The sequence below is a fragment of the Macaca fascicularis genome, chromosome 10 (genome assembly GCF_037993035.2).
Source record: "Macaca fascicularis isolate 582-1 chromosome 10, T2T-MFA8v1.1".
Classification (NCBI taxonomy): Eukaryota; Metazoa; Chordata; class Mammalia; order Primates; family Cercopithecidae; genus Macaca; species Macaca fascicularis.
Window position 1 is genome coordinate 14,709,069 of NC_088384.1, and position 71,049 is coordinate 14,780,117.

The following is a 71,049-nucleotide window of genomic DNA, read 5'->3' on the forward strand; positions in this document are numbered from 1 at the left end:
CACGACCATTTCACAGGGATCAAGATGAATCACTTTGTCCTCTAGTCCAGCGAGGGGAGGCCTTCCCAACCTCAGCCAGCCCTAGGGGCACACCAGGAGCAGCAGAGAATGGCTTCATAGAGCCCCAGCAGCCCTGGGACCTTGGAGAATGATATTCTGGGCCTAGGAGGCAGATTTGGATCATGCCTGAGAATTCATCAAGCTGAGCCGCCCCCATGTAAGGCCTCTGGGAATAATCCCAACAGTTTCCACTTGTCAGCCTCTAGTTAGAGGGAGTCTGCCTCTCATGGTCAAAGTTGCCAGTCCCGCAGACAACAATGGGGCAAGGCAGGTCCCCAAAGCCATCGTGGAGACAGGATTGGTCCAGGATGAAGCTTTCACTGCCCATTCATGGGAGGAGAAACCCTTGGAAAACGAAGGCAAGGGAAACAGCCAGCTGCCTCTGTTTGAAAAGGGCTATCCTGAGATCTGAGATCAGAATTGTTTGATTACTTCGTTTGTATTAAAATGTCTCTTTTTACCAGCCTGGCCAACATGGTGAAACCCTATTTCTACTAAAAATATAAAAATTAGCTGGGCATGGTGGCACCTACCTGTAATCCCAGCTAGTCGGGAGGGTGAGGCACGAGAATTGCTTGAACCCGGGAGGCGGAGGTTGCAGTGAGCTGAGATCATGCCACTGCACTCCAGCCTGGGTGATAGAGTGAGACTCTCTCTCAGAAAACAAAAAATAAAATAAAATAAAATGTCTTTTTTTAAAGTAGAAAATGATGTTGATAGTAAATGATATTTTCTTTTTTATTTAAAAATAAAATTGTATTTTTCTTTCCATTAAAAAAATTTTTTTACTCATCAACATAATAGAAAACTGTTTAGAAACCACATCTGTAGAGGTATGGAAACAGAGAAGTAAGCTGTAATCAAGAACAACAAGGTCTCCAACCTGAGCTTTGTAGAACAAACTCCGGTGTGGGGAAAAAGGCAGGAACTCAGTTGTCAGAGGCCACACAGGGTGGCCCAGTTCTCAGAAGCAAGGCTGGGCCCAGGGATGAGGACGGAGGCTCAAGGAAATCTAGGCACAACTGTGACCCTGTGAACCCCTCCTGCCCTGGGTCAGGGCTGGTCCTGGGGCTGAGGATGGAACTGAGCCTCCAACTGGGCAGTGGGGGAGGGGCACAGGTGTCTCAGTCACAGAAAGAGGAGGACCCAGGAGCAGGAGGCAGACAGGTCACCACTGAGAACAAGAGAGGCCTGAATAGGCAGATCCTGCAAGTGTGGTTCAAGGCATGCAGCTGCCTCTATTCCCCATTTTTGGCTCAGTTGACCCCTTCCCATAAGCAACCGTGTGTGGGCATTTCTCTGGCCTTAGCAGAACCAGTGGCCTAGGGCAAGTCCTCTTACAAGAGACAAAGAGACACTGGGAGTAGGGGCAAGGGGGGTGGGGGGTGGCCAAAGAGTCACATTCTGGCACATGGAGTTTGAGGCATCTCATCTCTGGAACATATAAGGGAAGAGGTTCTACAGGTCATTGAATTCATAGCTGTTAGGTTTGGGGGAAGAACACTTACTTAGTAAAACCTTTAAGTAAAAGCTTGAGAGAGCCTGCAAACTTGAAAGCAGAGCAGGTAGAGCGGGATGAGAAGAGGAGCACTGAAGACCCATGGGGACACTGGTGCCTAAGAGGCTGGCTGAGGTGCTTAGGAGGCCAGGAAGGGAACAGAGAAGGGACAGTCAGAGTGGGAAGGAGAAAGCAGAGTGTGGTGGGAAGCATAAAAAGGGAGATAGTTTTAAGGCGCTAGGAGTGGCCATGTTGCTGGTGTTGTGTCTGAGAGGTCAAGGCAGGGGTGAATCCATCTGGTTAGGTGATGTGGAGCTCCTCTGTGATGCTGGCGGGAGACCATTCTAAAGCCAGGTCATAATAAATAGAAAGAGGAGTGAATAGGAAATGGGAAAATGAAGACAGCTCTTTGGAAAAGCTTGACTAGAAAGAGGAGAAAGAGACGGTATGGAAATCTAAGGTGAACACTTGAATGGGGTGAGGGGCTTTTTTTTTTTTTAAGATGAAAGACAGTTGGTTATGTTTTCAGGTCCTAGGAAATATACCATAAACTTATGAGATACATGAAAAACAGGGGATTAATTAAAGGGGTGAGGAATGTGAGAGGGATAGATGCTAGCTCATACTTGGTGGCAGTGTAGGAAAGTTGAGAGACAGTGACTGGGAAACAGGGATTCTCTGAAGCTGGGTTTATTAAGTCCAAATGACCAAGTGCCTGTTGTTGGGGACATTTCTGACATTGTGTATGTATGATCATGTGATCCCAGGTTACATCCAATCTAACCAGCAAACAAATGCCTGTCATAAGAACAAATGATTGATTGCTGCCTAACAAACCACCTCCCAAGCTTAATGGTTGAAAACAACAACCATTTATTATTTGTAACCATTCTGTGGGTTGGCTGGGCTCAGCTGGGTGGTTCTTCTGTTCCACAAAGCTGGCAAGGTCATTCATGTGGTTGCATTTAGCTGGGAGCTTGACTAGGATGGAGTGAGAGAGGGCTTCACTGGCTCCTTCCCCTCCACATGACCTCCCATCCTCCAGGGCTTCTCTCTTCACATGGCTTCTGTAGTAGGAGAGCCTGGACCACTTTGCATCATGGCTGACTTCCAAGAGAGCAAAAGAAGCTGCAAGGCCTCTTATGGCCTAGTCTCAGAAATCATATAGCTTCACCCCCACTGCATTCTACTGGCCAAAGGAAGTCACAAGGAGGCCCAGATTGAAGGGGAGGGGAAAGAGATTCCACATTCTAATAGAAGGAGCTGCAAAGTCACAAGGTGGAGGAGCATGCAGGATGAGAGGGACTGTGGTCACCAAGTTTGGAAACACCTGAGCACAGTACATCTCAGGAGTCACTGTTCTAGCTAACTCTTCATTCTCAAACATAGGGAAGCATTTCAGATGCAATTTGCAGTAAACATGTCTTATGCTTTTTAAACTGCTCAGTGAATGTGCATTAGATGAAAAAAAATCATTTTAAATGAACATTATAATTATACTTTTATTACATAAATGTGCATTTGTGGTAAAATTACAAACAATGTTTTACAAAAAGGAAAAACGGAAGTCAACTGAAATTCCACTCCCTGAATAACATGCACAGCAGGCATATAACCCTGCAGGCTCTTGGACTTACAAACAGAAACTCAATCTGTAATTCTTTCAGCCAGAAATCCCTTTTCTAACAAATTAATTCTTAAAAGATATATAGTCTTCTTTGAATAATCATTGAAAATCATTAAGTGAAACTTGAGATGTTATGGGAAAAGAAAAAGATGTTGAGTTTAAACCTCATTTTCTGGATGTCTAGTATATGTCTGGGAGTATGCTAGGCTTTGAGGATTCAAAACTGCACAAAACCTACCTCACTTCTGCTCTCAAGTTGCTTATGGAACAATAGGAGAGAGAGATGCACAAAAAGAGAATTTCAGTTAATTGTAGTGGGAGCTACAGCAGAGGGGTGCACTGAATGCCAGAGGAGAGGAGAGGGAAGAGGAAGGGGAGGGACAAGGAGGCAAGAGGAGAGATAGAGCAAGTTTCTTGCCTACACCTGAGGAGAAGGTCAATACACCAGGACAAGAGGGAAAAGGGGAAAACATGAATGAACACAGGCAGATGGAAAAAGAAACTTATGAAAGAAGAGTCTTTGATGCTACATATTATGTCCCAGGTTTGGTTTTGTTTTTAAAATTTCCAGATTCAAATTTTTTTCCTTTCTAAAAACGTGTTTTATTGTTAAGTACAAATATCCCAAGCCACATGAAACATCTTTAGCTTAATAAATCATTACAAGGCCAGGCAAGGTGGTTCATGCCTATAATCCTAGCACTTCGGAAGGCTGAGGTGGGAGGATTGCTTGAGGCCAGGAGTTCAAGATCAGCCTGGGCAACATAGTAAGACCCCCCCTCTCTACCAAAAGAAAGTATTTAAATTAAAAAATAAATCATTGTAAGGTGAATATCCTTGGATTATTCCCCTCCCTACAGTCCGCACAGGAGATAGAAGCTTGCCACCCACCCAGAGCCCTGCACTGCTCCAGACAAACCTCCCAGTCCCCAACCCAGGAATCCTGTGTCCTAATTTCCATGTCAGGGTCTATCATTTTCTCATGTTGTTTTATCACTCTGTGTGTATCTCTGAACACTATCACTTGGTGTTGCCTGTTTTTAATCTATAATTTCCCCTCCACTTCTCTCTTTTTCTTCCTTGCAAAGTATTTGCCTATGCAGTATTTCCCACGTACTTTTTGTGCTGAAATTGAAGCAGTCAGTTGTAAACACACATTGATTATTTCAAGAGTAAAATGCTGCAATAAGTAATGATTATGAAAGCTATTAATTTTATGAAGAAAGACAATAATTAAGAACTTTAAATAGCTGAGTAGAAAAAAGATTGATTATTAATACAAATATTAAGAGAATGTATTTGCTCAATCATTTTACGAAGATTATAGACTGAGCTTATAAAGTTTAAATAACAATAAAAAGCAGAACAATGGTGATTTAATTATATTATAAATGTAATATTGGCAGAAATTTTAGAGAAGTAGCAGTTCTCACACGAAACTAAATCCCTTTAAGAACTCATTTAAATTTAAGAATTTAAGAATTTAAGAATTTAAGAATTTAAATTTAAGAATTTAAATGAAATTTAAGAATTTCATTTTTAGCGGCTTAATTTCATTTAAGCCAGGGGTCCTTCAAGCAAAAGCACTATTTGAGAATTCTCTACATCTTGTGAGGAATACTTTAGAAGCAAAATGTCAGCTTCGTCATGTCCAAATCTCACAAAGATAAAACTACTCTAAAATCAGTACATATCCAAGATAAATCATCTTTGAGTCAGACATAATAAAGACAATGGAGAGAATGAAGAAAGACATTGCTAAAAATAAACAAAGCACTTCAAACGTGTTTTGCTCTGATTATTCAAATGTCAAAACAACAGACTTTACAAGAATGCTTTAGGAAGGAAACTCCACACAGTTTTGAGTCTCTGGAGGATAATTTAAACAAAATGTTTATAGAAATGACTGCTATAGATGGCCAAGCATTTTTGGAAACTGAAGATGAAGGTTTTGGGAATCCTCCTGAACCATTAATCCTAAGTGCAGAGTTCCTTCTAGGAGCAAATTGCCAGAAACATTTATCTGAATAACGTACCACTATGCCCTGAAAGATTAGGGAAATTATCCAAAGGGTTTGTTGAACAGGAGTGTTTATTAAGCATGGCGGGAGTGTGGGAGAGGAAACCCAGGAGCTACCTGTAGCAAAAAGAGTTGAGAAATTGGTATTCTTCCCCAGAAAAATGTCAACATTTAAAGTTTGGATACCAATATTGATAAAAATGAAACTGTAGTAAGTTTTTGTCTCTGGAATATTGGTATTTCAGGTTTATTCTTGTATCCCGTAAGTGTGTTCTATGATGATGATGGTGCTTGGACCTTCTTAAGAGTCCCAGGCTCGGCCGGGCGCGGTGGCTCAAGCCTGTAATCCTAGCACTTTGGGAGGCCGAGACGGGCGGATCACGAGGTCAGGAGATCGAGACCATCCTGGCTAACAGGGTGAAACCCCGTCTCTACTAAAAATACAAGAAAATTAGCCGGGCGAGGTGGCAGGCGCCTGTAGTCCCAGCTACTCGGGAGGCTGAGGCAGGAGAATGGCGTGAACCCGGGGGGGCGGAGCTTGCAGTGAGCCGAGATCGCGCCACTGCACTCCAGCCTGGGGCACAGAGCAAGACTCCGTCTCAAAAAAAAAAAAAAAAAAAAAAAAAAAAAAGAGTCCCAGGCTCTGCTTATGAAGATGTCAGCAGAACAGAGGGCTGGAGCACCCCCCAGGCTCAGAGGGATGCTGGGTCACAGGGGGACCAGGGACGGAGGTTGAAGGGCTCCCCCAGGCACACGGGGCTTGGGAGCTAGAATATAGGCTGATAAATGCCTTCCAATACCCAAATTTTACAGATGAGGAGAGGTCAGAGCCAGGTTCAGAGACAGCGGGGAGCACACCTAAGTTTACACAGCCAGGCAGAGGCTAAGTTGAGGCTGGAGTTCATCTCTCTTGGGAAGGAGAACATGGGTCCTTCCTGATGCTTCTAAGGTCCTGTTTCCAATCATCTCTTTGGGGCTTAACATTTCTCTTGTGAGCTCATCATCTGTGAATCCATCTAAATCTCATCATTCTATTTTTCAGCCTGAACTCACCCTCCACCCGTGCCTGCCCAAGTATGAGAAGATCTCCAAGGTAACTTTCCTACAGAACATAGCTGTGTCTCTATCTGAAGCCCAAATGTTCAAGCACACAGTCCTTTAATTCCCCTTTACATTCAGTTCCCTTCCTGATGTTGCATATTCCACAAAAGAGGTTTTCTATTCTACCACCATCTCAGCCTCTGGGAGGTTCTCCAGGAATCTGTCTAGAAACCAGGACTTGGAGTTTATCAGAAAGAAACTGGCATCAACTTAGAAAACCAGCAAGGCAAGTGGAATGGGAATGAGGGTGAGTTAGAGGTTCACCTTTTCCAAAGAGAGCGTAGATTCCACTCCATTGCCCCATAGAGTTTTTTAAGGACATACAGGCCAGGAAGCCTCTCCTCTCAGGACAGGCTTGGAACAATTCCGGGAGCAGGCAGCCTTGGCACATGAATGAAATGAGGAAGCATGACTGGGGCCCAGGCCAAAGGGACACTGCTGTCCAGGGATTGACAAACGTGACCCCCAATACCACCTGGGATGCCCACCAGCACCTTCAAAGATAAACTAAGTCATGTAGACAGAATACCTACATGCTGTGATCTGTCCGAGTGCTTCATACATACCTACTAAAAAATCCATCTAATAATCCTGAGAATGAGGGGCTATTATCATCTCCATTGTAGGGATCAGAAAACTGGGGATCAGAGAGGTTAAGTGACTTGCCCAAGGCCAGACAGCTAGCAAGGGGCAGAGCTGAGATTTAAACTCAGATAGGGTGGTTCCAGCTACACAATCAATCATTATAGGACATTGCTTATCTTGACACCACCTTCCATAACTGAGTTACAGGAAATTTACCCTTCTGGTCAATTCTCATAGCTAGACCCAGAACCTGCACAAGGCTCATTTATCATTGTTCAGTTTTAAAGTATTTTATCATTTAATGTTTTTATAAAAAGATACTTTAGAAATTGCAGTTATCACTGTCTATAAGAAGCTTTGGCTTTGATATTTTCCCATGTTCTACTTTCCACATACCACATACATTTCTGCATTGCACACACATTGCAGCCTGGCCAGGGGTACTGAGCTCTTGCTACTCAGGGAGCTGGGAGGCTGAGAAGCATCTTCTTCACCAAGGGAAGGGACCAGCAGTGAGAGTCTCTCTGCACTCTCTTGGTGGGCAGTGAGGCTAGACATTTCCTTGTGGCAATGAGATGCAGCTTCCTGAGCTCCAGGCAGCAGAAATCCCCAGCAGACCCTGTGCTGGGTCAGTTTTCCCAGGCCCTAATGTTTCAAGGCATGGCTGTGGGTGGAGGGCATGAAGGATGAGTCCAGCACCAGCGATCCTCTGAGAAGCATCCTCCTACTTCCACTCCATGCACGTCGCAGACTGAGCTCCTCCTGGCCAGCCCTGGGTCTGGTGCCTCTCTGCATTCCCAGCGCACTGAAGGGGCTCAAGGAAGCCAAGTGGGACCACCCAAGAGAGAAAGAATGCTGGGGACAGGACATTAGCTCAGACCCTTTGTGTCCCTTCAATGCCCTCTCTGTGCCAGCACCATGATTTCACACACATGCAGGGTTGCCAAAGAGAGTTCAGGGTCCCCAGGGCGCCCCAGGCATTCCCTGAACACCCTCCAGTCCTCCACTCCAGGCAGGACTTTCCCCACCAGGGAAGGGCATCCTACACTGTTCCCAGCCAGGTCCCCTTCCTGGCGGCAGTAATTCAAGAATCATCAAAGCAGAACGTCAATGGTTCCCACCATTCCCTCTCCTCCTCCCTGCCCTTCTCCCCAACACAGGAAAAAGACAGGAAGAAAAGGCAGCCACCAATCTCTGAATTCTAAACATCAGGACTCAATGTGCCCATCTCTGTGGCCTACACAGGGCACCCAGTCTTTATGTTACCAAGTGAGGTCCCTCAGTGTGTGTGCACAGCCTCATACCTGGCTGGATAGAACCAGAGATGCAAAGTAGAAAAGCATGAGCTCTGGAGTTTCTGTCCTCAAGGAGTTGCTCATCCATCCATCCATCCATCCATCCATCCATCCATCCATCCACCCACCCACTAATCCATCCATCCATCCATCCATCCATCCATCCATCCATCCATCCATCCATCCATGCGTTCATTCTGATACCTTCCAATACCCAAATTTTCCAACACACAATTTGAAGTGCTACCTCTGTGCCAGGACATGTGCAGATAACCAGGGAGAGAGATATGAATCAGGTGTGTTTGTAGGGGGCTGGGGGTGGGCATGAACACTGAGCACTCCATGACTGTGTAGGAAGAAGGGACAGGGCAAAATAGGAACCAAGGAAAATACAAGGGATTTAGCTGACTCCGATTGTAGGTTACCATGTGACAGGCATTATTTCACTTGGTTCCTTCAAAATCATTTTGGGGTTTGTAGATGACCATCTCCAAGTAACAGATGACAGTTTTGGGGCCTTCAGAAGTAATATGCAGATAAATTGCATGAGGTCTTACTAGAGGTGGGAGTCCAGCCCGGGTCTGTCTGGCTCTGGGCTCACACCAGCTGTGGTTGTTGGAGCCACTCCCATCTGCATCCCCATGAGGAGTCAGGGAAGGCTGCATGGAGGAGGCCCTGCGTCAGCTGAGGCTTGAATGATGCATAGGAGTTTATAGTAATTTTTTTCAGTTTTATTCTCTCTGTGTTTAATTTAGATAGTTTCAATTACTATATTTTCAAATTCACTAATATTAAGCCAATTCGATGACGTTTTCTTATGTTGTAGTCTTATCTGTGGTAGTTTTGTTTTTATTTTGACATCTTCCATTTCTGTTCTTTTCATGTTTTTGAAAAATTATTCAACCTATTCATAATAACTGTTTCAAAGCCCTTGTCCACCAGTTCCATAATGAGCTGCATCATTTTGGGGTTCTATCTTTGACTGGTTTTTCTCTTGTTATGAGTTACATTTTCTTGCTTCTTTCTACGTGTAGTAATTTCTTTATTTTTTTTTTTTTTTTTTGAGATGGGGTCTCACTCTGTCATCCAGGTTGGAGTGCTGGGGCACGATTTCAGCTCACTACAACCTCCACCTAAGAGGCCCAAGTGATCCTCCCACCTCAGCCTCCCGAGTCACTGGGACTACAGGTGCACACCACCATGCCTGCCTAATTTTAAATTTTATTATTATTATTATTATTTTGCAGAGACAAGGTCTCAACATGTTGTGCAGGTTGGTCTCAGACTCCTGGGCTCAAGCCATCCTCCTGCCTCAGTCTTCCAACATGCTGGGATTACAGGTGTGAGCCACTGCACTTGGCCTACATAAAGTAATTTCTGACTGGATGCTGAATGCTGTTTATTTTATGTTGGTGACTGCTGAATTGTGTTGTCTTTCTTCAAAAAGTGTTGGATTTTATTCTGATGAGTCACTAAGTTACTTGCAGATCAGTGACATAGTTTGGGTATTTGTCCCCACCCAAGTCTCATGTTGAAATGTAATCCCCAATGTTGGAGGTGGGGCCTGGTGGGAGGTGTTTGGATCATGGTCAGGAGGATCCCTCCTGAATGGCTTGGGCCGTCCCCTTGGTGATGAGTGAGCTCTCACTCTGAGTTCACAGGAGATCCGGTCATTTAAAAGAGTGTGGCACCAGCCAGGCATGGTGGCTCACGCCTGTAATCTCAGCACTTTGGGAAGCGGAGGCAGGCAGATCACTTGAGGTTAGGAGTTTGAGACCAGCCTGGCCAACATGGTGAAACCCCGTCTCTACTGAAAATATAAATGTTAGCCAGGTGTGGTGGCGTGTGCCTGTAATCCCAGCTACTCAGGAGGCTGAGGCAGGAGAATAGCTTGAACTGGGGAGGTAGAGGTTGCAGAGAGCCAAGATTGTGCCACTGCACTCCAACCTGGAGACAGAGCGAGACTCCGTCTCAATAATAATAATAATAATATTAAAAACATTAAAAAAAACTAAAATAAAAGTGTGTGGCAGTTGCCTCTGCACTCATGCCATCTGTCTCTCTCACTTGTTCCAGCTTCCATCTGTCTCTCTCACTTGTTCCAGCTTTCACTGTGTGACGTATCTTCTCTCTTCACCTTCTGCCATGATTGTAAGCTTCCTGAGGCCTCCCCAAGAAGCCAAGCAGATGCCAGTGCCATGCTTTCTGCACAGCCTGCAGAGCTGTAAGCTAATTAAACCTCTTTTCTTTATAAATTACCCAGTCTAGGTATTTATTGATTTATAGCAATGTGAGAATGACCTAATATGGAAAATATCCCACTCTCAGTGCCAATTTTCTGTATTAGGTCATTTTCACACTGTTATAAAGAAACACCCAGGACTAGGTAATTTATAAAGAAAAGAGGTTTAATTGGTTCACAGTTCTGCAGGCTGTACAGGAAGTATGGTGCTGGCATCTGCTCAGTTTTTGGAGAGGCCTCAGCAAGCTTCCAATTGTGGCAGAAGGTGAAGGGAGAGCAGGCACGTCACAGTGAAAGCAGGAATGAGAGAGAGAGAGAGAGAGAGAGAGATCAGCGTAGGGGTAGATACCATACACTTTTAAATGACCAGATCTCCTGTGAACTCAGAGCGAGAACTCACTCATCCCCAAGGGGATGGCCCAAGCCACTCACGAGGGATCCCCCAACCATGATCCAAACACCTCCACCAGGCCCCACCTTCAACATTGGGGATTACATTTCAACATGAGATTTGGATGGGGACAAAAATCCAAACCATATCAATCAGTTTGATCTTTTAAGGTTTGTTTTTAAGCTTCCTTGAGCACTTTTTATTATTACTATTATTATTATTATTACTTGAGATGGAGTCTTTTTTTTTTTTTTTTTTTTTTGAGGCGGAGTCTTGCTCTGTCCTCCAGGCTGGAGTGCAGTGGTGCAATCTCTGCTTACTGCAACTTCCGCCTCCTGGATTCATGCAATTCTTCTGCTTCAGTCTCCCAAGTAGCTGGGATTAGAGGCACCTGCCACCATGCCTGGCTAACTTTTGTATTTTTAGTAGAGATGGAGTTTCACCATTTTGGCCAGGATGGTCTCAAACTCCTGACCTCAAGTGATCCACCCGCCTTGACCTCCCAAAGTGCTGGGATTACAGGCATGAGCCACCGTGCTGGCCTAGAGCAGTTTTAGAACGGCCCTCTCCTGGGCTGGTTTAGTGCTGGCACTAAAGTGCTTTTCTTCTTGATTCTCTACTGAATGTGTGAGGTGCTCAGCAGAATTCCTATTCTGGCTAGTTGGAACTTGAACATCTCCAGCCCTTGGTGAGTTCTGGAAATTATTCAGATACATCTCTCTATGTATTATTTACGCAGCCTAGTGGAGCTTCACCCCACACATGCATGGTTTAGTGTTCAGCAGTACATGCAAGGGGATCTCTATGTAGATTTGCTGGGTCTCTTTCTCTGTGTAGCTCTTTCTACTCTTGTTTTCTACACCAAATTCCAGCTTCTTTTGCCTCCTCAGACTCAGACCCCTATCACCCAACACAGCAAGACTGCCATGGTCATGTTGGAGTTCTTCTCCCTACATCACAGTCCAAAAAGTAGTAGCAAGGTAGAAAGGTAGGCACGGTGGCTTATGCTTGTAATCCCAGCACTTAGGGAGGCCGAGGTGGGCAGATCACCTGAGGTCAGGAGTTCGTGACCAGCCTGACAAACATGAAGAAACCCTGTCTCTACTAAAAACACAAAATTAGCCAGGCGTGGTGGCGAGTGCCTGTAATCCCAGCCACTCAGGAAGCTGAGGCTGGAGAATCGCTTGAACCCGGGAGGCAGAGGTTGCGGTGAGCCGAGATTGCGCCACTGCAGTCCAGCCTGGGCAACAAGAGCGAAACTCCATCTCAGAAAAAAAAAAAAAAAAAAAAAAAAAGAAAGAAAGAAAAAAAAAAAGAAAAGAAAGGTAGGATGATCATAGGACCCACCATGTTTGTTTTCCTTCTCTGAGAGATCATATGGAAGGATGTCCTCTTTTCTAACAGCTGAAAACAGATTTTTAATATCATCTGTTCAGTTTTATACTTCTAAAGTAGAAGGCTAAATCTGGTCCTAGTTACTCCATTATGACCAGAAGGAGAAGCCCCTCCCTCCCGCCATGCCTGTCTTTTGACCCTCCTCCTCCACTTGCAGCCATTTGACCCATTTGGGTGTTGACTTTGATGCAAGTCAGGGGTGCCTGCATTGGCGTCTGTGCATGCGGTTGTGGGTGTGCGTGTTTGCATGGTGGCTGGGTATGCATGAGTCCTTAAGGTGGAGGTGGGGCGTGGGAATGGGGTGCAGGGGAAGTGGGGCGTGGGAATGGGGTGCAGGGGAAGTAGAGGTGTGACGGAAGTGGAGAGGTGTGAAATAGCTTCTTGGGAAGGGCAGAGTTCCTCCTTGCTACTGGGAAGTGTCATCTGGGGTTCTGGCGCATTAAGAGCCTCCCCTGCACTCCCGCCTCCGATGGTAATCCTGAATTTAAGTTAGACCAGCTGATGTGGTTTTGTTCAGCTGAGCATGGGCAGGGCAGGAAGACTGACAGTTCACCATTTCCTGTACCGAGAAGCCCCTCTGCCTCCTCAGGAACTCCACCCCTATCCTGTCCTCCTTCCTAGCTCCTTCCCAGCGTCCTCAAGGTTTTGTCAGCACCCTCATAGGGTGGTCAGGTCCCATCGGGGTTGTCCAAGCATGTGTGCGCAGGTATGTGTAGGTGTGTATGTGGGTGTGTGAGTGGGTGAAGGCTTGCATGTTTCATGTTTTCAGAAGTGTTGAGGAAGAAGAAAAGAAGACATCTGACTTTTCTCGTGACATCACAAAGGGCAAGAAACTAAGAAATGCCTCAGGCTCCTCAGAAAAGGAGGGATGGGCAGTAATAGCTTGGGGCGGGTGAGGAAGGATGGTGGAGTGTTTGGTGTTGAGTGAGGTGGCCCAAAGGGTGTCTGTGCATCCTCAAGACCCGGGAGGAGAAAGGCTCCATCTGTGGTGGGTGGATCCACAAAGCTTATCCACCAAAATCACTTGAAGAGCTTAACGCAGCTCACTTGGGCATCAACCCAGTAGCACCCAATACGAACACACAGAATCTACACCAGCACTGCAGGGATGGGTGAGAGCAGCAGAGGAGGAGATCCATACCAGGTGGAGAAGGCACAGGTCCAGGCTCCCCATACCCTCAACATGGCCCTCTCCCTCTTCATCAGCCATATCCCTGGGGAGACGAGAGGCGTGGATGGGCCTTATCCTGGCCCGCATCTCCTTTCTCAGGACCTAGGGTAGGATGGCAATTCATGGATGGAGGAATAGCAAGACCTGGTGAGATCAGCTTGGCCTGTCTCCCAGCTGGGCAGGAACACGGGACTCCAGGGCATGGAGGACCCCCACCCCCGCCCATGGCCAGCACCCACCTGTGCCGGCACCTGCCTGTCCAGAGCTGACCAGGAGAATGGTGCTGGCCTGGGAGCTGTTCCTCATGGCACTGCTGGCCCTGTGCTGGGGGCTTAGCCTGGTAGGGGCAGAAGGTGAGTTCCATGGCTCCCAACCCTTCCCTGTCCCCCTCCTCACTGCTGCACCCTGGAGGAAGCCAGCACCATGTCCCCGGGACCTTACCCACCCAACTTCCTCCTGCTCCCCTCACTTCATCTCTCCCCCCGCCTTCCCTGGGCCTCCTTCACTTCCCTTTTCCTGCACACTCCTGCTCATCCTGTCCTGGAAATTCCATCTGAGCATGTCTGGCTTCCCAGCCCATATTTCTCAGCACAGCACTCCAGGCCCCCAGGCTCCAGGGTGGCTGCTCTGGCCATTTCCCTTCCCCTCCTTCCCCAGCAGACACTCGCTGCGCCTCAGTGCTTCCCACCTCCAGACCTTTGCTCCTGCAGCGCCCTGGCCTGGGGTTCATCTCAGGGCTGGGTTTGTGCCTCATCCCAGGATGCTTGAGGGTTGGGGGGGCAGGGCCTGCCGCTGCTGCGTGTCTCCATCCTGCAGGGATTGCACGGTGCTTCTGTCAGGAGAGGAGGGTTCACAGGCAGAAACTTACCCCGGCAGACCCCTTCCCAAACCAGGGCACCTCTGCCCCAGATCAGCTGGGGGGGGGTGGAGATAAGGGACCCTGCAGGGGAAAGAGGTGACCCCCTCCTGCCTCGCTTGTCAGAAACCGTCCTGCTGTGGACCCTGTGCTGCTACCGCGACTACACCAGTCACATCACTTGCAGGTGGATGGACACCCAGGTTGCCCAGCGGCTCATCAATGTGACCCTCATTTGCCGGGTGAATGAGTGAATGACGCTGGGTGTAGGGAACACGGGCAGGGGCTATGGTGTCCCCTGTGCCTGGCGTGGGCCGGTGGTGTAGAGAGGGACATGTCAGGTCACCAGGGAGAAGCTGGTGGCACATGCCTGTAATCCCAGCTTCTTGGGAGGCTGAGGCAGGAGAATGGTTTGAACCCGGGAGGCGGAGGTTGCAGTGAGCCGAGATCATGCCCTTGCACTCCAGCCTGAGTGTCAGGAGTGACAGTCTCAAATAAACACATAAATAAATAAACAAACAAACAAAGTCCCACTCTCACTGAAGTGGCTCTGCTGCCTCCGTCTTCCCCATCTCCCTTCGCTAAATGGGAGCTCCTAGTGGCTTAAGCAAAACAAGGAGGATTTTGTTTTGTTTTTAAGTCTCTTTTGCCACCATTCCTTTCCAACTGCAGCATCCGATCCACCAGCAAATGCCGCCAACCTTATCTCAAGCAGAACGTGACTCTCATCCACGCCAGCCCCACCACCCTGGTGCACACCACTTCCTGCCACCTGGATATTCCAGAAGCCTCCTAACAGGGCTCCCTGCTTCCAACGTTGCCACATTCCCACCTCAGTCTATTCACAACTGAGGACCCTCAGGAATCCTTTCAAAGCATTCATCAAAGTCTGCAATGCCTTTGCTCATAACTGTTTCCCAGTCACTCACAGTGAGATCCAATCCCGATCCAAGACCCGAAGGCTTCTTCATTGAGTGGTGAGCACTCAACGAACCTTTGAAGAGTGAGTGATCCTCATGCACGGTGGGCCAAGCTGTGTCCTCTCCCAGCAGGGACCCTCGGGAGCCCATGTCCTGCTAGCTCAGTGATGACATGCTCTGGTCAGCCTGCCCCTGTCCTTGCTGTGTGCCCAGGAGATGTGTCATTACCTACCACAGTTTTGTCATCATCAGTGACACTGACTACTTCTCATTCCAGCCAGACAGGGCTCTGGGCGCCCGGCTCACCGTCACTCTGACCTAGCATGGTGAGGAACTGGGGGCCCTGGCTGGGGCAGGTCTCCTGTGTGAACTGCCCTCCATGTGGTTTCTATTTCTAGAAGGAAACAATGTTACAACAAATATTTATGTACCTACAGTTTTGGGTATGGGTCTGAATATTTCTAGAAGCATAACAATAAAGTCAAAAGGTGTACGTTTTTCATTTTGCTAGATATTGTCCAAGAAACAACTTCCCACTAAAGTGATATAAGAGTGCCTGGTCAAGAGAATGAGAAGTCAAGACAAAGAGTGGGAGAAAATATTGCAAAAGACATATCTTTTGGATAAAGGACTATTATCCAAATTATTCAAAGAACTCTTAAAACTCAACGATAAGGGCCGGGTGTGGTGGCTCAGCCTGTAATCCCAGCACTTTGGGAGGCTGAGGTGGGAGGATCACCTGACTCGAGACCCCGTCTCTACAAAATTCAAAAAACAAAACAAAACGAGAAAATGAACAATCCAATTAAAGACCAGAGTAGACACTTCATCAAAGAAGACATACAGATGTGAAAAGAGCGTATGAAAAGGTGCTCAGCATCATGCGTCATTAGGGAAATGCAAATTAAAACAACAACAAGATACTGCTACACACCGGTTAGAATGGCCAAAATCCAGAACAGGGACAGTACCAAATGCTGGCCAGGATGTGGAGGAGCAGGAACTCTCATTTATTGCTGGTGGGAATGCCAAATGGTGCAGCCACCTTGGAAGACACTTTTGCAGTTTCTTATAAAAGTAAACACACTTTAACCATATGATCAGCAGTTGTACTCCTTGGTATTTACTCGTATGAGTGGAAAACATGTCCACACAAAAGCCTGCACATAGATGCTTATAGCAACATTAACTGACAAAACTTGGAAGCAAAAAAAAGATGTCCTTCAGTAGGAGAATGGATAAATAAATTATGATACACCCAGACAATGGAATACTATGTAGCACTGAAAAGAAATGAGCTATCAAGCCGTGAAAGGACACGGAGGAAACTTAGCTGCATATTACTAAGCAAAAACAGTGACTCTGAATAGGCTACATACTGTGTGATTTCAACTATATGACATTCTGGAAAAGGCAAAAATATGGAGAGAGAAAAAGCATCAGTGGTTGCCAGAGGTTAGGGTGAGGGAGGGATGAAAAGTGGAGCACAGAGGGTTTTTAGGACAGTGAAACTATTCTGTGCCATGTTATAATGCTGGATACCTGTCAAGATGTATTTATGTAAACTATAGAGCTTGAGTGATAATGATGTATCAATGTAGGTTTATCAATTGTAACAAATATACCACTGTTGCCATGGATTGAATGTTTATATCCCTCCGAATCAGTGCGTTGAAATCCTTTTTGCTTTTTTTTTTAACTTCTTTTTCTCTAAGTTCATGTCAGATGGGTAATATGCCCACACGGTAACTGACAGAGCAGAAGCATCGCCATCTTGGACAAGCACTGCCGTTCTCAAGTTCCCCTTGATCAAAAATTGCCTGAATTCAAAGGGCATCAACCTAGTGACTAAGGTCAGCATGACCATAAACCACAAATGACATCTCCAACCAGAAACATTCCAACCTTAAGATAAATCCCTCCCCGACCAGAGACATGCCAGCCCAGAGATAACTTCCCCACGGGCGGAGAGACGTCAGCCTCAAGATAACCTCCCCTCCGGCCAGAGACATTCCAACCCCACCATAAACTTCTCCCCGACACAGAACCATTCCAAGCCTGTGATAAAGCTCTCTCACTCTAAAACCAATAAATACTCTTGTTGTTTATAAGCCACCCGTCTGTTATTTTGGTTATAGCAGCCCAGTGGGCTAAGACAATTGCAGTGCAGGCTGTTGATATTGTAAGAGAGAATATTCCGACCAAAATTGGCCAGAAGCCCCTTTCAGGTTTATTCTCCAAAATAAACCTGTTTTTTGACTGTCGAGCCCCTTTTCTGGTTTCTTTCCTCTTTCTTTAACTCTTACAGTAACAAGGTTTGACGGTGGCACATCTCACACATACTTGGGAACACCCAATCAACACGTCTATGAATTACAAAATGATCTGTGTTGAAATCCTACCCCACAAGGTGATGGATTAGGAGATGGGCCTTTTGGAGGTGCTTAGTTCATGAGGGCAGAGACCTTAGGAACGAGATCAGTGTTTTTATAAAAGAGACCAGAGAGACTCCCTTGCTCCTTCGGCCATACGAGGTTACAGTGAGAAGGCTTCATCTATGAGGAAGCAGGCCCTAACCAGACACCAAATCTGCCAGCATGTTGATCTTGAACTTCCCAGCCTCCAGAACTGTGAGAAATAAATGCTCTTGTTTATAAGCCACTGGTCTATGTTAAGTTGGGGAGGCTGTGCATGTGTGGGGCAGGGAATATATGGGAATTCTGAGCTGCCCACTCAATTTTGCTGTGAACCTAAAACTGTTCTAAAAAGTAAAATCTATTTAAAAAAAAAATAGACTAGTATTTTATAGTACAAGAGTACCTGTACCCCCACACACTTCCCATTCTGGGTATTGTCAGTCATTTTACCAGTAATGTTTACCAATGTGGTGAGTAAAAGAACTACATCTCATTTTAATTTGAATATACAGCCACACCTTGTCTTATCGCACTTTGCTTTATTGTGCTTTGCAGATACTGTGTTTTTCCAAATTGAAGGCTTGTGGCAGCCATGTTTTGGCAAGTCTTCCATCACCATTTTTCCAATAGCATGTCTCTGTTATAGGACCGATGGGTTCATATGCCCATCGTGCGGTAACAGATCCATTACATAGTGACAGCAGGGTTTGCAGCAGAGGAAGTTTAATGATTGCAGAGTGCTGAGTTGAGAAGATGGGAGGAGACCCTTCCGCTTATCTCACCAAAGAGCTTTGGGCTGGGGCTTTTAAGGGGAATACAGAGGGTGAGAGACTCCCTCCGTAATTGGAAAATTGGGGTTGCTGATTGGTCGGAGGAAGGGAGGATGAAATCATCATGATATGGAAACTGCATTCTTTGGTGAGTCAGCCCATTGTGGGGTCCTTCAGACCGGCTGGGTCAGTAGTTTCATCAGTATATCGGACCTGAAGGACTATCTCACAGGGAAAACTAAACGTTTTATAATGTTCACTTTGTTATCTACGGAGCAGTTACGGGGAACTGTGATCTTGTAACAGGGTCTATGTGATTTTAGCACAGTAGGTACCAAACAGCTATGAGCATGCAGGTTGGAGAGCAGGCCAACCTCATGATGGAGGCCAGCGTGGGTGATTTTTGTTTCTCTCCCTTCCTTCTTCCTTGATTAATTTCATAAAGTTTATAGGGGCAGTTTAATCTCTGTGTCGCCTTTTGGTAATTCTTGCAATATTTCAAACTTTTTCATTATTATTGCTTCTGTTATGGTGGTCTGAGATCAGCGATGTTGTTACTGCAATTGTTTTGGGATGCCATGATCTGTCACAGAAGACAGTAAACTGAATAAGCGTTCTGTGTGTTCTGACTGCTCCACCAACTGTCCGTTCTCTTATCTCTCGCCCTACGGTGAGAAGGCTTCATCTATGAGGAAGTAGGCCCTAACCAGATACCAAATCTAGCCTCCCTATTCCCAGAGACCCAACAACAGGTAAATTAGGCCAACTAATAACCCTACAATGGCCTCTAAGCTTTCAAGTCCAAAGAAAAGTTGCACACATCTCTTACTTTAAATCAAAAGCTAGAAATGATTAAGCTTCATTGAAAGCCTAGATAGACTGAAAACTAGGCCTCTTGGGAAAATAGTTAGCCAAGTTATGAATGCAAAAGAAAAGTTCTTGCAGGAAATTAAAAGTACTACTTCAGTGAACTCATGAATAAGAAAGGAAAACAGCGTTATTGCTGATATGGAGAAAGTTTTAGTGGTTTGGATAGAAGACCAAGCCAGCCACAACATTCCCTTAAGCCAAAGCTTCATCCAGAGCAAGGCCTTAATGCTCCTTAATTCTCCGAAGGCTGAGAGAGGTGAGGAAGCTGCAGAAGAAAAGTTGGAAGCTAGCAGAGATTAGTTCATGAGGTTTAAGGAAAGAAACCATCTCTTTAACATAAAAGAACAAGGTGAAGCAGCAAGTGCTGATGGAGAAGCTACACAAAGTTATCCAGGAGATCCAGCCAAGATGATTAATGAAGGTGGCTGCACTAAACACAGATATTCAATGTAGACAAAAAAGCCTTTTATTGGAAGAAGATGCCTTTTATTTGAAGCTTCAATGCTTCAAAGGACAGGCAGAATCTCTTGTTAAGGGCTAATGCCACTAGTAACTTTCAGTTGAAACCAGTGCTTATTCACAGTTCCAAAGAACCCTAAGGCCCTTAAGAATTGATACAGTTGGCTGGGTGCGGTGGCTCACGCCTGTCATCCTAGCACTTTGGGAGGCTGAGGCAGGTAGATTACGAGGTCAGGAGATCGAGCCCATCCTGGCTAACACGGTGAAACCCCCTCTCTATTAAAAACACAAAAAATTAGCCAGGCGCGGTGGCGGGCATCTGTAGTCCCAGCTACTTGGGAGGCTGAGGCAGGAGAATGGCGTGAATCCGGGAGGCGGAGCTTGCAGTGAGCCGAGATCGCACCATTGGGTGACAGAGTGAGACTCCGTCTCAAAAAAAAAAAAAAAAAAAGAAAGAATTGATACAGTTTGCCTCTGTGTCCCCACCCAGATCTCATCTTGAATTGTACTCCTATAATTCCCATGTGTTGTGGGAGGGACCCAGTGGGAGACAATTGAATCATGGGACGGTTTCTCCCGTACTGTTCTCATGGTAGTGAAAAAATCTCACGAGATCTGATGGCTTTATCAGGGGTTTCCGCTTTTGCATCTTCCTTATTCTCTCTTTGCTTGCTGCCATCCATGTAAGATGAGACTTGCTCCTCATTGCCCTCCGCCATGATTGTGAGGCATCCCCAGCCACATGGAATTGCAAGTCCAATTAAACCTCTTTCTTTTGTAAATCGCCCAGTCTTGGGTATGTCTTTATCAGCAGCATGAAAACAGACTAATACAAGAATTATGCTAAATCTATTCTGCCTGTGCTTTGGAAATGGAACAGTAAAGCCTGGATGTCAGCACATCTGTTTACAGCATGGTTTAGGAATATTTTAAGTTCATTGTTGAGATATAATTCTCAGAAAAAGTATTTCTTTGAATATATTACTGCTTTTTGCCAATGTACCTGGTCACCCAAGAGCTCTGATGAAGATGCACAAGGAGATTAATGTTGTTTTCATGTCTGCGAACATAATATTTATTATACAGCCCTTGGATTAAGGAGAAATTCCTACTTTCAAGACGTGTTATTTAAAAAACACATTTCTTAAGGCTATAGCTGTCATAGACAGTGATTCTTCTGATGGATCTGGGCCAAGTAAATTGAAAACCTTCTAGAAAGGATTCACCACTCTAGATGTCATTCAGAACATTTGCAATTCATGGAAGGAGGTCAAAACATCAACACTAACAGGGTTTGGAAGATGTCAATTCCAACTCTTGTGGATGACTTTGAGGGATTCAAGACTTCAGGGGAGGAAGGAACTGCAGATACAGTGGAAATACAAAGAAAACTAGAATTAGAAGTACGGCCTGAAGATGTGACTGAATTGCTACAATCTCATGATAAAACTTGAATGGGTGAGGAGCTGCTTCTTATGGATGAGCAAAGAAAGTGGTTTCTTGAGATGGAACCTACTCCTGGTGAAGATGCTGTGAACATGTTGAAATAGCAACAAAGGATGAAGAATATCAAATAAACTTAGTTGATAAAGCAGCAGCAGGGTTTGAGAAGATTAACTTCAATTTGGAAAGAAATGCTATCAAATAACATTGCATGCTACCAATAAATATTTCATGAAAAGATGAGTCCATCGATGCAGCAAACTCCATTGGTGGCCACTACAAAATTGCCACAGCCTTCAACACAATCCCAACCTTCAACAACCACCACTCTACTCAGTCGGCAGCTATCAACATCATGGCAAGAGCCCCCAGCAGCAAAAAGATGACAACTTGCTGAAGGCTCACATGACTGTTAGCATTTATTTTTAGCAGCAAAACATTTTAAATTGCAGTACGTACATTGTTTTTTAGATATAATGCTCTCACACACTCAATATACTGCAGTATCCAGCAATTAGTCACATTTCTTCCCTGTCTACAGCCCTTAGCCGAATAGTTGAGTCATCTCAATGGGGATGTCAAATCAAACTAAATATGGCCTGAGAAGGACTTGGTACTTCCATATTTGAGTCCTTGTGGATGAACTGCAACCTAACTTGGTAGGTAGACAGGACTGAAAACCCAGCTTAGGAGTATGTGCCTGTAACAATCACTGAGTCTCGGCCAATCCCAGCAGTTATACTTCAACCGCTCATACACTGCTGAGTGTGCAAACTATGTTCAAATAAGGCAACTGCCAATCTGTAACCAATCCAGCTGTTTCTGTACCTCAGTTCTGATTTCTGTATGTCGTTTTACTTTTTTTGTCTATAAATTTGTTCTGCCCACAAGGCACCCCCTGGAGTCTTTCTGAATCTGCTGTGATTCTGGGGACTGCCCAATTCACAAATTGTTTATTTCTCAATTAAACTCCTTCACATTTAATTCAGCTGAAGTTTTTAACAGGGAGATAGAGGACAGGGAATGACAAATTTCCAGAACCAGCCAGCAAGAAACACTTTTAACACACACACACACACACACACCCCTCACACTAGCAGATGCACTGGGTCCGAGCTGGGCATTGAAGCCTGAAGTGAGCCTGGCAGTAGCTGGGCTCAGGGAGCTCTCAGTCTAGTTGGAACACAAAGCTGTGAGTCAGGAATTACAAGATGGGTAATAAAGGCAGGGGGACAAAGTTGAGTAGTGGGACAGACAGGCTGAGACATGCTCTGTTTGTGATAGAAGTAGGAGGTGGACAAATGCCTAGGCAGATAGGGGCAGGTCCTCAGTGAAACCCCACCTCCAAGCCAAAGACAGCTTAAAACCTGAAAGCCAAGCTACAAGTTAAATCCTCCGACTGGACTGGTTTGATAACTTGTCTTCCTGTTTGGCATGCTTACCTCTGATTGGTCCTCACCATTCACCTATTTTACATATACCTTCCTACCTTTTCCTGATTGGTTTTCCTACGCTGTTGTGCCCACCTTTGAGTGGTGTTGTCCCTTTAACCTTTTTTGCATACTCACAAACCAATCAGCACACACTCCTCATTTTGAATCCATAAAGGGCCCCAGACCCAGACACATGGCAAAACCTCCCCCAACACCCCACCTCCCACCCCCGAGTTCCCTTTCCACGGAAACCGTTTTCATCGCTCAATAAAATTCTTCTCAGCCCTCCTCACCCTCCAATGTCCAGTATATCTTCATTCTTCTTGGGCGAGGTACAAGAGCTTAGGAACCACCGAACATGGGTACAAGTTATAATACAGGCAAGCTGGGGTACAACAGCGAGGCCAAGTGAGACCTGGGCGAGGCATCCCTGGCTGGGGACCCTGGCTTGCAAAGTGACCAAGAGGAAAAGTCCTACGTCGTTTGGGCAGACATGGGGATTTCCAAGGAAGCTGGAGGGGCTGTGTTCTAAGAGGAACCCACACTTGAGTTAGTACTTGTTGGGTGACTCAGGGTCCCTGGTGTGGAGTCCTGATAAATGAGCAACGATGAGGAAGAAACCCCAGGTTGGGGAGGGGCCCAAGTCGGGAGAAAAATGAACAACTGTTCTGAGAGACAGCTAATCACAAACAACTGGGTACAACGACCTCGTTCTGCTTGTTCTGCATGTAGCCCTCTTCAACGTGACCCTATGAAACTTTCCTCTAGCCCCTGCCTCTTTGCAGACAGCCCCTTCTCTGCTCATTGTAAATGCAACCTTGCAACGTATTTTCATATCTTCTCTAATAAATCTGCCTTTCTTTACCTACAACTGGCTTGGTAAATTCCCTCACCTCCTGTGCCACCAAACCCAGAGAGTTGCTACCTGTGTCACCGGGCAGATGAAGTTACCCCTGCTCAGGACACCCAGCGTGACCCATGGCCCAAATCACTGCATTTCAATGCTTTGGGCACACTGTCCCCGGAGCCGGGCTGCCCAACTTTTATTGATTGAGCACCCTGGGTGTAGGTCGCCTTGTTGGAGTTGGGAAAGGATTGTTTTCAAAAGAAGGAAAGGCTCCCTCTAGGAGCAAACGACTGTCTTGGTGCAAGGGTTCTGTGTGATCAATTAAACGTGAAATGCTTGTGAGGCCCAAGCCACTGATGGTCTCCAGCCCTACTCCTTCCTTATGTAGTAGGTTCTCAGGGTTCCCCACCATGAAGGGCTCTGGGCCTAGCCATTTTCACCCAACACGGGCTCTTCCAACAGGCAATTCATGCCCCCAAGTTCTCCATGGGGGCACAAATGTCAACTCTGGATGGCCAATAGCTTCCCCGGCCCACTTCTGCTTCCTGTCCTCCCCCTAATAAGTTTTTTGTCCTCTTCCATCTCAGGGACAGCCTCCTGCAGGCCTTGCTCACCTCAGTGATCACCTACTACATGCGTGGCTCTGGGCTGGGTTCTCAGGGGAAGACAGATGAGGGAGCTGCAGTCCTCCAGGAAAGGTCTCTCAGGACTCCAATGGGTGAGAACCGCACCTTCATTGTTCAGCTCCCAGGTAAACAGACATTTTTCAGGGTCACCTCTGATTCAATCTCCCCCTGCCACCAAATCAATTTATTTGGTTTATGGATTTTTCTGTTTTGCCAACCAACATGGATCATCTTACAAACACATATGGATCTTTGGGTGACAGACTTACCTTTTGAGGGCAGGCTCTGAGCCACAGGACTACAGTTCAAATCCTGGCTCTGCCCCTTACCTGCTGGCAGACCTGGGGCAAGTGTGTGACATCTCTGTGCCTTAGTTTCCTCAATGATGAAAATAATAAAGGTAGTATCTTCCACTTCCATAGTATCTAAATGAATTGATCTTATAGGTCACTCAAACGGGGCCTGCCAGGAATAAGCTCTCGATCACTCTGTTATTTTTATGGGGAATTTGGTCTCTATTTAGTTTTTCACTCTCATGGCTAGAGATCAAATACAGGACGTTCAGTTATGTTGGAATTTCAGATAATAATAAACGATTTTTTAAAAGTGTGTTCTTTATCCTCCTTTTCCTCACTGTCTTTCCTCTTCCCTCTGCCCTCCTGGATTTTCCCAGAAGCGCCCTGCATCTCCCTCCATTGCGTGGTGTCCCACACGCCATCATGTATCCACTGCAGTGCTCCAAAGACCAAAGGCCCTTCTGTTTAGCAGAATTCATTTCCTTATGTTATAGGAATTATTTAAAAATTATTTGAGGCAGATAGAGAGGAAAAGGGGTCCTTGGGAAGTTTTCATTTCTGTCTTAAAAGCAGCTCCAAAAAACGTTTCTTGTCTAGCAGGAAAGCCCCAGCTCTTAGAGTCAGGCTGGCAACCTTTGATATGCAAATGTGAACCATTAGAAACCGGGTCCACCCAAACACGGGAATTCCCACCATCTTTTCCTTGCCCCTAGGTTTGCCTGGCAATATGGCCGCCCCCACATAGCCCCACCTGTGTAGAGCGTCATGTCCTGTATTTGCATATTAAAATGCTAGGGTGAAAGGGCCAGGTTTTTCAGGGGTTACATGAATGAGACGCCTGGTCAAACCAATCCCCTGAGCCCTATGCAAATCAGATACCGCCTCCTCTAGCATCCTCATATAACTGGCTAATTTTTGTGGCACTCGGTTTCCTCTCTCAGCTTCGGAGCCCCCCTCCATCTGTCCCTTCTTCCTTCTTTCTTGCCTATTAAACTCTCCACTCCTTAAAACCACTCCATGTGTTTCTGTGTCATTTTATTTAAATCAGCGCAAGACTAAGGATCCTGGTGTTCCTTCAGTCACTGGAGCTGTATCACTTACAATAGCAATTGAGGTTTCAAAGAGCAAACCCTTCCTCCAGCTACACCAACATGCACACACAAATTCAGGGTTTCACTTTGTTTTATGTTACAGATACTTTATTGCAACTTTTCCCCTTTAACGGTGTCTGGATATTTTGGAATTAATATCTCGGACTTCTTTCTAATCCACATTGGTTCATCTTGTTCATTATGAACAGAGGATTCTACTTGTACTAAAATGTTGTCATGAATTTCAGGACCATTGAACATTCAAGTTGTTTGTCATTTTCTTTGACCACCAACATTGCTGTAATGAACAGGGATTTAAGAGCAAAAGTAACGAGAACACTTGCTTAACCACTTATGAAAACATATACAAGTAGAACAATCAAAATGGTGGATGCCATAGAGAGAACAAGGTAACAAAATAGGAAGCCTAGGGACCGATGAAGTACATATACAAGGACTTCCTATATCACAAAAGTAACACTTCAGATACATGGAAAAAGAATTTCAATACCAAAAGGCACCTCCATCTCACATCTGTACATTCAAAAATAATTAAAATTTTACATGAAAAGTTGGAAACACAAAATGAACCAGAAAAAATTATATAAATTAGGACAAACGCTGCTTTGCAGTGGGAAGACCTTTGTAAATTTGACAGTAAAAGTGAAGAAGGAGTTTACTAGGGATCTGTTTGACATTACAGAAGCATTCACATTTGTACACCATAAAACCTCAAATACAACATTATAAGACAAACTACAGATTTGGGGGGAAAACACTCCATCATCCATGAAAGACCATATGTTAATAGTTGAAAAAACTTAATCAGAAAATGATAGCACCCAACAGAAGAAAAACCTTAATGGGCTTGGCCCAGTTAAAAACTACCCATCAATGCCTAAGATGCCTATAAAAAATGTGCAAACTGGATAACAAAAATAATGCAAATTAAAGCAATTTAATGCCATTATTTTTCATGTATCTGAAAGGCCAAGATTTAAAAGAAATGTAACCCTTGGTGTAGGCCCAGGCATTGACCAGCAGCCCCTCATCTGTGGCCGGTGGAGTGAGAGTTGCCTGGTCTATCTGGAAGAGTGGCCACCTGGGCCATTTGGACCAAAGGCCCTAAAACATATATGCCTTTGGGGTATTTTCTTTGTTAGGCAGTTTCCCCCGACTTTTCTGCAGTAGACGTGGGTTCTGGACTCCTCTCCTGATGTTCCCCAGGTCCCACCAGCCTGCTCATCACTTGGGCCGTTAACTTCTCTACATGACATGGGGTCTCAGGGGACTGGAGGTCCCACAGACATCACCAGCAGGGCTCCCCAGAAGCTCTCAGTCTCTCATGTATGTCCCTTGCACCCCGCCCCCCGCTTTACCAAGCCCATTTCTCAGAATGACAATCGAGGCTAGTCTGAATTCCCTGAGTCTCACTGAGCGTGCCCAATCCTGTGCCACTCTTCCAAGCCCTAACCCCAACTGTGCCCACCTCCCGCCTCTGCACCCAGATGAGAATCATGTCATGTGCATCAGCACCTGCCGGGGACAGGCAGCCCACACAAATCCTAAACACAACCAGACGCGTCTCAGTCTGACAAGGCTCTGCTCAGACCTCAGCCTCACTCTCATAATAAATCAGTGGAAAAAGAAGGAAGAAAAATGGCAAAAGCAAGGAAACCTGACTTAAAAAAATGAGGGGGAGATGGAATGAGTATGTCTAGAAAGTTCTAATAATTCAGAACCTACAAATAAGTTAACTTGAGGGGAAAAATGTGTGCACGTACGTGTGTGTGTGTGTGTGTGTGTGTGAGCGCAGGGAGAGAAGTGATTTGCCGAAGGTCAAGGGGTCTGGAGCAAGGCTAACTCCTTTCCCAGGCCTCCAGCTACCTTGACAGGAGGCTGCCCCTTGGCTTTGCAGAAATGACTGAGGAAGGTCAGGCGGGAGGGAAGGTAAGCCCTCTCCGTCCCCTTGCCTGTCTAGGTCTGAGGGTCTCAACACACCTCCCCAGGCTTGTTGACCTCCCAAGGGGGCAGAGACAGGTAGTCCTGCTGCTTCAGGACTTTGAACAGCTGAATGACGGGCACCTGGGGCACAGCCTGGCCTGGGGGCTTCTTGACTTGACAAGCCTGGTCTAGATCCCTGATCTCAGGACAGGGTCCCGGGGAAGAGGGTTTACTCCGTGGTGAGAGAGGGCCGGGGCCCAGGCCGGGGAGGAAGCAATAGTCGCCCACCTGCTGCAGGACAAGGAGGCCCTCGGGCTGTGGGGATGTTGGGGACACATCTGCCCGGCGTTCCCCTGGATTCAGGACAGGGCTTCTGACCTCAGGGGGGACAAGATTGTTCACTGGGGACTTGGGGGACTGGCCCTCAGTTGGAGGGAGCTCCACATAGCCCTCAAACTCTGACTTCACAGGGCCTGGGGCTCCAGGGGGTCCACTGGCCAGCCCAGGACAGAAGCTGGGGGTCTGGTCTGAGGGGATGCCCGGAGAGGGAACCAGGGAGAGAGCCGAGGCCCCTGAGTGTGGGGGGAGTACCAGGTCTGCAGAGGAGACGTAACCAGAGGCCACTCCAGGGTCCTCAGGAACCCCAGAGCTCGCGGGTATAGCCACAGGGCTGTCCTTTGGGTCCTGTCCTCCCACCCTTGGCCCAAGAGCAGGAGGGGCAGGGTCTCCCTCGGACTCCAGGGAGGAACTCCCTGCAGCCCCCTGGCTCGGCCTCCTCTCCACGTCCATGGCCTGGCCATGTCCCATCGCCTGGGCCAGAGGGACCAGCTGCACCTGCCCCCCAGCAGGCAGACACAGGTACTCCAGGGACCCCGGAGGTGGGGACTTCTGGCTCCCACACGCCTGTGGGGGCTCTGGCTGGCCCAGGATGTCAGGCAGGGAGCGGCTGTGGGGCGGCCCCAGGTAGGGCCCATTGAAGTCAAAGCTGGAAACCTGCTTCTCAGGCGTGTGGGAGGAGGCAGGCGGGCCTGGCTGGGGGCTGGGGGGCTGCTCTGTGGGCAGATCGGAGGCAGCTGGAGTCGTGTCAGGCCCAGATGGTGGATCACAGACATGCCTGAGGTCCTCTATGGTGAGAGGTGACACCTCGCTGTCCCCGAATCCTACAGGGAACACCCTGTGGGAAGAACATGGGCCAAAGAGTTGGGACCACCCTGGGCAGATGATTCGGCTCAGGCACAAGGTGGGGTGGAGATGGTTCTCTGGAAGCCCTGATGTCCCCCAGAGCTCACAGTGAGAACCTGAGCGGGACAGGGCTGAGGGAGTAGGGGCCCCAGAGAAGAACATGGGACATGAATTCAGTCTGTCTGTGGCTCGGGAGCTCCATCCTCCGTGCTGAGCTCAAGGTCTTCCTCCGCAAGGCTGGAGCCCTCTCCCTTTTGACCTTAAAGTCCATCCTCCTTCAGCACCAGACTCATGCCCAGCCTGTGCACTGGGCCACCCTTCCACCATTCTATCAACCATGCCACCCCCTTCTCCCTGCCGAGTCGGTGGTGAGCTGCCGGCTCAGGCGCTGAGTTCCCGGGAGTTTACAGACCCAGCTACCCCGTGAGGCCTCTGCAGTGACACCTCTGAGCCAACAGGGGAGGGGAAGGCCATCTGTTTCCCTCCTTCACTTCTGGTCACTTCCTTTGTCTGGCCCTCCCTAACCTGGAAAGGGGAAGTTCTTCCTCACATCCACCCCAGGTGCCTCCTGCTTTAGTGCAAACCTGTCCCCTTGGATCCCTTCACAGTAAGCCACAAACAACCTCACCTGAGTCCCACTTTGCACAATGGGGTCAGCTCCCTGTATGCTCCCCAGAGGTCAGGAGTGATCCATGAGCCCAGACACTCACCCCTCCAGCTCAGGGAAGCGGCTGTCCCACGGCCCCTGGTGTAGGGGGCTCCCGCTGGTGAAGGCCATCATGCTGCCTGGGGTCCAAAGCTCTGCACTCCCGTTCTGCAAGGGAGGGATATTTGTGCCTGTGGGCATCAGGAGGCCCCCGAGGTGGGGACAAGGCAGAGGGGGATGGGGGTGCAGGGGGATTCAAGGAGCCCCCAGACAAGAGAAGCATCTCCACTTCTTCAGGACTGGCCATGGCCTTTTAACACCAGCAAAGTGAGGCCCAGATAGGGGCTGGGACTTCCCGCATGTCCCTGATACCTGAGGACAGGGTCCTTTTCCTGTGATTTTCCTAACCTGGAGTGCCTGTCTCCATGCTCGCCCACATTTCTCCTCCACACCAGCCAAGAGAGATCCCTCCACAGGCAAAGCTGGCCCTGCCTGCCTGACTAAAGGGCTCCCATCACCCACATGCTGGTGTCTTCCCCATGGTCACCTCAGCCTCCCGCCATGGCCCCCAGCCTCCTGTCCCATGCCCTCAGCTCCCTTCCTGAAAGGTTTCCGTCTCCACCCTCAAGATGCCCTAAGCCTGAGATGCCCTGAGCCTGAGCAACTTTTGCTACCTGGCACCACTCGGACCCTCACAGCTCAGCCCAGGTGTCTTGTCCTTGGGGAGCCCTTCTGCCTCCTGACACCCCATCCATCCTGGTAGCAGGACCCCCCCGCCGTGAGCCCACCCTGTCCCGGGCAGCCCCACACTCAGTTCTGTCCACTGGGCTCCATGCAGAGCTCTGGCAGGCAGGGCCAGGCATGGGCACTGCAGGGAATCCCAGGAATGAATTTCCAAGTGCTGGCCCCGCTCCCAAAGCTCCCAAAGCCCCCCTCCAGCCCACCTACATCCCTACCACCCAAAACCCACTGGAAGGGAAGGAGGAGGTGGGGACAGAGACAAGAAAGGCAGGAACAGAGAAGCCCCCACCCCACCCCTCGCAGCCAGTTCCTACCTGGAACAGGTGGCTCTTGCTGGGGTTGGGGATCCTCTCCTCCCACTTTCTACGCAGCCTGGAAGACACCAGGGAGGTGACAGCCATCAGAGAACTCAGGGCCAGTTGCTCCCATGCTCGTGTCCAGAGGGGAAACTGAGGCCCAGGAAGTGAGTGGCAGAGCAGGACCTGGAGGGAGCTGGGTGGGATTCCCTGGTGCCCTCTGGGGTCTCGGCTACCACCTCCAGCCCCACAGAGTCCCCTCACCTGTACCCGTAGATGCCACAGAAGCGGAGGGCCAAGAGCACAGCGATGGTGAGGAAGATCACAACGAGAGCCAGCACCCACATGGGCAGCACTTCCAGCAGCCGGGGAGGAAGAGGAGTGTCAGCATCGGGAGGGAAATCGACCTCAGGGCAGGGAGTGGGGTTGGCGCAGTATTCCCTGAGAGCCTGCTCTGTGCAGGCCTAGGGCTCTGGAACTTACTGCTTTGGAGGATTAGCAGAGAGAGGCCAGATCCATGCTGAGAAGGGCATTGGTCTGAACCCCCACCGTGTTCAAAGTGCTGGGAGGACACCGGAGGGTCAGATCCTTTCCAGGATCTACAGCACAGAAGGTGCTACAGGGAGGGCAAGTACCACACAGTTCATGGCAATCACAGGGGACTTCCTGAAGGAGGTGGCATATTAGCTGGGCCTCTAGTAATAGGAAGGATTAGAGAGGTGGAGATGGGGAAAGGCATGCTGGCAGAGACACCAGCAGGTGCAAAGGCCCCTCTGGAGGCCCCTGATCCCTCCTGCTGCCCAGCCCTGAGCTCCCAGACCAGGTTCCTCAGGACTCCCCTCTTGGTCCTCCCTTGGGCCCATTGGTCCGGCCTCGTTTCTGCCTGGTTGTGGCCCTCTTCCTGGGCCCCTGCCACTACCAAGCCTGACTGTGCACTTGGGTTGCTCCCAATATCTCCTGTATCCTTACTCCCTCTGAAACGACCCCTTGGACTTGTCTTGTTCTACAGGAGTCCCCTGGTGGTCACTATGGTGAAAGGTGAGGGGTCAGTGCACGAGGCAAGTGCAGGGAGGTGGGAAGATGAAGGAATCACAGCAAAACCTTGCAATCCAAGGACCCAGTCTGCGGCTCTAGATTTTCTTGCTTCCATGGTAACAGGAAACTCTGGCGGAGCAACCACAAAAACTTGGTAGTCCCAAAAGCTAAGAAATCAAGGGCCATATTAACAGAGGCCTAAGTCCCTGTTTAAAGGAGGAGTGATCATGAGACCTGCTCTCCTCTGCTCCCTCAAGTCCTCACTTGCAGTCTGTATTGCACACCAGGTGTCACTTTCCAATGACTAGTGGCCCAAGGGAGGGAAGGAGGCCTGAATGGGGTGGGGTCTGGAGCCCCACATCTGTGCCCACACAGCCTGCACTCTCTGCCCAGCTGCGCTGTCTCATGAAGAGTGGATGGAGAACTTCTGACTCCACGTCCAGTTTCTCCTTGCTTTACCCTTTGCCTCTTTCAACTTGCGGGTCTGCCGACCAGGTGGGAGGTGCTGTCTGCAAAGGCCTTCCCTTTCTATTTGGCCACCATCTAATTGGGGAGAGGGCTCACCAACAAGTTGTTGCAGGTCTACTACAGCTATTGCATTGAGGATTATATGGCAGTGAGAAACTATGAGCTGGTCCTGGCCAGAAGCTCTGGACTCCAGCCTTCACCTACCCGACTCGGTGTCCCAGGAGCACACTTCACTCCAGTCGCTCCAGGTTCCATTGTAGCCGGTGCGGGAGGTCCTGACCCTCACCCTGGCCCAGTATCTGGTGGAGGGCTCCAGGGCTGGCAGGGCCATGCTGTGGGCGTTCTGGAGGGTCTCAGTCTTGCTGTCCTGTGGGTTGGCGCTGAGGGTGAGGCCTGGCCCGGTGCCTGTGGGAGCGGCTGCAAATCCCTCCCACCTAGACCCTCAGCTTCGCTGGCTCCCAGCTTCTGCCATGCCCCAGGCCCGCTGCGGCTTCTCTCTCACCACCGTGGATCCTCCCTAAGGTCCCACCCAGGGAAAGCACTTCGGATGGCACCGGGGACTCCGCCTCTCAATGCAGGCCCTGACACTGACAACACTGAGGCCCGGAACCCTGAAACCACCTGTCCCACCATCTTTTGAGCCTTCTCAGCACACCCACATTATGGCCTTTCCAGGAATGCAGTGCAGGCTGACTGGACTCTGGACCCTGACAATGGGAGTTCAGGACCCCAGGCCCGCTCCTGGCTCCACCACTGGCCCACCTCCCTCCTAGCCTCAGCTGCCCCATTTCTAGTCTGAAGGTCTGGGGTTGGTTCCGTGGTTTCTGTTCCGGGCTCTGGAAGCAGGGGACTGAGCCCTGGCCTGGGCACACCCCCGACTCATCAGAAGCAGCTCTGTCTGAGCCTCCATGTGTGTCCAGACGAGATTCCTCTGAGGAAATAACCCCAAACTTTCATGACTTTTGAAAACCTTCTTCCCAGTGCCCTTTCAACCCCTCCCTGCCCAGAGGGTCCTCTGTTCCCTGGGAACTCAGGGTCAGCTATTCGTGTTGGCCAAGCCACGCCACTTTTCCGAACCTCAGTTGCTTCACCAAGAGATGGAACAGTGACCTGCTAACCACATAGCCTAGTGATCACCACGTCCCCGTGGCTACCTCTCACTGGTCACCTGCCAAGGGCCCGACACCTTGCAGTTGGAACGCCCTCCCCAGTGTTTCTCCCCTCCCTGGACAAAGGGCCTCACCTTCCACGTGGCCGTGTCTTTCGTGTACTGGATCTCAAATGTGTGGTCTATGTGTTCGTATTGCATTTTCATTGTTTCCCAGCGCAGACTGTAGCTGTCTCCATCCCTGGTCACGCTGAGGGATGGAGGGGCCATCTGGACTGGAGGAAGGGTCACTGTTAGGAGAGTCATCACACCCACCCTCCAACAGAACATTCCCCGTGTCTCATGCCAGACACTGGGGCTGTCTCCACTGGCACAAGACCCCAGGTTCTGTCCATGGTTCATCCTTTTCATCCCCACTTCACTATATCATGTTTTTTTTTTTTTTTTTTGAGACGGAGTCTTGCTCTGTCGCCCAGGCTGGAGTGCAGTGGCCGGATCTCAGCTCACTGCAAGCTCTGCCTCCCGGGTTTACGCCATTCTCCTGCCTGAGCCTCCCGAGTAGCTGGGACTACAGGCGCCCGCCACCTCGCCCGGCTAGTTTTTTTGTATTTTTTAGTAGAGACGGGGTTTCACCGTGTTCGCCAGGATGGTCTCGATCTCCTGACCTTGTGATCCGCCCGTCTCGGCCTCCCAAAGTGCTGGGATTACAGGCTTGAGCCACTGCGCCCGGCCTACTATATCATGTTTTGACCTGAGTGGTATCCTCTTGGGAGATGCTGAGATACACTTGTTTTGTAGCGATGTGGCCCAGTGCTTGCATCACTCCTATTTTTTTTTTTTTTTTGGCAATAAAAATAAAACCACTATTAGTTGGTTCTATTCTAGGCAACCGGCTTTTTTTTTTTTTTTTTTTTGAGACAGAGTCTCACTCTGTCACCCAGGCTGGAGTGCAGTGGTGCAACCTTGGCTCACTGCAACCTCTGCCTCCTGGATTCAAGCGATTCTCCTGCTTCAGTCTCCCAAGTAGCTGGGATTACAGGCACCTGCCACCACGCCCAGCTAATTTTTGTATTTTCAGTGGAGATGGGGTTTCGCCATGTTGGTCAGGCTGGTCTTGAACTCCTGACCTCTTGTGATCCACCTGCCTTGGCCTCCCAAAGTGCTGGGAATACAAGTGTGAGCCACTGTGCCCAGCCTGACTATGTTTTAGGCAATGTTATACATATTATTTCACATGAATTATTCCACTCAATTCTAACAGCCCTATGTGGTGGGTACTATTAATCTTCACTTTTCACAGACACGGAAAGTGAGTCACAGAACCATTAAGTAACTTGCCCTGAGGAAAGGCAGGTAAGCAGTGGTAGAACAAAGATTGCGACCCCACCAGTGTGATGGGCTCTCTTGTCTGACACTCCCAGAGGTGTTGTAGGGAGATGGCTGAAGGCCAGGACCATTCACACGTTCTCATCACCAGAAAATCCCCAATACAGCAGCTGTAGCAGGCCTTCAACAACATCTAGGTGAGGCCTCTCCCCAACGAGATAGTGGCCAAAGAGAAAGGGGAAGCCCTTTGCAGACAGCACCTCCCACCTGGCTGGCAGACTCACAAGTTGAAAGAGGCAAAGGGTAAAGAAAGCAGAAACTGGGTAGGGAGTCAGAAGTTCTGAACTCTAATCTTGATCTGCCTACTAACAGCTGTGCAACTTTAAGTAAGTCACTCAACCTCTCTGAGCTTCAGTCTACCCAAAAGAAAAAAGAGAATGCTTATAACCTCGATGCCTTCACAGTATAAACATGATATGAATGCCTGTAATTTGTTGAGGCCTCTTATGTGCCAGGCATTATATGAGGCCCTTAATATATCCTGTGCGTTTGAACAATCAGAATTCCTTTTTCCAGTGAGGATCCCAAGAGAGTTAATGATAGATTCAAACCCAGGTAACTAAGACAAATTGGCCTCTGCCCTTCACACGTGCTAAAGACTGGATGGAAGAACTTGGTCATCCTGAAACAATGTGAGAGGTTCCACTGCACTGGGGTCTTCGTTACATCACAGAAATGAAGCATATTAAACTCCAAGGATCAACACTATCTGTACGCACCACAGGCCCCAGCTGAAAAGTACATCATAGATCAATTACATTAAAGGAAGGATATCAGTCGGCGGGGAACTTCGGAAATCAGAAAGAGGAAAATCCAACGAGGAATGAAAGGGAGGGTTTTGGTGACAGGACCAGGAGGGTGTGGCTAGCGGTGGAGATTTGGAGAGCTGCAGGATAGGAGAGGGAAGCAGAAGAAAAGGACAAGAGATCAGAGGTTTAAAAGATCTGCTCCTGTTTTCGGCCACTGCCATCGTGGTTTCATTGCTTCTCTGTTCACTTTCGGTCACTGGACTGCATCTCTTTGAAAGTGACAAACATGAAGACTTGGCCAGGAGGAACCCTGAGCTGATCTGGGTTACACAATGAGGGTGTGCTAGTCCCCAGACCATCCCCACAGCGGGCTGGGAGCAAACTCACTGTTTTCTGAGCTCTTTATGCGTTTCTCTGCCCTCCTTGGCTGAACGGAGACGATGTATTGGCCGTGGGTCCCGGGGTCAGGCACGGGAATCTGGCAGTGGTGCCTGGTGTAGAGGCTGCCGAGCCCCTCCCTCAGCACTGGGGAGCACTCTTCCTCCCTGAGGAGCACAGCAGAGCTGAGGGCAGGGGGAGGGAGGGCACACGGGAGGGAGGAGAGCTTGGGGTGGGCTGTGGCTTCTGCTGGGGCCCCAGGGACAGGAGGAAGCATGGAGAGAGCAAGGCCAAGAGGAGGGGAGGGGACGGAGGAAAAGGATGCTTACCCTGCATCTGGGCTGGGCTTGTAGAAGAGGCCAAAGGAGATTGAGCTGGCCACCTCCTGCCTCACCTCCCAGGAGCAGCTGAGCACGGCGGCCCCGTCAAAGAAGCACTGCAGGTTCTGGGGCTGGGCCTCGTCCCCTGGGAGGGAGACAGGTCCTCATGCACTCCCTCCTTCATCCCTCCCATCGTTCTCGGTAGGTGCCCTCCGTGTGATTCATCACAGAGGTCACGAGCTCTGGGGTCAAAAGACCAGGACTGAAACTTCAGCCTGAACCTGCCAGCTGGGTGTCCAACAGCTACGAGAGAGAGAGTTCTGTGCACCTGCACACCCTCCCAGAGAGTGGAAATAGTATCTAAGTTTCAGTGTTTGGGGATTGAACAGAAAAACGTGGGTAAGCCCTGCACATCCTGTAGCCTCCAGTAACACACGGCTGCTAATAGCACTATTGTTGTTATTATTGTAATTGCCAGTGGCAGAGAGCATGCAGGAACCGGGAAGCCCAAAGTGAACAGAGGCAGAGTCCTACTGGGCAGCAATCACAGTAGAGGTGGGACGGCCCAGGAAGGCTCCTGGAAAGATGGCAGCAGGAGCTCTGGGAAGCCCCCAGGTGGAGCCCAGGAACCCTGCTGTGCCAGGAGCTCCTGATGAGCCCACCCTCCCACCACGGGGCATTTCCTGAGCTCTGGCTCCATTACCTGGCTGGGAGTCCCAGCGAACCTCTGGGCTCCACTCGCTGGGACGTCCCGAGAGCCGAGAGCCTGAGGCCAGGCGGGTCCGCACTCGGGCCACATAGGTGCTGCTGGGCATGAGGTGCTCTGGCCCCAGGGTGGCCTGGGAGGCGTTGGAGAGGAGGGTGGCTGCATCCTGTCAGAAGACAGTGGGTGCTGAAGGAGGGGTACCGCCCATCCCTTTGGGCTGGGCAGAGCGGCCGTGGTTCCTACCTCCCAAGAATCCTGGAGCCGCTTGTAGACCACCTCAGACTCCAGATCCCCCAGGGACAACCAGTGGCTCTGGGGACTCCCAGGGGCCACACTCCAGGTCAGCAGGAAGTGGTCCTGGTTGGTGTTGATCTGCAGGTCCTTGGGCGCAGGAGGCTGGACTGGCGGGGGGAAGTGAAGGGCACCTAAGGGCTGGACTGCTGGGGGGCAGTCAGGGCCTGCGTGGCCTTTTGTGTGGACACAGGGGCTTCCAGGCCACCCCTGCCCCCAGCAGCTAAGGGACCTTGAGCAAGACCCATTTCCTCTGTGGGCCTCAGCCCTTCATCTGCAAAACTGTAGCGTTTCAACATGAAAGCAATGGAAAGCCGTGCCGATTGCAACGCCCATGTGACCCGAGCTCCATAAAAGGCGCTGGCAAGGAAACTCTCATTGGAGCCTCCTCTGTCCTGAGGCTCCCCACTGCCCATGCTGCGGCCTGGGTGGCTCCTGCCAGCAGAGGGGCCTGCGGTTCAGAGGCCTCCCCCTCCTGCCATCCAAGCTCCCTTCCTCCTGCCCAGGGTCCCTCCTGCTGTCAATGCCCGGGGCAAATGCCTCTGGCTCTAGGAACGTCCTCGGAGCCGCATCTCCAGGCAGAATCCCTATTCTTTCTCTCATTGCCACCGTAGCTCAGTGGAATTCCCTCCACCGGGGTCTTACCACAGCCGAGGGATTCCTGTGTTTCTGTGTCTGCCTCCCCTAAGGGGTGAGGAGATGGGGGTGGGTGGGGTTGGTCCTGACCCCCTTCCCTACCTCCAGGCTGAGATGTGGCTGCTTAGTGAATTACAGGGCAAGGTGAACGAGTGAATGAATGAACGGATATGCGTAGGCAACCTTGGGGCTTCTCATGAAATCCTTGCAGCCACAAGGCAAGCACCCATCTCCTGGGAACTCTGGGTTGTTCAAGAACATGCAGAATGAAGACATGGCACCTGGTTTCTGGCATTTCTGTGTCTGCTTGCTGAGGGATGACTTTCAAACAAAAATACCCTGACACATAGGATGTAAGTGCTCTCTGCTGGACATGGGCTGTGGTGTGTTACGGCGTGTCAGGAATCATCCGCCCAGAACGGCAGACACACAGCAGGGGAGCCGCCCCTCCCCACCCACAGCCAGGACCAGCGTCCCTCATGGGTCATTGCACTCCCAGCCCCCGAGGCTGTCATGGAGGGGGAGTCCTTCCCGGCAGAGCCCTCTTGGAAGCTGCCACAAACTTCACAGACTGGCAGCCCCATCAGAAACCTGCTCAACCAGCTCAAGAGGTTTAGTCCACCAGCTCATGTCACAGATGGAGAAACTCATAGAGGAAGTGAAATGTCCAAGGTCTCCAAACATGGAGCCTCAGAGCAGATCAGAGGCAGGCCTGTCACCTGCCCAGTACCCCCCAGCTTCCTTGATTCATTGCCAGTCTGCATTAGGCTGGACCCTACCTCACTGCTCAACACAGCCTCCAGGAGGCCAACGGCCACACTTCTCTCCCTATATCTAAGTTGTCTCCCTCGCCCTAGAAACCTTCCTGGTTTCCGGGCTGTAAGCTCCAAGGGCAGGGTTGCTGGCTGGTTTGTTGACGGCTTTGTTGGTATATGTAGGTGCTCAAGGAAAGAGGGTTGAATGAATGAATTGTGTGTATATCCAAACTATGATTTGCATGCCCTCATGCCCCCATCTCCTAGCCAGCTGTGTCCTCGTCATTTCTAGGAATGAGTGCTTGAGGTCACATCCTGAGCTTCAACTTCTTTCCCACTCCTGCTCCTCCAATCTACCCTGTAAGTCCCCTGTCCCCAGCATTCTCACATCCACATCTGATCGTGGCATTTCCCCTCAGTGCTCTCCATGCCTAGAGGGTCCCCTCTACCCTGAGACTGCAGGAGACAGAAGCCACTCCAGGGCCAGGTCCCTGCCTGTGTCTCCTGCTTCTTCCCACCACTGCCCAACCTTTGAAGTTGATGCTCCCTGGACACAGTGGTCAGCAGGTCCCCCAGCCACCCGTGCCCTTCCGATCCCCCAGCCTCTGCACAGCTGTTACCCTGCCAGAGAGGCTCCTCCTGCCCTCCTCTCCTGTCCACCCTTCAGATCTGAGTTGCAAAGCTCTTCCTTCTGGGAAGCCTGTGCTGATCTCCCAGGGACACTGTGCTTTATCCCCTGCATGAGGCACCCACCCGCCGCTGTCAGTAAGTTCTTACGGTGGACGACATACAGCGTTTCTCCTCCCTCCAGCCTGGGCACCCTGAGCTGCTCTCAGGAAGGAAGGGACTCTCGTGTCCATCAAACCCATGTGTGGAAACATTGCTTCTGATGGATTCCTGGTGGCCTAACCCATCCCCTCCTCTGGCCGTGGCTTTATGATGCTGTGACCAAAAGGGGCAGGAAGCCATGGTCAGAGCCCCTTCCGTGTGACCCTTGCAAAGAGCACCAGGTGGGCTGGTGGTTAGGACCAAGGACCCAGACCATCCTGCGCTGGATCTGGATCTCAGCTCTGCCAGCAGCAGCAGAGAGGCCCTGGACTAGTCACCTCCGTCTGTCTCTGTTTCAGCAGCAGCCAAAGACACCAGTAACAGCACCAAGCGTGCCGTGGTTCTGAGACTGCAATGACAGCCTGCAGTTCCTCCTACCAGCCTGCCACCAGCATGGGTTTTTGCCACGTCAACGAAAACTTTCATGAAACATGTCCCTTTTTAGGTTTAGCTTCACTCTAAGCAACCATTTCCTTGAATCCAGGACTTCGAATTGCGGGTTATATTTCTTTCTAATGTAGAGGCAAATAAAACTTAACTATATAAAATGATCATCTACCCCACCCTAGACCACAGATGGCTTCATGGACCACTGTGGGATTGCAGCCCACACCGGGGTCCCTCCTCCAGGGCAGGGAGGAGAGAAGCTCCCTGTCTACCATGCAGGAAGCCCCTGGGAAGGCTGACCCATCTCTGTCATTACTACTCAGCGGGGGGACTTCAGAGGAGGCATCTGACCTCCTGGGCCTCAAGGGCCACATCCAGGAAACGGGTTGCTTCAGAGATGAGATGAAACAATTAAGCGGACAGAGTTTTCTAACTGGGTAGGCTTCTAAGTGAGTGGTGAGAACGGTTTTCTTCAAGGGAAGCCTGCAGTGCTGGAAGCCCATGGCTTAGTGGGAGGTGGTAGCAGCCAGGGGCATAGGAGAAGCCTTTGTCAGGGGCCCCTCATACAGTCCCTGCTCTGAAGCCTCCACGTAACCAGACCACACCCTCATCTCTCAAGATACCCTCACCCAACCCCAAGCCACAGTCTCCTGCCTTGAAGACTCCCTGGGCCACCCCCGGGGCCCCCCTGTCCACACAGGAAACCAAGCCCCGGGCAGGGTCCCCAGCCCCTCACCATGCTGGGTCAGAGTGACGGTGAGCTGGGTGCCCAGAGGCCTGTCTGGTTGGAATGAGTAGTAGTCAACGTCCGTGACGACAAAACTCTGGTAAGGAATGACACATCTCCTGGGCACGCAGCGGGGATAGGGGCAGGCTGACCAGGGCATGTCTTCACTGAGGTCACAGGACACTGGCTCTGGAGGGTCCCTGCTGGGAGAGGACATGGCTTAGCCCAGGGTGTATGGGGATCACTCACTCATCAAAGGTTCACTGAGTGCTCACCACGTGCCTGGCTCTGTCCAGAATCAGGGGCCAGGCAGTGACAAAACACACACAAATCCTGCCCCCAGAGCTGCCATCCTGGGAGAAGGGGACCCGCATGGAAAAGAGCGTGTAGCGTGAGCAGTGGAGAGAACTTCATGTGGATAAATAAAGCAAGCAGCAGGTGAGGAGGGAGTAAGGGCTGGGCTGGGGAGGCAATTTGAAATATGGGACAAGCAGGCCTCTCTAAGGAGGTGACCTGGGGGCAGAATGTGAAAGGCATTGAGGGAGGGACTGTGCAAATTGTGAGGAATTCAGGAAACGGGAACAGCATGTGCAGAGACCCTGGGGCTTTGTTTGATGTGTTGCGTGGTTTGGCCTCAAACCAGTGTGTGGGGAGTGGAGCATGTGACAGGGAGGTCTAGGAGACCCACCCATCAACGTGATGGGATTGGATCTCACTGCGAGTGAGTGGGAAACAGTTCTGAGCAAAGGTGTTGTAGATTTTGATGAATGCTTTGAAAGGATTCCTGAGCGTCCTCAGTTGTGAATAGACTGAGGTGGGAATGTGGCAACGTTGGAAGCAGGGGGCCCTGTTAGGAGGCTTCTGGAATATCCAGGTGACAGGAGGTGGCGTGCACCAGGGTGGTCAGGCTGGTGTGGGTGAGATTCACGCTCTGCTTGAGCTAAGGTTGGCAGCATTTGCTGGTGGAGGGATATAGCAGTCAGGAAGGAATGGTGGCAAAAGAGACTTAAAACAAAATCCTCCCTGTTGTTTAGCTTGAGCCACTAGGAGCTCCCATTTAGAAAGGGAGATGGGGAAAGACAGAGGCAGCAATGCAGCTCAGGTGAGAGCAGGACTTTGGCTGAGGACATCTGGAGTCGGAGATGCCTGTTGTTTAAGTGACAGGTGGAGAAGCTAGTGAGCCTGGAGGCCTGGAGCTTAGGGGAAGTGTGGGCTTGAGGTCACCTTTGGGAGATGCCCCTGGGACCTAAGGGGGTCTCCGCAGAATGGATACAGCAGAGAGGAGACCCATACACTGGGCCTGGGTGTCTCACCCTTGGCAGCCGAGAGAACCAAGAGGCTGCAGACAAGGAGAAAGAGGAGGGTGGGCAGGGCCCCGGGGGTGCTGGGTGAGCTGTGGGCAGAGCCAGGTGCAGGAGGAACTGCTGGGAGGCCGCGGCGGTCCTCCTTGTCAGGGGTTGCCCCTGGTCAAGTAGGAAGAAGGCAGAGGCTCCACCATGAGATCCTGCTCCCCGGGGCATTTGCTGACTTGGACCAGAGCAGTTTGGGTGGCCTGGTGGGGGCAGCATCCTAGGGGAGTGGGCCCAGGAGGAAACGGCTGGAAAGAAACTGGATGTGGTGAGTGTGGACAACTCTGTCGGGAATGCTGCTGTCAAAGGAAGCAGAGAAAGAGGGGCCGCAGGGTTGCCAGGTCAGGAGATGCCCAGGCGCTGCACTCCTGAGGTTTGCAAGGCGATTGGGAAAGATCCTGAGAGAGGGTACAGTGGGTGGCACAGGGCAGAGTGGGGACTTGGGGACCGTGATGTTCCCGAGCAACAGGACCAGACAGCATCAGGTCTTAGGCCTTAGATAGGAGCCCCGGTCCAGGCCCACACCCCGGCGGTGGGCAGTGGGGAATGTGAGTGTGGGGTGGGCAGGGAGCTTCTCCCTGGTCCCTTGTTGTGCAGCAGAAAGCAGGTCACGGGAAGGGGCAGGATGGTCGTTGGGGAGAATGGAGAAGGTCCAACAGAGGTGCCCAGGAGAACTGAAGGCGGTGGAGGGGTGGGGAGTGGCAGAGCCGGTCCCACCCCCCAATGCTGGGGTGACCTCCAATGGGTTGTCACCTGCCTCTCTGGTTCCAGCTGTTTAATTATTTCATTTAAGGCTGATTTAGATCCTGGCCAACACCCCAGAGCGATGCTGGTCTCCTTCCCGTGTGGTGCATGCCCAGGAGAGCTCGGGTGGGAGAGGTGGCAGCCCATATGCAGAGGGGGGACCCTGGGAGAGCGCGGAGCCCCCTCCCAGACACGTTCACACGGCCTGTTCTGCCACTCCCTACCTTGTGGCCAGGGCTGGCACTTCACCTCCAGGGCCTCAGTTTCCCCATCTGTGAACTCCCAGGCCAGCTCCCAGGCCAGCATCATTGCCCTGCTCTGCTCTGAACAGGCAGGCGGTGGCAGAGTTGGGGCATCGTGGCCTGGCCCTGCCCACCTCACGGTGAGGAGGAACTAAGACAGGACATGTGGGGCAATTGTGTTAAATTGTGACAAAATAAGAGAAGATTGTCACCATTGTCACCAGCACCATCATCAACAACGTGAGTGTAGAAGGCACTCCACAGAAACCCCAGGTCAGATGGCAGCGCCCGGCCTGGCAGGTGTCTGGCAGGGCAGGAGCTCCCAGGAGGGCCTCCCTTCTCCTCTGTCCTCTGTCCACTTCCACCCTGAGGCTGACCTGACAGGTCCCTCTCTACACCACCGTCCCACGCCAGGCACAGGGGACATCGTAGCCCCTGCCCGTGGACCCTGCACCCAGCGTCACTCACTCATTCACCCGGCGACTGAGGGTCACGTTGACAAGCCGCTGGGCATCCTGGGTGTCCGCCCACCTGCAGGTGATGTGGCTGGTGTAGTCATTGTAGCAGCGTAGGGTCCGCAGCGGGATGGTTTCTGACAAGAGGAGTAGGAGGGGGTCACCTCTCTTTCCTGTGGGGACCCTTGTCACCATCACCTCCAGCTGCTCTGGGATGCCCAGCTTGGGGGAGGGGTCTCCCAGGTCCCTGCAGAGGCACCAGGTGGCCAGGCAGAGGTGCCCTGAGTTGGGAAGGGGGTCTGCCCGATGGGGGGGCTCCTGGTTGCAGACCCTCCTCTCCCGACAGAAGCGCAATATTCTGTTGGTTCTCAGCACACTTTCTGGGGCTCTGCTGTGTGCTGTTCCTGGGCACGGTCCCCTCCCCCACCTTCAGGACAGGGACATGCATCAGGCACAGGCCTGGCCCCTGAACCCATTGTGCAGCCTGGGAGGGGGCACACACTCAGCCCTGGGATGCAGTGTGGCAGAGTCCCACCTGTGCCCTCCCCCCTGCTTTCTAGTCCCCAGCCTCGGGAGCCTGATAGTTGTTAAGGGGACTGTGGTTCCAGCATTGTCACAGAAGCCCTTGGGAGTCTGGGAGCCCTTGGGAGGGGCCATTTCACCTCAAGAACCCAGGAGCATCCCAGCATGGCCTTCAGGCACAAGGAGGGTGCTAGCGGCTGAAGCAGGGAGAGAACCCCGGCCGAGGCCCTGCAGGAGCAAAGTCCCGGAGGTGGGAACCCCTGAGGCGCAGAGAGTGTCTGCTGGGGAAGGAGGGACGGGGAAACGGCCAGAGCAGCCATCCTGGAGGCTGGGGGCCAGGAGTGCCGTGCTGAGAAATGTGGGCCAGGAAGCCGGACACGCTCAGCTGGACTTTCCAGGACAGGATGAGCAGGAATGTGCAGGAGGAGGGAAGCGAGGGAGGCCCAGGGGAGGCCAGGGGGAGAGATGGAGGGAGAGGAGCAGGAGGAGGGCTGGTGGGCAGGGTCCTGGGGGTAGGCTGCGGCCCTCCCCCAGGATGCAGCAGTGAGGAGGGGGACAGGGAAGGGGGTGGGAGCCACGGAACTCACCTTCTGCCCCTGGCAGGCTGTGCCCCCAGCACAGGGCCAGCAGGGCCATGGAGAGCAGCCTCTGGGCCAGCGCCATCTCCCTGGTCAGCTCTGGACAGGCAGGTGCCAGCACTGGTGGGTGCTGGCCATGGGCGTGGCAGGGTCCTCAGTGTCCTGAAGTCCTGTGTTCCTGCCCAGCTGGGAGCCAGGCCAGATCCATTTCACAGGTTCTTGGGACCTCTCCCTCCCGGCCTCTGCCTCCTCCAGGCCTGCAGAGGGAGATATCAGCAGTGAGCTGCCCCTCCCCTTCCACGTGTCCCAGGGACACCACCCATGTTGTGGGGACAACGCAGAGAAGTGGCCCTCACGCGTGACCCCTCAGTGTCCTGCAACATGAAGGCAATGGACACGTGCTGCATGGCCTGAGGCGCTGGGCCCCCACTTGGGTCACGGACACTACCACTGCACAATGTGCTAGACAGCAGAGCAGCCGAGAGGGGGGCCTGGGATTTGACTCCTACTAAGCTCCCCGTGGGCTGCTGGTCCACGGCTGTTGGATGCCACGGTGTCATCCCCTGGACATGAACACACGTACACACACATGTCCTCGCTTCCACAGGGCCTGTGCTCTCCCCACCCCTGCTCCATTTACCGTCATCCCCCCACCCTCTGCTTGCCAGTTCCCTTTTCTCCTCGGAGGCCGGGGGTTTCCTCCCTTTCAGTTCACTGGTCTGGGAAGTACCCAAGAGAGCAGAACAGACAACTGTGGCTCCTTTTCTTCTGGAAGATTGCTGGAAGCTTCACTCAAGATGCCCACGTGAACACACACACACACGCACGCACACACACAGGCACACACATGCACAACACACACACAGGCACACACAGATACATACATATATACACATACACACAAAACGTGCACACATACCCACACATATACACACAAACGCAGACACAGACACACACACATACACAGACACACACACAGATACATACAATATACATGCATATACTCACGCAAACATGCACACACACATACACACAAACACACACAGAGAGACACAGACACACATACACACACATGAACAACACAGATACATACATGTATACACACATATATACACATATGCACACAAACATGCACACACATTTACACATATACACACAAATTCACACACAGAAGCACACACATACACACACATGCACAACACACACACATACACATATACACACTCGCATATACCATCTACACACAGACATACACACATACATACAGATACATGCACAGATGCACATACACACACACAGAATCTATCAGTGGACATGCTGGCTGGAAACAAACTCTATTTGACCCCAGAATGTACTAATACATGATGAAGGAGGAATCAGGAATCAATGTGAAGTGATGAAATATTCAATTTAAAAAAATGCTAAAATCATTGAATAACAACATAAAAATGCCTATCTAAAACCCCATTTCACACCATTCCCCCAAATAACAAGTTAATTACAAATTTCAATGTAAAATGTTACATCCTATGAAACCTGCAAACCAGAGAAGTGAATGCCTTTGAACTCTTTAAGCTTAAAAGCATAGGAGAGACATCACAGAGACAAAGGCTGGCAGAAATACATAAAAGTGAAATCTTCTGTAATTTATGAAACTGACAGAACCATAAAAGCAAAGGACAGAGTGCAAACAGAAAATCTTTGCACCGACGTACTCATCCCTTAGGGCTACTCTAACAACATACCATAGACGGAGTGGCTTACAAGTAACAAAGTTTATTTCTCATAGTTCTGGAGGCTGGGAAGTTCAAGATTCGATATCTGGTGAGGGCCTGTTCCTCACAGTCTTCTCCCTGTAATCTCACATGGCGGAAGGAGCAAGGGAACCTGCTGGGGTATTCTATAGGGTGCCACAGGCACTACCACCAGATATTCTCACATTGGGGATTAGGTTGCAACATCAAGTTAGGAGCACTTAAACATATAGACCATAGCAACTAGAATTGTGGAGCACAGGTTAGTGTAAAAGGTGAAAACAAATCAATATCATTAAAGAGTACAAACAACATTCACATATACAGAGAGAATGCATGATAGTGGCTGACAATATTGCAGTGTTTTCCTTGAGCCAGGCATTATTCAAAAGGCTTCACGGATATGAATACGTCCATGTATAGGTTACCACTAGAATCTCCACTTTGTAGATGAGAAAACAGGTGGGATGTTATATAATTGGTCGACAGTCACATGGTTGGTAAGGAACAGGTTGGGATTCAAGCCCACGGTGAGTTACCTCTAGACTCTGTCCCTGACCTCTATGCCAATAGTGATTCCATTTCCCAAATCTCCAAACAGCGCACATCTATTCTGACATACACTAACCCAGCAGACGCTTCTACAGACAGGCACAGAAACAGCAAAAATAAAAGAGTACATTAAGACATCTAAATCAGCATCCTCGGGGAGATTTGAGAAATCATAGCCATTTCAAAGAAGGCACTTCTATGCAAAGAACAGAGTTCTTGGAATTTGAAGATGTGAGATCCATAATTAAAAAAAAAATCAGTCAAAGGCTGGGCGCGGTGGCTCATGCCTGTAATCCCAGCACTTTGGGAGGCCGAGGCGGGCAGATCACTTGAGGTCAGGAGTTTGAGACCAGCCTGGCCAACATGGTGAAACCCTGTCTCTACTAAAAATATAATATTTATATTATATATATATGGCTGGCCATGGTGGCACACGCCTGTAATCCCAACTATTCTGGAGACTGGGGCAGGAGAATTGCTTGAACCTGGGAGGCGGAGGTTGCAGTGAGCTGAGACAGCTGCCATGGCACTCCAGCCTGAGACTCTCTCTCAAAAAAACAAACAAAAAAACCCCAACAAACTATCAATAACGGGCCAAACCACAGAAGGGATACCACAAATGAAAAAGATAGTTGTATAAAATAGAGCAAATAATCAAGAAGATGAAAAGTCTTAGAGAAAAGTTTAGACCTGGGAAAGAAATTCAAAAATTCCAGCATCCGGAAGCAGGGGGTGGAGAGAATTAAGAACAGGTATGGCAAACAGTGTCAGCCACCTAGTCTGAAAGACAGTGGAAGACCGTGTCCCTTTCCTCCTGGCAGCAGAAACCAAGGTTTCAGCTGAGTTGACTGCTACACAGAATAAAAGTTTTTATTTCCTCTACTCCCTTGCTGCTAGGTGCCGTCAAGTGACTAAATGTGATCCAAGAAGGCGAGAGTGGAAACATTGTGTATGTCTTCCAAAAAAGGCTGCTCGATGGCAGTTGACTCAGGTGGGAGAGGTTCATTTTTGTCCCTCTGTCTTTCTTCCTTCTTCCAGCCTGCAACTTGGAGGTGATAGCTGGAGCTTCAGCAGCTATTTTGGACCATGAGGTTACCTTGAGGATGGAAGTCATATGTGAAGATGATGCAACAGAAAGAGAGGAAGTTGGATTCCCACTCTCACTCTGGAGCAACCATACTAGCCTGAAACTGCTACCCCTGGGTCTCTTTTATATGCTGGGAAAAAGAAACTTCTATGTTGTCAAGCCACCATTGCTTAGGGATTTTCCATGTGCAACCAAACAGATACAACAGCAAATGGGGAAAGCTTCCCAGGGCTTTCAAGAAGACAACAGGCCACTCAATAAAGAACAAGATTCCTTTGTGAAATATTTTTTAAAGACAGTAAGGAATCTGTATTCAAGGGGCAGGGACTACTACAACGGGATTTTATAGTAGGGGACAGAGATCAGAGTTAACTCTCAAGATTCCTTTTAATAGAGCCAAACCCAGTTCTCACTGGTAAACTTTCCATCTTGCAAGAATATGAGGATAATCCTAGAAATGCTTCCAGAAGAAAACAAATAGGATACTTTGAATGCGACAAGGGTCAGATTGGCTAGAGATTTCACATGAGAGACTCTGAACTTTAAATAGATGTCTTGAAAATACCAAGGGAAAATCATGCTTAAACCTAGAATCACAAAATGCCAAGTTTTCTTTGACATTTAAAGGACACAAAAAATTTTGGATATATAAGGACAAAGAAAGTTTTTCAAATCTTTTCTGAAAAAAATTACTCCAGGTTATATTTCAGGAAAAAAAATCCAAGAAAGGCTGAAATACTGAGGCAAAGAAACCAGTAACACTTATAGATAAGTAAAGAAGAATACTGAACCAAAACTCAGATGATTTTAACATGGGAGTTGGCTGTGAGGCTGGGGTGGAGAGTGGAGGAGAGCTGAAAACTTGCTAAAGATCTCCTCTTGTTTTGGAAGAGCATATATGTGCTAAATAAACCCAAATGCTGGTAGCAAATACGGTTTCTTTAAAAAAATATGTATATATTTTTTGAGACAGAATCTCACTCCATCACCCAGGCTGGAGTGCAATGGCATGATCTTGGCTCACTGCAATCTCTGCCTCCTGGGTTCAAGCGATTCTTGTGACTTAGCCTCCTGAGTAGCTGGGACTACAGGCATGCACCACCATGCCTGGCTACTTTTTGTATCTTTAGTAGAGACCGGTTTTCACCATGTTGGCCAGGCTGTTCTCAAACTCCTGGCCTCAAGTGATCTGCCCACCTTGGCCTCCCAAAGTGCTGGGATTACAAGCGTGAACCACTGCGCCCAACCCAGAAAATATAAGTTCAATACATTTGAAATCCTTAAAAATGTAAAGATTAAAAATCACTAAGAATGCAGAGTAAGCATGGGGACAGGAGGATGACAGAGAAGGGGTGGGAGGGACAGAGAAAGGAAGAGAGAGAAAAGAGAAGAGAAAAACCAAACACCTTCTTACTTAAAATAAACACACACATAAAACATTCCCAGGCTTATGAAGAAACTGAATGGTAGGAATAAAAACTAGGGGGAAAAAAGCAAAATACAAATTCACTCCAGAAACAAACAATTTCATAGGTCAACCTGACAAAGACTTTTAAAAGGAGAAGACATCATGGCCAAGTAGAGGGTGCTCCATACATTGAAGGAGAACGCTTGAGAAATCTACTTATGATTCAAACAAACAGATGAACAGATTAAAAGGGAAAAAGGATAAGCTGATCTTGAAAGGTGCTCCTAAATATTCAATAATAAACAAGACTTTTCTGGTTAAATGAACAAACAAACCCTGGCAAACGAGGCAGTGGAGGAAACGTTGGCATCACTGAATGTCTGCCAGAAACCAAAGGCGATGTCAGAGCCAAGGGGGCACGTTAGTGTCCTCCCGTAAAAGCCTCACATAAGAGGCTCTCACTATTGTCTTTACTTCCAGTGGCCAACGTCCCTCAGATAATCTCTAAATTCAATGCAATCAACATGAAAATTCCAAAAAGATACTTAATGGACTTGGCAAACTGATTTTCTTTTTTTTTTTTTTTTTTGAGATGGAGTCTTGCTCTGTCGCCCAGGCTGGAGTGCAGTGGCTCCATCTAGGTTCACTGCAAGCTCCGCCTCCCAGGTTCATGCCATTCTCCTGCCTCAGGCTCCCGAGTAGCTGGGACTACAGGCACCTGCCACTACACCTGGCTAATTTTTTGTATTTTTAGTAGAGACGGGGTTTCACCATGTTAGCCAGGATGGTCTCGATCTCCTGACCTCGTCCCGTCCGCATTGGCCTCCCAAAGTGCTGGGATTACAGGCGTGAGCCACCGCGCCTACCACCCCACCCCTCACTTTTTTCTTTCTTTTTTTTTTTGAGACAGAGTCTCGCTTTGTTGCCCCAGCTGGAGTGCAGTGGTGTGCTCTCGGCTCAGTGCAACCTTTGCCTCCTGGGTTCAAGCACTTCTCCCACTTCAGCCTCCCAAGTAGCTGGGATTACAGGTGTGCACCACCAAGCCCGGCTAATTTTTTGTATTTTTAGCAGACATGGGATTTCACCATGTTGGCCAGGCTGGTCTTGAACTCCTGACCTCAAGGGATCTGCCTGCCTCAGCCTCCCAAAGTGCTGGGATTACAGGCATGAGCCACTGCGCTGGGCCTCGGCAAACTGATTCTAAATTATAACAAACCAGAGATGAGAGACTTGCTCCATTCCCTGGAAAAATAATAAGGAATGTAGTGGTAGCCAAATGGAACAGAAAACAATAAGGAAAATAACAAAGTACGTATAGAATCCTAGGATGTAATAGGAGCACTTCGAATCATTGAAGAGAGGAGAAACTGCACACTCATAATTAGCAATGTTAAGACAATTAGATGGTAATTATTTTTAAAAGTTACTTTACACATTATTCACCTCTCTAAATTCGAGGTAGGCTAAAAATCTGAAAGTCAAAACCAAAATGTAAAATTATTAAAACTCTTTCTGTAATCTTGGAGGTTTACAAGACACCAAACCAGAAATCATAAAGTAAAAAGAGGCTTACAAGACACCGATAATCTCAGAGGTTTTCAAGACACCAAAACCGGAAACCATATAAAAAGTAATGACAGGTTTGCCTTAACAATGAAAACATTTTTATATGACATAAGACATCTTAAACATGATAAAGAAAAAGCTAAGTGATAACTTGGGAGAATATATTTTCAACATATATAAATGGATTATTAATATACATAATAAACGAGTCACTCCAAAAGTTAAGATGTAAAAGAGAATTCAACAGGAGATGAACAAAAATTTCTCCACGTTCATCATAAATGAAATCCAGATGGCCAATCCACATGTAGAAAATGTACAACTTCACCCATAATCAGGGAAAGAAAAAAATCAAGCAACATTGAGAATTTCCGTACATAATATTGGACAAAAATTAGAAGATTGATAATTTCTCTAAAGGTAAATTGGCCCTTTTAGGCACTACCTGGGAATGTCAGCTTAGCTCAGCTGCTTTGAGACTGATTTGACAATACCTATTAAAATTTCTAACGCACAACCTCTTGCATGGTAATTCTGCATTTAGCAATTTAGTCTATAGAAACAGTTCCGTAGACGTGGAAAAATTAGAAACAATCTAGGTGTCAGTCAACATGAGATTAGATGCATTGTGGTGTACTCATCCTAATAAATGCCACATATTTCTTAGGATTACTTAACAAGTTAGATCTATATGTATTATTGTAGAAATTTTGAAATATTCCAAAATATAATATTAAGTAAAAAAAGAAATATATATATATATATAAATAATATATATATATATAATAATATATAAATAATCCCATTTCTGTAAAAAGAAAAACTACCAGCCGGGCACGGTGGCTCAAGCCTGTAATCCCAGTATTTTGAGTGACTGAGACAGGTGGAACACCTGAGGTCAGGAGTTCGAGACCAGCCTGACCAACATGGTAAAACCCCATCTCTACTAAAAATACAAAAATTAGCCAGGCCTGGTGGCGGCTGGGGACTGTAATCCCAGCTACTCAGGAGGCTGAGGCTGGAGAATCACCTGAACCTGGGAGGAGGAGGTTGCAGTGAGCCGAGATTGTGCCACTGCACTCCAGCCTGGGCGACAAGAGTAAAATTCCATCACAAAAACAAAATGAAACAAAAAACAAACAAAAAAAAAAAAAAAAAGAAAAGGAAAGAAACACTACATGCTTGTATCATGCTTAGAAAATGTTCTAGGCCGGGCGCGGCGGCTCAAGCCTGTAATCCCAGCACTTTGGGAGGCCGAGATGGGCGGATCACAAGGTCAGGAGATCGAGACCATCCTGGCTAACATGGTGAAACCCCGTCTCTACTAAAAATACAAAAAACTAGCCGGGCGAGGTGGCAGGCGCCTGTAGTCCCAGCTCCTCGGGAGGCTGAGGCAGGAGAATGGCGTAAACCCGGGAAGCGGAGCTTGCAGTGAGCTGAGATCCAGCCACTGCACTCCAGCCTGGGCGACAGAGCCAGACTCCGTCTCAAAAAAAAAAAAAAAAAAAAAAAAAAAAGAAAATGTTCTGGAAGAATACATGTGGTGAGAAGAGTAAGCTATGGAACTTGGGAAAAGAAATTGCTGGGGACTTTGTCTCTTGTGCTTCATACTTCTAGATTATTCTGATTTTCATGAAGTCAGGTTTCTGCGTAGTTGCTTGTTTAGTATTAAATACATTCCTTCTACAGTTTATGAACTATCCTATGGTGTTGGTATATGTGTACACTGGAACAATATAAATAAAACTGCAGGATGAAAAAAAGAGTGACCAAAAGCTAATTGGAAATGTTCGCTCATTATAAAATGATTAAAAAGCAGGAAAGATAATAGAAAAAATTTAGAATTTGGCTATACAAAAATACAACAGCAGGGTTTTTGAAGACTAAAAATTGCACATATGCAGCTGTTCACTAGCACCCGTCTGACAAGGTCCCAGTAAAACACCTGCCCTTTCATTCTCAGGGCCAGTACGCACGCCTGCACACACCCTAAAGCAGACACCCCAGATACCTACCTACCCAGCCAACATACTTGGTTACAGAACACACACACCTGGGCACCAACGCACATCAGCAACCCAAATAAGCAGGGCAGAGTGTCAGAACTAAGTTCACTCTGTTAAGTTCAAAGTGAGCTTCTCTCAAGTTCAAAGTGAGCTTCTCAAGCCACACCGCACCCAGCTCTGGGCCTCAGCGCAGCAAGCTTCCAGGTTTCACCCTCTGCCTCTTAGTCTCTCTGCACTCCAGCATCCCCAGGGATCCGCACATGCACATACACACAGAGACACACACACAAATGCCCACACAGGCAAACACACGAGCATGCATTCTCTCTGTTTCTACATCAAGATGTCAGGGACTCTCTATGCTCACCATTCCACAAATGAGGAGACAGAAGCCCGGGGTGGACAGGGGTTGCTCTCACTACCACCAGCATCTTAGTGACAAAATGAAGACAGACCATAGGTGCCTGACTCCCAGGCCTGAGCTCTTTCCACCCCACTAGGTGTCCTTCCCACCAGGACCAACCAAATCCCACTGGCGAGGCTGAGTCCTCCCCAGAGCTATCGTACAACACCAAAGCAGCTTGGCACCCCTGGCTGCCTCCCCACCCGCTGGCTGCCCCAGGAGTCTGGGCTCAGGTCATCCCAAGAGGCCAAGCCCTAACTCTTCCAAGTCCCCAGGGCGCAGCTGCCCACAGGACGCCCCCCAGGCACCCCCTGCCCTTTTCCATCCTGGATTCCCCACATTCCCCTCTGCTATGACCCCACCCTGCCTCAGCACCGCTCCTGGACGCCGGAACATACCTCTGTGTGGTCGGAGAGTCCAACTTTCTTCTGGAGCCTCTAGGCAGAGTGAGCCTCCCACGCTTCCTATTTACGTTGACGTCATCAGGAAACAGAGAAGCAGAAAGAGGAAGCAGTGCCAGCCCAGGACTACTTTGCTAATAGTGCACGTGACTTTTCTTACTTCCAGAAGGCCTTCTACTCCACCTTATCTTCTTACAAACTTCTAGGCCTCCTTCAAGCCTCAGCTGACACAGGGCCTCCTCCATGCAGCCTTCCCTGACTCCTCGATGGCGATGCAGGTAGAAATGGCTGCAATAACCACAGCTGGTTTGAGCCCAGAGCCAGGCAGATCTGGGTTGGACTTCCAAGTCCACTGCTTCTTAAAGTGTGTCCTTACGCAAATCATCTGCGTGTTACTTCCCCAAGCCTTGGGACATCCATCTGTCTGTTACTTTTGCAGAAGCATCTACAAACCTGGAAGGAGTGTTGAGGGGATCCAGCGAGACTATGTGCAGGAAGACCTTAGCTCCGAGCTGGCCAGAGGAGAACCCCTTACAAGTGGTAGCTGGTGGTATGTTGATTTCCCCCATGTCCTCTTTGCCCTGCCGTCCCACCCCACCATGTGTCATATGGTCATGCATGTTCATGGCTGTCTTTCCTCCGACACTATCTTCAGTGCTGGCTTGAGTCTGGCTTGCATTTCCCTCCCAAATACCTAGCACATGGCCTGGTACAGAGGAGACCTTTAGTGACTGTGTGTGAATGAATGAATGAATGAATGAATGGCTCCCTGAGCACAGCAGGGCTAGCAGAATTAAGGTCAGATGAGTGAGGCACTCTCTCGGGCTCAAAATTTAAATAGGCATCTCAAAATTCAGTAATCGATATAAGTAATATTTTAATGCAATATGGTTTAAAAAAATCTCAATTAATGCAGAAACTATTCATGGTGAACCAAATAGGAAAAGTTTGAATAAAGACAGAATGAGTCACAGTGCCAAGACACAACACAATGCAGTCAGATTTCTCCTACATGGGGCTATCTCCCAGGGGAAAGGGCAACAGACAGGAATGAGGGGAATGGAGGGCAAGAATGAGGGGAATCGAGGAAATGGAGGGGCGGGAACCTGCCTCAAAGCCACTGGAATTCTGGCTTGATTGTTCTTTGCTTTCCTCCTACCAGGAAGGGCAGGGTTGGCCAGGAAGAGCTGGCAGGGCCTCACCCTGGCAGAGAAAGCCCAGGGTAGAGGAAGGCATGGGTGGTTCTCTCGGGCACTCCAGCCAGTGTGATGTCTCTGCCTGGCACGGAAAAACCCTGCAGGGGATTCTCCAGGGCTGGAGAGGATGGAATTAAAGCGACATCCCAGCCTCTCTTTTCTCCCAGGTGTCCCCACTCTGCCTGTCTTTCCTGAGCTCCTCTGTGGGACTGGCAGGCTGCAGGCCTGGATGCCCTCAGGAGCACAGAGGATGCTGACTGGTGGAGAAACGAAGACCCCGAGACTCTGACCCAGAATGACTCCGGACACCAGACCCAAAATGTGAAGGAGCCTCAGGAACACCTCAGCCAATTCACTTGACTGATCCTCTCCTTTTAAAAGTTGTCATAGAGCAGCAGAGGATAAAAATCTACATTTGAATAAGTCTAACAGAGTTCTCTCAATAAGTATTAAAAGCTCTAAGCGAGAAGAATCACATTGTCAGGAATTCATTGAATGTTTTTGTTTGTTTGTTTGTTTTCTCCCTCAGTGGTATGTAAAATACCGTTTCTTGCAACTGACAATCTTTTAGAGACTAAGAAACCCAAGAAAATGTTGGCAAGAACGTAGTAGTCATAATGACCAGGGCTTGAGCATTTATGCTGTGAGCAGACCCTGGGCTCGGTGCTTCTCCATCTCTTCCCAGTAACCTTTATGTAGCTGTTACTGTCTTCACCGTACAGGTGAAGAAATTGAGGCATGAAAAGGAAGCTAACTTGTTGAAAGTAGTAACTCGTATATGTTAACATTGCATTTTTTTCCATTTCCATTTTTATTCTGAAACTATTTCAAAATACAGAGTGTTAAAGGAACGGTACAAAGAACTCTCACATACCCTTTGTGTGGAAACCCCCTTTGAGTTTCACTAAGTGTCTCAATAAATGTATTTTCTAGCAAAGGATCCATCTGGGACCGTGCATGGCTCTTAGTTACCGTGTCTTTCGGGTCTCCAGTTTGAAACAGATGCCTTGTTTTTTCCTTGACATCTCGAAGACTGCAGGCTAGTTGTTTTGAATAATGTCCCTCAATTTGGCTCTGTCTGATGATTAGACCGAGGTTATGCTTTTTTGGCCAAAATAACATAGAAGTGATGCTGGATTATTCTTGATGAGTCCTATCAGCTTTCATTGTCAATCTGTCCCATCACTCATGTTGTTCACTCTGATCATTTGATTAACTTGACCTCAGTCAAGTTTCTCTATTGTAAAGTTACTTCCCCTTCCACATCGTAATTTATAAGCATTTGGTAGGGAGATACTTTTAAGCTTTCTCATCCCACTCCCACACCTGTATAATTTCAATATGCAATGATGTTCCTTAATTTAATTAAACATTACCATGGTGATCATTGCCAAATGGTGATTTTTAAAAATTCTGTCATTTAGAAGTCTTAGCCAGAGCAATCTGACAAGAGAAAGGAATAAAAGACATCCAAACAGGAAAAGAAGAAGTCAAACTTTGTCTCTTCTTTGGTGATATGATTTTGTACCTAGAAAACCCTAAAGACTCCACCAAAAGTCCCCTGGAACTGATTAACAACTTCTGTAAAGTTGGAAACAAAATCAATGTGCACAAATCCGTAGTATTTCTATACACCTGTAAAGTTCAAGCTGAGAGCCAAATCAAGAATGCAATCTCATTTGCAATAGTCACACACACACACAAATAAAATACTTACGAATGCCTAGCTAAGCAAGGTCATAAAAGATCTCTACAAGAAGAATCACAAAGCACTGCTGAAAGACATCACAGATGGCACAAACAATTGGAAAAACATTCCATGCTCATGGATTGGAAGAATCAGTATCATTACAATGGCCATACTACCCAAAGCAATCCACAGACTCAATGCTATTCCTGTCAAACTACTACTGTCATTGTTCACAGAATTAGAAAAACTATTCTAAAATTCATATGGAACCAAAAAAAAAGCTCAAATAGCCAAAATAATCCTGAGCCAAAAGAACAAAGCCTGAGGCATCACATGACCCAAATTCAAACTATACTAAGGCTACAGTAATCAAAACAGCATGACACTGGTACAAAAACAGACACATAGACCAATGGAACACAGAAATAAAGCTGAGTACCCACGGCCATCTGATCTTCAACAAAGCTGACGGAAATAAGCAATGGGGGAAACACTCCCTATTCAATAAATGGTGCCATGATAACTGGCCAGCCATACACAAAAGAATGAAACTGGACCCTTACCTTTCACTATATGCAAAAATTAACTCATGGATTAAAAGTTTAAATGTAAGATCTCAAATTATAAGAATCTTGGAAGAAAACCTAGGAAACACCATTCTAGACATCAGTCTTGGGGAAAAATTTATGACTAAGTTCCTGAAAGCATTTGCAATAAAAACAAAAATTGACAAGCAGGTCCTAATTAAACTAAAAAGCTTCTGTGCAACAAAGGAAACTATCAACAGAGTAAACAGACAACCTACGGAATGGGAGAAAATACTCACAAACTATGCATGCAACAAAGGTCTAATATCCAGAATCTGTACAGAGCTTAAAGAATTCAGCAAGCAAACAACAACAACAACAACAACAATAATAATAATAATAATAAAATAACCCCAATAAAAAGTGGGCAAAAGAAATGAACAGACACTTCTCCAAAGAAGACATAAAAGCAGCCAACAGATATGAAAAATGCTCAATATCACTAATCATCAGAGAGATGCAAATCAAAACCACAATAAGATACTATCTCACGCCAGTCAGAATGACTGTTATTAAAAAGTCAAAAAGCAATAGAGGCTGGTGAGGCTGCTAAGAAAAGAAGATGCTTATATACTATTGATAAGAATTAGTTCAGACATTGTGGAAAGCAGTTTGGAGATTTCTCAAAAAACTTAAAACAGAACGACCATTTGACCCAACAGTCCAATTACTGGGTTTATATCCAAAAAAACACCTGTGCTCATATGTTCATTGCAGCACTATTCACAATAGCAAAGACATGGAATCAACCTGGTTGCCCATTAACAGTGGACTGGACAAAGGAAATGTGGTACATATACACCCATGAAATACCACACAGCCATAAAATGAATGAAATACGTCCTTTGAAGCAGCATAGATGCAGCTGGAAGCCATTATCCTAAGCAAATTAATGCAGGAACAAATACTGTATATTTTCACTTATAAGTGGGAGCTAAACAGTGGGTGCTAATGGACATAAAGACGGCAACAAAAGACACAGGAAACTACTTAGAGGGGTGAGGGAGAGAGGCAAGGATTGAAAAATTAACTACCAGGTACTACACTTACCATGCGGTTTGGGACATGAATTATCATGAGATATACTCACATAACAAACCTGCACGTCTAACCCTTGAATCTAAAATAAAAGTTGCCTTTATTAAATAAATAAAATGTCACCATTCCTTTTGCATTTAATAGTTGGCATTCTACCTAAGGAAGAGCTTGTTTTCCTTCTTGTTTTCTTTTTTCACTTATTTAACCAGTGTGGACTCATGGATTTCTATTTTATTAAATGGCTTATAGTCAGTTCCTATCATGATTTATTTTAATGCTCAAATCATGCCAACTTTGGCCAGTGACAGCTCCTTCAAATGGGCTCCTGTGTCCTTTCCAATGATCCCCATCATTCTTTAAGACCTCCCTGCCTTTCAGGCAGCATGAAATGCTCATCCCCTCTCCTGCTTGCTTTGCCCTGGGCTTGGACTTGGGAATTTTCTCCAACGGGTTCGGGTTCCTCATAGTAGAGAATGGTATTTAGAGCCAAGATATACACACAAGGTGACCTTGTTCCCTGCTGCTCAGGTGTCACTGCCCCCCGGTCTCTCATTGGACAGAGCCAGAGAATGAATGAACAAATGCATGTGCTGTATTTACAGCTATATTTTCTTTTTTCTTTTTCTTTTTTCCATTTTCTTGAGACAGAGTGTTGCTCTTGTTGCTCAGGCTGGAGTGCACTGGTGTGATCTCGGCTAACTGCAACTTCCACCTCCCGGTCAAGTGATTCTCCTGCCTCAGCCTTCCAAGTAGCTGGGATTACAGGTGTGCACCACCACGTCCTCCTATTTTTTTTTTTCTTTTTTTTAGTAGAGATGGGGTTTCACAATGTTGGTCAGGCTGGTCTTGAACTCCTGACTTCAAGTGATCCACCTGGCTCGGCCTCCCAAAGCGCTGGGATTACAGACGTGAGCCACCACGTGCGACCAGCTATATTTATTTCTATATCTATCATTTTGAAAACCATGAGTTCACACTTATACTGCCAATTCCAATCCAACACCACAGGGTTCTTTCTAGCTTTCTCTCTGTCTGTATCTGTACCTCCCTCCTTAGCTGTGCCAGACTACACTATTGTGGTCAGTGTATTTACATCGTTGCTCCCCTCCCCCTGCCCCACTGAATATAGCCCACTTCCAAGCTGGGCTGGGTCCTGCCCTGTACTGACACCGTCTGTTATGAGATTGGCTTGTATCTCCCAAAAAGATATGCAGAAGTTCTAATCCCCAGTACCTCAGAATATGACCTTATTTGGAAATAGGGTCTTTACAGGGGTAATCAAACTAAAATAAGGTCTTATGGGTGGACTATAATCCAATATGACCGATGTCCTTATAAAATGGGGAGAGTGTGGACATGGAGACAGCCCTAGAGATAAAACAACTGAAGACACACAGGAAGAAGAAAGTCATGTGACTGGAGGGATCCCACAAGTTAAGGATGACCAAGGGGGCCGGGCATGGTGGTTCCCAGCACTTTGGGAGGCCGAGGTGGGCAGATCACGAGGTCAAGAGTTTAAGACCAGTCTAGCCAACATGGTGAAATCCCGTCTCTACTAAGAATACAAAACTTAGCCAGGCGTAGTGGCGCATGCCTGTAATCCCAGTCACTCAGGAGGCTGAGGCAGGAGAATTGCTTGAGCCTGGGAGGCAGAGGTTGTAGTGAGCAGAGATCACGCCACTGCACTCCAGTCTGGGCGATAGAGCAAGACTCTGTCTCAAAAAAAAAAAAAAAAAAAGGATCACCAGGGATTGCCAGCAACCACCAGAAGCTGGAAGAAGGCAGGAAGAATTCTCCCTAGAGGCATCAGAGGGCATGGCCATGCCGGTGCCTTGACTTTGGACTTCTAGCCTCCAGAAAAGTGAGACAAGACATTGTTATTGTTCTAAGCCACCCAGTTTCTGTTATGACAGCCCTAGGAAATTGGCACACTGTCCTTGTTTGAGTCCTGGCTACCCTTGGACTGCCTTCTGGCCCTTAGCAGGCCTGCCCAGTGACTTTGACCGAAAAGGAAGAAAAAGAGAGAGGGAGTCTGGAATCAGAATATTAATGCAGACCCATCCGCGTCCAAAGGCTGTGTTCCTAACTCTTCTTTTTATAGGCTAATAGGCAAGACCAAAATAAGCCTATTAGCAAGCCGATCTTAGTAAGCGCTCAAGCAGGTGTTGGTGCACTCTGGTCTACGCAACAAACATAGACTGCAGCCTGTTTTAGCTCAGCCCAGGAGCTAAAATTGTTTGTTTTTTTTTAATTTTAATGGTTTTTAAAATAGCAAAATAAGAATAATATTTTGTGACGCGGAAATTAGGAAATTACATGAAATTCAAATTTCAGTGTCCATAAATAGTTTTTTTTTTTTTTGAGACAGTCTCGCTCTGTCACCCAGGCTGGAGTGCAATGCTGTGATCTTGGCTCACTGCAACTTCTGCCTCCTGGGTTCAAGCAATTCTTGTGCCTCAGCCTCCCGAGCAGCTGGGATTGCAGACACCCGCCACCATGCCCAACTAATTTTTGTATTTTTAGTAGAGATGGGGTTTCACCATGTTGACCAGGCTGGTATTGAACTCCTGACTTCAAGTGATCCGCCTGCCTTGGCCTCCCAAAGTGCTCGGATTACAGGCATGAGCTACCACACCCGGCCTGTAAATAGTTTTATTGGAATACAGCTACACTCATGCATATCTGTTCTCCGTGGCTGCGCGATGTTTTTGTGCCGCAATGACAAAGTGAAGTCATTAAAGCAGACACTTTGTGGCTGGCAAAGCCATGTTTACTATCTGGTCCCTAATTGAAAAAGTTTGCCAGCTCTGTTCTAGTGTAGGCATTCAAACAGTATCCTATTGGAGTATGGGGAAAAGAGAAATGACTGTTAGTATGGGAGGCACGGGAAGACTTCCAGGGGCAGTGACACAGGCACTGGGTTGTGGACGATATAAGATTTTGACATTTGTTAATGTATTCATCCATTCAAAGAGCACTGAACACCTACTATGTGCCAGGCAATGAAATATGGAGATGACATCATTGAGTTTACAACTTAGAGAGGGCATGCTTCTCCTCTGAGTTGGGGGTCCTCTCTGTCCTATGCACCAGAAGGAGGAGAACCCCTCACTCAGAGTAGAATCATGTGGAAGCCAGAGACTCATCTCTGAGGGGGTCAGAGGAGGATCCACAGAGGTGGCACCCCCGGAGCTAGACCTTGGACTCTGTGGAGTGTCTTGCCAGGCAGAGCAAAAGGTGTATCTGGCTACCTTCTTGGAGGTGGTGGCTTTTGCCCTCTAACTCATCATCCTTGGGATCTACTCTCTGACCTGGCAAACTGTGTTAACTGTGAGAACACCATGCAGTCAAGGGAACCTCCAATAGGACTGGCCCAAGACCCACTTCCAGGCTCACAGGTAGCAAGTGTTACCCCAAGGTCACAGCCACTCAGCGGCTGAGTTAAGGCCAGCGCTACCTCTTACAGCCTCAGTGAGGAATCCAGGAGCAAATGTGGGGTCTGAGCTTTCTACTCTTTCTTCGCCCATATGCTCCAGCTCCTGGGACTTTGGGAAGAAAAATGACCAAGGGAGGCTCAATGTTGCCCCACATACACAGGAAATTTGGTGAGATCCTGCCTCTACCCTCCCCTGTTCCTCTGCAGAACCCCTAGTTGAGCATCTTCCATATTCTGTTGTAGCTGCTCATGCTTCTGTTTCTCTTGCTAGCCTGACAGCCAATCAGGAACAGGGATTATACCATTTATTTTTTGTTTCTAATTCTGAGGACTTGTAAATGCTCAATTAATGTTTATTGAATGGACTAGGATATAGTTGAACTGAATGGAGCAGACAGGATGCAATTAGATCAAGTAGGAAAGACACTAAAAGATGATTTCAGTAGGACATGTGTGGCCTCCCTACATCAATCTCAAAAGTTCCAGATTCTTCCAATAACGCTTTCTGGGGTAAGTTCTAAATTCCCTCTGTGGGTCTTACCTGGGAATTTATCTGCCATCATACATATTTTTCAATGTTACCACATCTAAGTGGACTTCCTTCTTTGTTCTTGAGCAATGGCAACTATCAAAACCTCAATTTATTATCTCCCTAGTGCAGCCAGCCTGCTGTCCTGAAGGTCCTTCCATAAACAAGTTACACTCAGGCCCTCCAGTCCTCTTACCTTCCCACCTGTTGTCAGACTGCATTTGTGATCATTCTGCTGTCCCTCCCACAACCCCCTAGTCAGACCTTAATTAAGTCTCCAAGAGTTTCCCACCAGAGGGTCCTACCTCACACTCCTCTTAGCACTAACCCTTCCTCACAGGGCTGCCATGTTGCACACCTCCAAGGGGCACCATTCCCGTTGTGTTCTATGGGATTGCAAATGGTGTCTCCTGAGTTGTACAGCACAATGACCCTGAGTGGTCACCATAGTGATGTGTTGCTCCTTTGCTCAAAAAAACCCACTTGAGGTCAGGAGATCGAGACCAGCCTTATTATCATGGTGAAACCCCCTCTCTACTAAAAACACAAAATTAGCTGGGCTTGGTGGCATGCACCTGTAATCCCAGCTATTCTGGAGGCTGAGACAGGAGAATCATTTGAACCCTGGAGGCGCAGGTGACAGCAAACCGAGATTGCACTACTGCACTCCAACCTGGGCAACAGAGTGAGACTCTGTCTCAAAAAACAAACGAACAAACAAACAACAGCAACAACAACAACAAAAATCCCATCACCCAGGGAATGCCCAGTACCCAGGGCCTTGACTCTAAGCCCCTCAGTTACTTAAGACACTCCAGAAGCCTACCTTCCAGCCTGACCCCTTGGCCCCTCCCAGCTTCCCTGAACTAGGTCGTTTCCCCCAAGCCTGCTCTGAAACTCATCTCCCCTAAGACCTTGCATCACGAATTCCCACTTCTCTCTTCTGTTTTCAAACCAAGTTGTTTTCTCTCAGCCATAAACAAGCAGGCTGCACCCAGCTCTAAAAGCAGAAACCTTTTTTTTTTTTTTTGCCCCAGGCTTCTTCCCAAACCCTGTCCTTCTCCCCATTCAGTCATTCCATTTGACCAACTCTTCTAAACACCTACCAGGAGCCAAGCCCTTGCTCTGGGCACTTAGAATGTATTGATGACCAAAAGAGATAAAGGCCTTTGAGACTGTTATAATCTTGCAGGGGAGATACACAATCCGCAGTGAACATATTACATTAGTAAAAAATACAAGGCAAATGGCACTTTGGACTGTGAGTGTCAGTGCAATGGAACAAAGAAGTGGAGCCATTAGGGGACTGGATGGATGATGACAAGGCAGATTCCAGCATTAACTGGGATGGTCAGGGTACACCTGCTCAGGCAGCAGAGGTACTCAGCATTCCTAAAGGGTCCATCTGCACTCACTGTCGGCATTTCTTCCCTCTCACTTACTCCCCAGCTCAGTGAAACCTGCTCCACAAATGCTGCTTTGTGCACAGGGACGTTCCTTTTGTCCAGTTCTAGAGCTACCTCCTATTCTGTGGTAGCAGAATTTGGCACTGTGGAGCCTTCACTTCTGGACACCTGTTTGTGCCTTGGCCTCCAGGACACCACACTTTCTTATTTTCTTCCCTTTCTCTAGCTCAGGGGTGTCCAATCTTTTGGCTTCTCTGGGCCACAATGGAAAAAGAAGAATTGTCCTGGGCCACTTATAAAATACACTAACACTAATAATAGCCAATGAACTAAAAAAATCGCCAAAAAAATCTCATAATGTTTTTATGAATTTGTGTTGGACTGCATTTAAAGCCATCCTGTGCTGCATGTGGCCCGCAGGCCACGGGTTGGACAAGCCAATTCTGTTGGATCTTTGGCACTCTCTGTTGTCATTTCCTCTTTCTTTGCCCATTCCTCAGGTGATGATGTTTCCAAGTCCCCATAAGTGCTCTCAACTCATCTCAAGTTGCGTTTCCCACAGAGAATTTCATCCACACACTCACTGTGAAACTCACATCTCTGTTTCTCACTGTAACCCCTGGATACACCAACAGTCTCCTTTCTGTTTATGAAAGGAAAAGACCTTGCCCTCCTGCCACTGACATCCTCTATGTAACGAAATCTCAGGAACTGGGAAGGAGTGGGGGTCCTGGGAGAGCAGATAGAAGGCAGTGGAGGGTAGAAGGCAGGGCGTAGGAGAGAGAACAAGCTCGTCTGCCTGCTCCTGGCTCCTGCTTCCCATAGTTCCCCTCCAGGTAGCCATGATGACAGGGAACAGGCATGACAATATGGACGTGCAACCACGTGACTTAGTACAAACACCAACTTGGCCAGTCAATGGAGGAGCAATGAAACAGCTGGATCCTGGATGTCACTCAGGCACAAGGTTCTGGTTGATAGTAGAAGACACCATTTCTTTTCACTGAACCACGTTGACTTTCCACATAGTCACATGCTCCCATGTAGAAGCCCATATTAACAATCACCAAACTCCCAAGGAAACAAGCCACCATGGTGAGAGTCAGCAGAAACAATCAACAATACATATAGACCTCCAAGAAACAAAGATCTTGGAAAAAATCAGATCTTGGATATAAAATACAAAGATATAGACTTTCAAGAACCAAAGAGCTTCGAAAAATCAGATCTTGGATATAAAATACCTTCCTGTCCTCTGTCCCAAGAAGGTAGAACTTGATTAGTTGAAGCTACTCACAGTAATTCTCTACTTTCCTGTGACTGGCTTAGGAAGGGTCATGTGATCTCAACCTGGTCAGTGAGACAAAGGATGATGTTGTTTCTACCTCTGGGCATCACCCTTTGCATGGGATACCTGGAGTTCCCTCAGCCATCATCACTCCCATTCTGAACTGTCAAAGTGGAAAGAGGGGAAGCACCTGGGTTCTTGAAGAGGTTGAGACCCTACATGGCCGTGCGTGGTACTATTGTGTCTCCAGATTCTCTGTATCTGAGCAATGACAAACTCCTTGTTCCTTGGCTACTTTCAGTGGTTTTTCAGTTGCTTGCAGCTGACAGCACTCTGCTGTACCCGCGAATATGCTGTGTATTCTGTTCCCCTTCGTGAAGGCCTTCTTTGTCTTCTCTACCTCCCCGTCATCCCTGCACTATCTCAGTGACTTTGCCCTGGACCTTTAGCTCTTCCAAGGCCAGAAAAGTGCCCAACACACATCTCACCAGCAGGACCATCCTGAGCCAAAGACAGGGAACCCAAACATCCACGTTCTGGTCTTCAGGAGCAGGCCAAGGTGGTAAAGGAGATACCAGGAACCAAACTGTGTGGTTTGGAGTCATGAGAAAGATAAGAGCCATCAGCGTCTGATCTACTGCAGAGGCGGATACAACAACTGCTCTCAAGTGAGAAGTTGCAGGAAAACCCTTTCATAAGAAGCAATGCTTCCTTCTTAGAGATGGGGCTCTTTTTCAAGGTCTCCAGATAGGAGCTTCAGGGCTGAGGGACTTCAGGCCATTACTATTGGCAGGTAGAAGCTGCCCAAAGAGAAGGGTGTCCCCACAGCAGGGTTGTTCTGAGGGGCCAGCTGTCAACAGGGAGCTGGGCTCCAGGTGCAAGGGTAGGAGGGGAACTGGTATGGGGAAGGGCAAGGCAGTCTCCACCTTGAGCTTCTAGGCCGTGGGAAGGAACGTAGGAATTCAGCTGTCAGATGTAAGTGGCCCCAGCTGTCCGAAACAAAGCTGGCACCAGAATGAGAACCGAGAATTAAGGAGCACTGGGAAACAGCAAGTTTCCTCCTGCAAGTCCCTCCTGACTCGGGTCAGGGCGGGTCCCAGGGCTGGGGATGGATCTGAGCTGCCAGCCTGGGGGTCAGGGGCACCAGGGGGCAGGAACCAGGTAGGTTGTCCCTGAGAACGCTGTTCTTTCTGTGGGGTTGGAGGTTCTCCTCTAGGTAAGAATGCAGGGCTCTGTGGGAGGGATCCCGAGAGGGGCCTGGACAGACAGACCCTGTGAGTGTGGCTTGGGCACGAAGCTGCATCTGAACAAGGACACTCTAAGGACAGTGGTGCCAGTGGAGGAGCCAGGAGATGTGAGTGTGGTATACTGGGCTCAGGGAGGGCAGGTTGGGCTGGGGCCCTGTACAGCCCTGGGAGCTGGCAGAGAAGAGGGAGGGACCCACATGCCTGTTCCTGTCCTAGGTATCTGCACCTCACTGCCACTGGCAGGGACCTGTCCAGGATACATGGAGTGTTCAGACTCTGTCCCTACTTGTTTTCTTTCTTTCTTTTTCTTTTCTTTTCTTGGAGACGGAGTCTCACTCTATCGCCCAGGCTGGAGTGCAGTGGTGTGATCTCGGCTCACTGCAAGCTCCACCTCCGGGGTTCACGCCATTCTCCTGCCTCAGCCTCCCAAGTAGCTGGGACTACAGGCACCCACCACCACGCCAGGCTAATTTTTTGTATTTTTAGTAGAGATGGGGTTTCACTGTGTTAGCCAGGATGGTTTCGATCTCCTGACCTCGTGATCCATCCGCCTCGGCCTCCCAGAGTGCTGGGATTACAGGCGTGAGCCACCGTGCGCGACCTGTCCCGACCTTCAAACACATGTCCCCTGCGGTCTCCATGAGCCCCTGCTTCTCTCTAGACTGTGGTTTTATCCAGACTCTTTGTTGAATCATTTGATGCCTTCAAATTGATAGTTTCCTTAGTGATAGTTTGATAGTATGACAGAGGAAGTGGTAAGCATGTGTCCTGGGGTGACTGGCATGGGGGTGGGGAGCTAACTGGACACATAGGGCCACTCACACCAGATGGACTTATTTGGCAGGGCAGGGAGGAGTTGAGGTTTGGTGGGGAGGCAGATGAGGAGAGCTAACTGGATTCAGACGGTGTGGGATTGTCAAGCCTCGATCCAGGGCCATCAAGGCCCCTCTCATCTGGGAGCTGTCCCATGGGCTTGACCCTCAACAGCTCCTTCCATCCAGCCCAGCCCATGGGGTAGCCTACAGTGCAGCTGGCCCTCCTGTGGGTGCCCAGAATTCCCCACATTGCCTGCCTCTTCTCAAAGGCCCCAGCCCCTATAGCCTGAAGGGTTCCTGCTCCCCTGCAGCAGAGCTCCTCACACCAGCCAGGAGGGCCTTCCATATTCTTAGGATCTTTATGTTCTTACTGACTACAAGAGGAAACTTGACAGAGGTAGAAAATCTGATTGATTGATGGGAGGCAAAAAGGTTCCAGAACTGTATCCCCTGCCCTTACCGTGCACAGAGAGGTCAGTGACACTCAGTGATACCAACTCTGCTTTCATGGCCCTGGAGGAGACCTCCTGTCCCTTTATTTGAGAGTGGAGGATGAACCCCCACTCTCAATGCTGCCTAAGGGTGTGGGCCTCAAGGAGGCCTTTACTCCCCACTTGGCACCAAATTACCAAGAGTGGAAGAAAGGCCAGCAGTCCAGTGGCCCCAGGCCAGCTGGAACTGGTCACCACCTTCCCCAAGGTGACCATCATGGTCAGGTCCAGCACATCAACTCTCTGGCTCTCCCTAGTCACTGCCAGAAACCCAGGCTCCCAGGACATCCTTCAAGACCCAAGACTTCATCCCCAAGTCCTCCATACATAAGTCCTCCTAATAACATCTCCCGTCTGACCACTCAGCCTTTCCAAGCCCTTCCCTGTACCTGTGGGAACTCATGGTCTAGCAACATCCCCTGATCCTTTTCTCTGACTGTCCTCTTTATCCTTGTTATGGGCTGGATTGTGTTACCCAAAAATCCATATGTTGAAGTCCTAACCCCAATACCTCAGAATATGAACTGATTTGAAGACAGGGTCTTTACAGAGATAATCAAACTGAAATGGGGTCATTAGAATGATCCCAGATCCAATATGGCTGGTGTCCTTGTAAAAAGAAATGTTGAGACAGGCACACATTCAGAGAGAGCACCATGTCAACATGAACATGCCATGTGCAAGCAAGAAGAGGGACCTGGAACAGGTCCTTCCCTCACAGCCCTTGGAAAGAACCATTCTGGAGCCACCTTGATCTCAGACTTCCGGCCTCCAGGACGAAGACAACATATATCTGTTGTTGAAGCCACCCATATGGTACTTTGTTCTGGCAGCCCTAGGACACTCATGTAACCCTCTTGTGCCAACTCGAACCTGTCCTCCCTGAGCACGCTGCTTCCTTGCAGCCCTCTCCATTGGAGGCTGATTTTCTCCCTCATTCCTGCCTTCTAGAAACCCCAGCTCATTTGCAGCTCATTCTGTGTTGCTGGCATCTACCAATGATCTGGTCAGCGCCCACCAATCCTGATGTCTTCAGCAACCAGCTCTTGGTCTCCTTCCCTCCACTTCCTCAGGTTGCCATCTCCCAAGAGCCATCCAGCCAATACCTTGACCTCTTGGTCATTCACCTCATTAGTGGCAGAACTGGAATTCAGAGCTAGTTTCTTTCCATACCAGCAGCAACCAATAGGTGACGAACACTAGCCCTGGGGTTAGCCTACTTGGGGTTGATTTCTGGCCCTGCCGGCTATGGCTGTGTGTTCCTGGGCAAGTCTTTTCATCTCTTTGGGTATTAATGTCTTTGTCCACGAAATAGGGATAATACTAACAATAGTATTTACTTCATGGTGTTGTTATGAGGACTAAATAAGAAAATCCAAATAAGGATCTATGTGGCACATAAACTCTGAAAATACTATTATAAATAGCATATATAAATAAAACATGCTGTTATTATTTCCTGGAAATAAGAGCATTCTAGCAGGTGAAACTTTGTAACCCAAGAGGATGGGAGTAGAGTGAGAGAGAGGGCAGTCCAGAGGACTGTTTCCTTGATTACTTTATATAATAGTGGTAAAATGAAGTCTGAAATGCAGACCTTCTAAGTCCCAGACAATGACATACAATAAATATGATTAATTTATATTTATTGCGTCAGTCAGGGTCCAGTCCATACACAGAAATCATACCAGTTATCTGATCAGAGAGAACTTAACATAAAGATTTGCTAATTAAGTATAGAGTTGTTAACTAGGTAACTAAAAGATTAAGAGAGCAAGCCAGAGAGAGAGAGAGACAGAAAAAGAGAGAGAGAACTGTAAAGTATCATGGTGGTAACAACTGCAGGAAGCAGCTTTCACCCCTCACAAAAGGAAAGAGGTTAAAATTATAAAAACTGAGAAACAAAAAGGAAGAAGATGAACCTGAGCTCTCTGAGGAGGGGCCACTCTTCAGCTGGTGTGTCAGTGTGTTCTTGTGCTGCTATAAAGAAATACCTGAAGCTGGGCAATTTATAAAGAAAAGAGGTTTAATTTTCTCATGGTTCTGCAGGCTGCACAGGAAGGATGGTGCCATGTCCACTCAGTTTCTGGGCAGGCCTCAGGGAGCTTTTACTCATGGAGGAAGGTAAAGTGGGAGCAGGCATGTCACATGGCAAGAGAGAGAGCAAGAGAGAGAGAAGGAGGAGGTCCTAGACTCTTTTAAACAGTGAGATCTCATGTGGTTGTTGAACTAACTGAATGAGAACTCACTCATCACCACGGGGATGATACTAAACCATGAGCTTCCCCCACATCCCCATGATCCAATGCTTTCCATTAGGCCCCACCTTCAACACTGGGAATCACATTTCAGTATGAGATTTGAAGGAGATAAACATTCAAATTCTATCACTCCTCTCCTGGCACTCCAAATCTCGTGTCTCTCTTGCATTTTAAAATACAATCATACCTTTGCAATAGTCCCCCGAAGTCTTAACTCATTCCATCCTTAATTCAGAAGTCCCAAGCTCCAAATCCCAAGTCCAAAGTCTCATCTGAAGATGAGGTCCTTCTGCCTATAAGCCTGTGAGATCAAAAACAAGTTATTTACTCCTAAGATACAATGGTGGTACAGCCATTGGGTAAATATTCCCATTCCAAAAAAGAGAAATCAGCCAAAAGAAAGGCGCAATCAGCCCCACACAAGTTTGAAACCTGGCAGGGAAGTCACTAAATCTTAAAGCTCCAAAACAATCTCTTTGACTCCATGCCCTGCATCCTGGTGTGAGGAGATGCATGCCCTGCATCCCAAGGCCTTGGGCAGTTCCACTCCTCTGGCTTTGAAGGGCGCAGCCCTGTGGCTGCTCTCATGGGTTGGAGTTGAGTGCCTGCAGCTTTTCTATATTGAGGTTGCAAGCTGCCAATGATTCTACCATTCTTTTTTTTTTTTTTTTTTGAGACGGAGTCTCACTCTGTTGCTAGGCTGGAGTGTAGTGGCACAATCTCGGCTCACTGCAACCTCTGCCTCCTGGGTTCAAGCGATTCTCATTCCTCAGCCTCCCAAGTAGCTGGGATTACAGGCACGTGCCACCACACGTAGTTAATTTTTGTATTTTTAGTAGAGATGGGGTTTCATCATGTTGGCTAGGATGGTCTCCATCTCCTGACCTCGTGATTTGTCCTCCTCAGCCTCTCAAAGCACTGGGATTACAGGTATGAGCCACCATACCTGGCCGATTCTACCATTCTTGATTCAGGAGGGCAGTGGCTCCCTTTCCACAGCCCCACTAGGCAGTGCCCTGGTGGGGACTCTGTGTGGGGGTTCCAACCCCACATTTCCCCTCATCACTGCCCTAGTAGAGTTTCTCTGTGGGGGCTCCACTCCTGCAGCAGGCTTCTGCCTGGACACTCAGGCTTTCCCATACGTCCTCTGGAATCTATGTGCGAGATGCCAAGCTTCTTTCATTCTTGCATTCTGTGCACCTGCAGGCTTAATACCACGTGAAAACTGCCAAGGCTCACTGCTTACACCCTCTGGAGTGGCAGCCTGACTGTATTAGGAGCTCTTTAACCTGGGACTGGAACCAGAGCAGCAGGGATGCAGGGAACAGCATCCTGAGACTACACAATGCAGTGGTACCCCAGCCTGGCCCCTGAAAGCATTGGTTCTTAGGCCTTTGGGTCTGTGATGGGAGCAGCTGTGAAGATTTGCATTCAAGGAAAATCTTGAAAATGACTTCAAGGTCTTCCGTGCCTTCCAGACATTTTTCCCATTGTCTTGGACAGTAGTACTCATTCCCTTTTAGTCATGCTAATCTCTTCAGCAAGTGGCTATCCACAAGACTCTTTTAAACATATTTCTCTCCTGAAAATGCTATTTCTTTCTCTGTCACATAGCTAGGTTACAAACTTTTCAAACTTTTACACTCTGCTTCCCTTTTAAATATAATTCCAACTTTAGGTCATTTCTTTGCTCCTGTATCTGAGCGTAGACTATTAGAAGCAGCCCGGTCATATCTTGAATGCTTTGCCACTTAGAAATGTCTTCTGCTAGGTACCCTGGGTCATCACTCTTAAATTCAAACTTCCACAGATCCCTAGGTCATGCACCAATGCAGCCAAGTTTTGTGCTAGGGAGAAACGGAGGTGAACCTTACTCCAGTTCTCAATAACTTCCTCATTTTTATCTGAAAATTCCATCAGCATGGACTTCACTATTCATAACTCTATCAGCATTTTGGTCACAAACATTTAACCAGTCTCCAAGAAATTCCAAACTTTCCCT

The 71,049-nt window shown here is 48.4% G+C and overlaps 1 protein-coding gene, 1 long non-coding RNA gene and 1 pseudogene across 7 annotated transcripts; 1 reads left to right on the plus strand and 2 right to left on the minus strand.

Moving 5' to 3' along the window:
* Positions 1 to 17,464: 17,464 nt before the first annotated feature.
* LOC123567386 (small nucleolar RNA U13) lies at positions 17,465 to 17,546 on the minus strand (annotated as a pseudogene).
* Positions 17,547 to 25,499: 7,953 nt separating this feature from the next.
* Positions 25,500 to 53,092, minus strand: CSF2RB (colony stimulating factor 2 receptor subunit beta). Of its 6 annotated transcripts, none has more exons than XM_074003829.1 (14): positions 53,061 to 53,092; positions 43,896 to 44,143; positions 42,800 to 42,923; positions 40,006 to 40,196; positions 36,616 to 36,773; positions 36,370 to 36,538; positions 35,676 to 35,811; positions 35,356 to 35,513; positions 32,969 to 33,103; positions 31,930 to 32,092; positions 30,487 to 30,577; positions 30,241 to 30,298; positions 29,250 to 29,353; positions 25,500 to 28,531 (listed from the first exon to the last, which is right to left on the minus strand). In XM_074003829.1, the coding sequence occupies exons 9-14, from the start codon at positions 33,101 to 33,103 to the stop codon at positions 27,406 to 27,408; spliced, it is 1,677 nt and encodes a 558-aa protein (XP_073859930.1). In that variant the 5' UTR covers positions 35,356 to 35,513; positions 35,676 to 35,811; positions 36,370 to 36,538; positions 36,616 to 36,773; positions 40,006 to 40,196; positions 42,800 to 42,923; positions 43,896 to 44,143; positions 53,061 to 53,092; the 3' UTR covers positions 25,500 to 27,405. The 6 variants fall into 6 exon arrangements, with proteins under 6 accessions (XP_073859930.1, XP_005567452.3, XP_073859931.1 ...); XM_005567395.4 differs by having other exon boundaries at positions 32,969 to 33,108; XM_074003830.1 differs by having other exon boundaries at positions 40,006 to 40,199.
* A 104-nt stretch (positions 53,093 to 53,196) lies between these two features.
* Positions 53,197 to 54,731, plus strand: LOC107130983 (uncharacterized). The gene is made up of 3 exons (XR_001493791.4): positions 53,197 to 53,341; positions 53,503 to 53,613; positions 54,427 to 54,731. It is a non-coding gene; the product is annotated as an uncharacterized lncRNA (long non-coding RNA).
* The last annotated feature ends 16,318 nt before the right edge of the window (positions 54,732 to 71,049 follow it).

Bases quoted from the DNA above. Each gene is read 5' to 3' on its own strand.
- CSF2RB (XM_015457238.3), bottom strand. From the start codon at position 43,971: ATGGCGCTGGCCCAGAGGCTGCTCTCCATGGCCCTGCTGGCCCTGTGC. The intron at 35,812-36,369 runs GTAATGGAGCCA...TCTCCCTCCCAG, and splicing joins TCGCTGGGACTCCCAGCCAG to GGGACGAGGCCCAGCCCCAG. The intron at 30,299-30,486 runs GTGAGGGGACTC...GGTGTCTTCCAG, and splicing joins TGTGGCATCTACGGGTACAG to GCTGCGTAGAAAGTGGGAGG.